Below are 54,063 nucleotides of genomic sequence, written 5' to 3'. Positions count from 1 at the left end.
CACTCAGTCAATACACATCAACGGACTGTGCGGGGATAAAGAGGCTGGGGCTGAGAGTGTAAGAAGAGAAGCATCAATGTGATAATCTCCCACTCTGGCCTCCATTAAAGGAATTCCCTCCCGCTGACCTGAGTTCTCTGATGACGTTACATTTCTCTTCAGCATTTTAAAAAGATAAACTGACCCCACGATAACAGTTCTTGCTTTTCTCCACTCTGACACTTTCTGCACTGAGGCACCTGAAACCACCCTCGGTCTCATTTGCCTTTTCTTTTTTTTGTGAGTGGGCAGACACAGGATGGTCTGATAAGGCCAACTCAGGTAAAACACAACATGAGTTCGGCCTGGGAGAGAAACAGCTATCAAAAAGGCTATTAAAGGATTTGGTTTCCACTTGCATTACAAGAGGCTTTGATAGCTGGATTTTATCTGCTTTGTTATCGTCTCACATCAGGAATACAAACACACACACACACACACACACCTGTGCGCTCTTCTTACCTTTACCACACATCTATGAGTCAGGAATCAGGTGTGTGGAGGTTTTGTGTGTGTGCTTTGGTGGCTGGCACAGAGAATGAGAAGGGCACGGTTTGTTACAATGCTGCGTACGGTGAAGTGGTGGAATGTGATTAAGTCCAATTTTGGGCTACTTGTTCATTCTTTTGTTTTTACATAATGCTGGCTGGCTGTATTTCACCCTGTTTTCACTGCATTATTTGATCATTTCACTGTGTGACACTGTTTTATTTTTTAAAATAAAAAAGTGTGATGCCCTCACACAAATTATAATACACTTGATCCTGCTTCCACATTTGACTTTATAATTGCCTCCTAACCCCTTCAAAACATATAAATATTCCAACTCGTTTAAAATACTATTCAGTTTTTCTAAACTGGGTGGGTGGCTTTGACTCAGACTGTAGCGCAGATCAACCATTAGTTAGAAGGTTGGTGGTTGCTCCCCTCTGCATGCCAACGTGTCCTTGGACAAGATACTAAGCCTCGAGTTGCCCCGGATACATTAGCCAGCCTATGATCTCATGTTTGTATGTCAGATTTAAACTTAAATTGTATGTAGATGATATGTTGAATTTATACATGCAAGTACTTTATACATGCAAGTTTCATCATTCTAATGCTGCAATGTGACGTATGTGTTTCAAGATAAAGTGCACAGCAACACCCTGCAGGTAAAGCACACGGTTACTTTGGTTTATGAGACTGCACTTTACCAATTTCTAAAACAGCTTAAAAAATAGGCGATAATACATTTATAATATACAGCTGTATTTGTGTGTGTGCTGAAAACATGAGATTCTCACTATAAACTGTTGAGATTTAGTTTAATTTTACATTGATGGCTTTAAAAAATGCACAAGTGTGGGAGTAATTTGATATTGTGCCTTTGATGCGTTTGCAACAACGCGAGCTGTCAAGACTTACACACTCTGGCACACTCACACATGCACACACAGGTGTGTTATGGTGAGTGGTGTGAGCTGTTGAATGATAGGCTGTTTGCAGTAGAGAGGTTTAGGGGAGGTAGAGGTGGAGGTGGAGAAAGACAGAAGTGGAGATGGGAGGCAGAGGTGTGGAGGTGAAGACAAGCTGGAAGTTTGGAAACAGATGGCCTTTGTATGTAACACATGCATTCATGCACGTGTGTGTGAATGCATGTGTTACTGGACAAAGTGTGCGTGTGTGTTTGGAGGGGGGTGAGTTAATTTCGGTGTGCTCTGATCTCTGGTCTCAGCTGTGGTGTAATTGATTAAATGAATTAGTACAGAATATAGAATTAATGTTCATGAATAGGATCATGTGTTTTGTGTGTCTGTGTGTGTGTGTGTGTGTGCGTGTGTGTGTGTGTATGTGAGGACCAAAAATTGGTATGCTACTATACTAGTGGGGACCAAATCCTGCTCCTCATTAATTTAAAGGCAATTTTGAGGTTCAAAATGTGATTTGAAGTATTATATCGAGTCCATTTCTGCAAGATTTGAAAATCTTGTGTGTGTGTGTGTGTGTGTGTGTGTGTGTGTGTGTGTGTGTGTGTGCGTATGGCAGATGGGTCATTAGAATGAAATATGAAATTAGTCTTGATGAAAAGCACCAGATATGCGCACGTGTAATTGAATTAACCAGTCTGTGCTCCGTGTGTCAGCATAAATGAAATGTTCACCTTGCGTGCTTCATCCTGCTGAGAGGTGCATCACAGACAGACTGGCCAGTCAGGAGGCTGTTCTACTGTCAAAAACACTGCTTGCTTAATTTCTGTCATAATAGGTATCCAGGATGTACAGCTGGGTGGGAAATTAGAGTTAAATAACATTATGGGTCTTAGCAGGATGTTGGACCAGTAGGAGCCCTAAAACAGCTTTAGCCAGGCTCTGCTGGCAGGATGAACACCAGTCTTCCAAAAGAATTCACCTCATTTGATGTTTTGATGGTAACAAGGAGCGCTGTCTAATGTACCAATGTATATATGGGCTATAGATGTTTTTTAGTTTTAAAATAATTTTCAAGGAATTATTTATTTATATATTATAGCCAGCAATTTAACAGCTAACTTAAATAAATCTAAATCTAATGTGTTATATTATGTGAGTCATTTTTATTCTTGAAAGTAACTATTTAGGATTTGTACAGTGGTGTGCAGTGGTTAGGGCAGTTGCCTCACAGTAAGAAGGTCCTTGGTTCAAATCTGCAGGCTGGGGTCCGTCTTTAGGAAGTTTGCATGTTCTTCCAATGCCCGAGTGGATTCTCCCTGAATACTCTAGCTTCTGATAAAAGATGTATGTTTGCTTAACTAGTGTTTCTCCGTTAGCCCTGTGACAGACTGTGACGTCACGCTATGACACTTTTGATGAGGCCAACTGCAACCCTGAAACAGATAAGCAGAAGAAAGTGGGTGGATGGTGGAAAAGTGTTGTTTGTTTCTGAAGTATAGTGGAGTAGAGGTATAAAATAGCATCACAATAGCAATACTTGAATTACCATAAAGTACCTTAAAACACTACCACTAATAAATGTCAATGTCAGTAATCATGAAACCATGTGATAACACCTCCTGCTCAAAAGTCTCTGTTTGACACTGCTATATCACAGGGATCTTGTGGTAATGCTAAAGTTCACTGCTGATCTGCGTCCACTTGTCCCCTAAGAGGTAAGGTTCGATACAAATCAAATACAAATCGATACTTATCTTATGATGTAATATGTCTCTCCTGGTAAGAGTGGTCTCTTTCATAGTGACAATGACCCCATCCACCAGACATGAGGGGGGTCACTAAACGATTTGATGATGATGAAAATCAAGCCAATTAAATGCTGTTTATGTATTGCACTCATCACATCTCATTCGAAATGAGCACCTATGGGATATTTTAGACTAGCACTCTCAACCACCATCATCAAAAAATCAAATGAGAAAATATCATTTGGAAGTTTAGAGACTGAGAAATGTATGACTTCTGGGCTCAACTCCAAGGTGAATTCAAGCTTTTCTTCTTACACTTTACATTGTTTTTTCCTCTTTAATTTTTTCTTCAAATATGCATGCACATACTACACATACATGCATATGCGTTTGTGTAGTATGCCAAAATTAGTTAAAAAGTATGAACATACACATACTGCAAAACAATATGTTACAAGATCTCCTGAGTCATCACAGACGGCCTTCCTCAGCAGCAGCATGCACGTTATAAAAATCAGACACACATTATCTGCCCTGACCACACTCACTGTAAAATCTTCATCACTTACGTGTTTAGTTTAGAGACGCATTCAGAGTGGCCGTGACTGAATCCGAGTCATGCTGCAGCTGCTCTGACACACAGCACATAAAGTAGCCACAGAGCAGTGTTATTTGATGAATGCTTGCTTATGCTCACATCCATATAAACAGGTTACAGCCAGGGTTGTAGAGTTTGGCAGAACGTAATAGATAATGGAAGATTACAGCAGTAAGCCCTGCACGTACGGACAGAGAAAAAACAGGGTAGATTTGCAGACTTAGTAAAAAATTATCTAACTGTAGATGCTTCGGTGCTTGCTTTGAAATTTACCCAACTGTAAACTTTACGTGAAAAAGCAGGCTTGGCTCAGTTTCAATTTTTTTTCTTTTTTGTTGCTATTAAAGATCTTAAATCCACAACCTTCAGAAAGTTATTCATTCATGAATTACAGCTGGAACAATAAAGATAGCAAGGTACAAGTTACTTTGCATATATTTAGTGGCTGTCATTATCTCTGGGAGGCTGTTTACACTCCCTCCTGAACTTTCGGCAGTTTTGTTCTTTTTACTTTACAGCATTATGATGGTTTCGGTGTGAACATGTCTGGACGGTGTGTTACAGACATCATCTCGACATTGTGTTTAGTTCTGTGTCTGTCAACATATTTTTTATTTTTGCCAATACAGTCAGGAAGGATACAAACCTATTAAATGAAATTTAATGTATGCTACATGTTTTTCCATTCAGTTTGTTTAATTCCTAGGAAGCACAAAATAAAAACTCAAGCATGGACTAAGCCACTGTGTCAGTGAATACAGACTGAATAACAGCACACAAAATATCCAACTAATTTCACAGATTAATTAATTATTAATTACAATACTGTGCAAAGGTCTCGAGTCTTTAGTTTTTGTGTAATTTGGCATACCTCAGCCTTTTTCCCTCTGTTTCCCTTTCTTAAGAATAGCTTCTTGACAGCCACCCTTCCACCGAAACCATTTCTGATGAGACTTAAGCAAACAGTAGATGGATGGAGTGCAGGGTCAGACGCATCTGTCAGGTCCTGTATCAGGTCTTTGCTGGATTTGTTCCTATTTCTTAAGGACATGACTTTAGATACTTTTCGTCTGCTGAAGATAGTTATTAAGGTCTTTCGCTTGTGCAGTTTCATTAAAATATCCCCAAATTTAAGGACACACAGCACATCATGTCAACTAAAGAAATTAAAACAAATGCTGTGTTTTTGAAACAGACTGCTAGTTACCAAGTGTCTAAAGTTACAGTTTAAGTGTAGACACAACACTGGTGTTGGATACCAGTTTATGCTTGAATGATTCATAGGTCAGTGTTAAGTTGCTTAACAAACAAACAAACAAATGATCAAGTATAAGGACTAGAGTGAAAATGAGTGAAAAAGCAGCTAATGTCCAAAACAAATAAAAACTGTGAAGGATCTGTAGAATGCCTGGAGAAGCATTGCTCAAGAGCTCTTTATAAAAAATCACAAGAAAGCAAAATATGAAGAAAGACTTTTGCACAACACTGTATATCCCTGAGTTTAATAAGTGGATTTATATGATTTATGATTTCTATCATAGCCATGGGGAACACATGGAGTAGGCTGGATATGCCTTATGAGTTTAAGAGGTATCCTTTTGGAGTATTTCGAGTGTAATATGGTTAATTTTTAAACATTTATTTGATGTGGGATTTGAGACACAACAGATATACAAAATAAAAGATTCTTTAAGATTTCTGACACATCTTTAAAGGATGTCTGGCCTTTTTTCCTCCTAGGGAACTCGTTTGCACTCACCTGTATTTGTACAAACTGTAGAAGTACTAAGAATGATAGGAATCCTATCAGTACTAAAATAGAAAATATGATTTTATTGTTACTCTCGAGAGGCTTGGGTAGTGGGCAATATTCTTTTATTCCTCTCTAACAAACGGAGTCTTGATTATGTCACATCATATCTTAAAATATGATTTATTTACTTGTTAATGAATGCCATTATAATTACACCTTGTAAAATCCGTTAACATTTCCACAGCTATTACATAGCCTCCCTTCTCACATAACCGAATACTTACATTTTATGTTTCTTTCGGTTTCTTGCAAATGCGGAGAGTGAAAGGAAACTGCTGCAAGGAAGGAAAAGGTTAAAAGTCAAGCAAACTGCTTTGACGTTGTTTTCTTGACGTCACTAATTGTTTGCTTATTTTTGCAACTTGTTTGCATTAGTATTTCTATTTCTTTTACATTTTAAACGTGAGTCAAGATTTTTTTTCTTAATACGATTTTTGTTCATGGTCAAATGTTCGACGTCCTTTTTGTATTATGTTCTAATGTTCTTGCTGATCGTGCTCATAGTTAATTAAATAAATCAATAAGCTCATGATTACTTTAGTTTATACAGTGCTGCTTTACCTAGACTTCACAACTTTTATCAAATTTGTATTTATTTATTTTTGTCCCATTTGATTGACTCTCTCTCTCTCTCTCTATCAGTGTGGTATAGGCGGGTTTTCCGCCAGCAGGGTTTGGTTGATTCTCTATTGATTTGCTGGGGTGGGAGAGGAGGAGGAGGAGAAAGTGAAATGGGAGGAGAGCAGGAGAAACCTCCGCCTGGCCAGTGAGGGAGGGAGGGATATGATTGTGCGTGTTTGGGACGAGAGAGGAGAGTGATCGTAATCAAGGCAAAAGTCCGGCTTGCAGCGGGAGCGCACTCCAATCACGTGGGGTTTGGATTTTTATAGGAGAGAAAAAAGTAAAAGTGTCGACGAAGTGACTTCTGGTTGTACTTTGTATTGTTTTTTTCCTCTCTGTGCCTTTCCACCTCCCCCTCCGCCCTGCATTCCGTGGAGCAGCTGTGTTTTAATGCCCCTGCGCACCCGAGGAGGAGAGGAAGGAGAGAAGAGTGAAGAAGAAGAGGCAGAAGAAGTAGTGAGAAGGCCTGGACACCACCCGTCCTCGTCCTCTGGAGGTCTGTCCACTCTCCCCTCCTGGCCCTGCATGGACGGGGATGGGGAGAGCCGGATGCTGTTGCCGCGGGGCTGAGCGCCTCACCTCCCCGTCTATGGTGCGCCGCTTCCGGCCGCTTCTACTGCTGATCATCGCGCTGTGCTGCGGTGCTCACATAGGTAACTAATCACACTTGCAACACTGCAACACCCAGAATCTCTTTGGGTCACAGTAGCAACTGAGCTGTAATTTATCTACTTTCACATTCAGTGATGAACTAATTACTGCTGACTCCATCAGCTATAACCATAGTAACAACATTTCTTTTCAGTCGCTATCACTTGATGGTGATTGAAACACTTTGTTAGTTATTAAGCGTCTGTAATCACTGTGTGGTTGATCCTTGTGTTGGGCCCAGTGCTGCCTGACAATGGCTCTCTCTAAAGCGGCAGTGCAGCAGTCTGAGCACGGATCGAGTTTCTCCTCTCTCCTGGGCCGTCATTCTCCTGTCTGCCTCTTAATGGCTCATGGAGGAGGGGGAGAGAAGGCAGGAGAGAGCTACCTCTCCTCTTGTCCATATAAACCAATTCTTTTAGTGCGCTCATTTACAGAAAAAAAAGCAAACAAACAAAACAAAACAATCTATTCCACCGCTGCACATCATAAAATATAAAAAGAAGTTGTGCTGTGATTTAAATCTGGCCAAACCTAAATAAACAGTTAATGTTGAGCTGATGCTGATTAATAACGTCTATTGTAAGAAACGGGATCAGATAATCGAATTTAAGAACATATTCTTGAATGTCCGACATATTTCTCTTTATATTTGTGGATGTTTATCTTTTAAAACCCCTACAATGATCCAAGGCTTGTTAGAAACCCCCCCCAAAACAAACAATGAATTTAATAAATGAAGAGCCTGCTAACTGGATGTTAACAAGGTGTCTGCAAAGATTTCTGACACTAAAATCAAATGTGACAGTTTTGACATACTTCTGTTTTCTGTGGCTTTGCAGAGGTCTTACTTCTTTTTTGTGACACTGTTTGCTGGTCATTTTCTGTCTTGTAAAGATGCAGAAGCATTTTACATTTGGTGCAAAAAGGCAGCAAAAAAAAAAAAAAAAAATCAAATCTGGCTGAGTCTGAGTGTTTTTGTCTGTGCAGGGGGTCGGCTGTCTGTAGAGCAATCACACCTCCAGTAATTAGTTTAACACAGCGCAGGCAGTCGGACAAAACGGGAACACAGAGAGAGACCCACTTCACATTAAAGACCCTCTTGGCACCTATGCTGCACGTGCGTCACCTGGAAAGAATGTGTGTGGTTTTTTTTTGTTCTTTTTTTAGTTTGTCGAGCCAAACAGAATGTTTTATTTGTTAAAACTTGTACATGTTTTGGGGTATGTAGATATATTTCTTTGTTGTCAGCCCCATGTGTCTGTTTAGGCAGGGAGGAAGGAGTGTCTGAATTGTTGACTATTGTTCACAGTGTCTGGCCGACGACGAGAGAGAGTGCACGCTGGAGTGAGCTCCTGTAAAGCTTTGCAGCTTAAAGCTATAGAAAGGGTGTTTGTGTGATTTGAGCTCGGCTTGTGAGAGAGTGCACACAACAAGGTGATCAATAAGCACTTCTGGAGCTATTCCCTTGGTTGAGAAATGATCCCAGTAGATCCTTTCCTGATCTCCAGAGATCAAAGGAGTTGAAGGCAGCGAGATTGGGAGGCAAAAAAAAAAAAAAAATGCTAAACCGAGCCATTGAGATTCAGCTGGTTGATCTTATGACCTCTGTCTGATGGTAGAGAAGGTGCCTCAGGAAGAGAGGCAGTAAGGAGGTGAGGCTGGCCAGGGAATGAGGCTGAGGGGGCTGAAAGCAGAATAGTGCTGAAGGAGGCGAGTGATTGAAGCTACAAAGGAAAAAAAAAGAGAGAAAACTGAAGATATGAGAGAGAAGAAGATTCGAGTCCTGTGGGATTATATTGAATGCGAGGAAGACAGAGGATAAGGAGCTATGTTGAAGGCAATTTTAAACACACGAGGAGTTGTGTATTCTCCTCTTAATAGTATCTGCCAGCCACCGGAGTATTCATCACCTCGACTTTACTTGACAAAAAATATGCTAATTTAGAAAGACTGTTTACAAAGGAGATCACATGGATGTTTTAGGTAGCAAATAAGAAAATTGTGCTTTAGTATGTAATGTGTAAATATTACAAACGTTATTAAGCAAATCGTAGTTTTTATTTCAGAGAGGTCAGAGTGCAGGGTCAGCATGGGAGCGACACAGTGGTGTAAACTTCAACAGAAGCTTTCCGTCAGTAAGGTTTTGCAAGTCGATGCTTTAATGCCAGATCCCTGCAGTCAGAGGGTCAGCTTGCTTCTCGCTAAGTTATCCTTCTGAGAAAATATTAGTGAATAAGTGCTTTTAGTGCAGCAGCTCATGATCCCGATAACTTCTGAAAGAGAACAAACTGCTCTGATTAGATTGGGAGTCGCATTTGGGTACTGCAGGCTAGATTGGAGGGAAAGAAGGAGGCTGTTGGTGCACCAGTCAAAGACACAATGTGTCCTCAGTGCTCAGACCTGTCTGTGCAGCGGTGGTTGGCATAGGAGGCAGCCTATGTGTGTGCGTGTGTGTCTGTGGGTTGGTGTCAGTATTTAACAGTTAGGAGAAAGATTCTAAAGCGCGGTGTGAGTGAGGGTCCGTACCTGCACCCCAAATGGCAAAATTCAGAGCATTACTGCCCCCATTTGGTGGCATCACACTCCTTCATGCTCTAAAATCAGATAAATCGACAGAGAATAGCGGACGTGTGCTGCCAGCTGGTTAAGTGATGGAGTAACGTTTGAGTGATCGTTTCTGTAAAAACTCGTGCACTTTCGGCCTTTTCTTGGCCATTAAGAGACCATCATCTAAAGATCACCGACTTTGTGTGGTTAACGGAAGTACAAGCAGCATTCTTTCTAAGATAGCTATTGCTGTGTGTGTGTGTGTGTGTGTGTGTGTGTGTGTGTGTGTGTGTGTGTGTGTGCAGCTGCTCATACACTGCAGAGCCTCTCTCTCTCTGGCCTAATCTAATTGGAGCACGTTGTGACTGATGCATTAGGTCTGGTCTCTAATCTCTTTCTCGCTCTATCTTTCTCTCTCTCTCGCTCCGATGATCTATGATATAAAAGGCGACTTTGACCCTCGTTACATTTAGAAACGCAGAAATAGATAAAACATCAGGGAAATCTGTTTCTGATGGCTACACGAGGTGCATTTTTGATTATGTTTTTCCTCTGCAGAAGCCACCCAGGATCACTAACACAATTATTCAGCACCTTGCTGACGAAGATTATTAGCTTCAAAAAGTCACTGTGTTGTGTTTGTATTCACAGCACAGCTGCTTTGCCCTGCTCTCTTTGTCTATAATGTTCTATATGCTGTGTGCTCCTTGGCTGTATGGGCACTTTTATCTCACTGCTTGTGGTAAAACATGCTTCGTCTTCCCTCTCTCCGGTTGCTCTTTGGTTTATTACACTTCAGGTTTATTACGCTCACAGAGCGGCACTGATGATTGATCCAGACTTTCAATCAACAGCTGGTTCTTTTTCTAGTTTTATTAGGTTTTTATTAGACTGTAAAAGACTCATATCATTGCGTGCTTAAAATCAAAGCTTTCTTCACACGTAACCTTGGTAGTCTTGTGCGATTGCACAACCTTTTCACTTCTACTGAGACATGACTCTGTCTAGTTCACGCCTAAATTATCAGACGTGTGTATTATATATCAGTATTCCAGACTCTATTTGTGTGTCCTCTTCAGGTCAGTGCCAGGTGGCCACACCTCAGTGTCGTATCCAGAAGTGCACCACCGACTTTGTCTCCCTGACCTCCCACCTGAACCCTGCGGTGGATGGCTTTCACACTGAATTTTGCAAGGCTTTGCGTGCGTACTCGGCCTGCACTCAGAGGACAGCAAAGGCCTGCCGTGGAAACCTGGTCTTCCACTCGGCCGTTCTGGGCATCTCAGACCTAATGAGCCAGAGAAACTGCTCCAGAGACGGCCCCACTTCTCCCACACACCCCGAGATTCCCTTTGAGCCGTGCAACTATCACAGCCGCACTCAGCATGCCCACACGCAGTCCCATGCACACGCTCACTCACACTCGCACACTCACAGCCACAGCCACGGCCACTCTCGGGCTGGGTACCTGTTTTGTGGGCTCTTCGGTGACCCCCACCTGAGGACATTCAAGGACAGCTTCCAGACTTGTAAAGTGGAGGGAGCATGGCCTCTTATTGATAACGACTACCTTTCAGTGCAGGTCACTAATGTTCCTGTGGTTCCTGGCTCCAGTGCAACAGCAACCAATAAGGTAAGGAACTGGAAACTGGCTTTTGGGCTCTTATTTTCAATTTTTGAGGCTGAAACACTCTTACAAGTGCAAGCGGGGTTAACAGTCTAGTTATATATTTCTTGTTTGTGTTTCCATAATGACGTCCAAGCTACTTTTATGCACGTCAGAATAAGAAATCTTATCAAAGTCAAACTGGAAAACATGCTCTCCTTGACTCTCATGCTGGGTGTCTCTTGCTCCCATAGACTCACAGGTGTAAGGCAAACAGCCTCGATCTTGTGACTCTTGTCTCTTGTGACTGAAGCAGTGTTAGAAACCTAACTTGGTTAATGGCTGCGTACAGCCTGACCTTTAATAACATGGAATGAGATGTGTGAAAGGACCCACTGTTTACTTATGTGTGTGTCTGCAAGCACTTGTGTGTGTGCGTGTGTCTCATAAATTCACGAGTGGCACTCCTTGCACTCTGCTTACGGCACTGTGTGTCTTAAAGGACTGTGTACAACAGAAGACGCTCACTCACAAGTACACACGCAGGCACACACCACTAAATGGATGATGAACCACACAAGGTGATCTTTGTGGTGTTAAAGAAGCAATGTTGTTGTTTCCCCGCGATCATCTGCACTTTCTAGCACAGTCGATAGCTTTAATTATTAAAGGACATACACACCCGTGCATACACTTAGTCACGCACACACTCGCAGAAACACACACACACATTAAGCAAATAGTACAGCTGCTACACTTTGGAGCTGTAGGTTTGACCTTGTGTCAGAGGTGGGGCAAGTTATTAGTCACGATTATTAAGGACACACACACGCACACACACACACACACACTCTTTCACACACATTAACGGCCCTCCAGGCTTAATGGCCTGCCAGGCCTCATTCCTCACGGCTGTCATATGAACAAAGCAGCCATTCACCGGAACTATGATGCTAGTGCTAACCGTAATGCTCACACCACACCCTGCATCTACCACTTCCAGCTTCCACTCACCACTGGATCCCTATGTGTGTGTGTGTGTGTGTGTGTGCACGCGTATTTGTGTGTGTTTCTGCCAGCCTGTGTGTTCGTGTGCGTGCATGTGTCAGCATGTTTGCATAGCTGTGTCAAATTACAACTTGTTAAAAAGTCATTAAGTCATTTCTCAAATGTAGCCTGATGAGAGTTGGTAACCTGTGCAGTGGGTGAGTGTTGATATTTGTGAAAAACAGACAGATGGAAATTTCTTCTGCCTGTCGTGAGATTTTTTTTCTTGATTCAGTTATTAAGAGTTTAGTGCATGAAATGAACTAAACTGAATAAATTGACTCTATAATTTGAGGAACCCCAGGATGCTCAATTACAACACAAAAAAAGGAAAATGTATCAAACACCAGAGAACATTTATTTAAAAGGTTTAAACTAACCAGTTAGTTGGAACTGCAGCTTATTATTATTTTTATGATTTGTATTATTAGGATTTTCTGTCTTCCTGATCAACCAAAGTGCAGCTATATTCATATTTCCTGTTTTGTTCAACTAGCAGTCTGCTTGCTAAAGATATTTCATTGACAAAAGCCACTGAAATTCATTAGGAAATTATTAAATTAGTTGGTGATTAATTTACTTTCAATTTACTTGCTCTATTCATCTTTTTGATTAAAATTGTGTCTATCATGTAAAATGAAATGAATGAAATGTCTCAATAACTGTAAACTGAACACATTTGAAGTGTTCCTCTGAGTTACCTGATGCTCTGCTGCTTTATAGATCACCATCATCTTCAAACCCTACGAGGGCTGTACGGACCAGAGGGTCTACCAGGCCGTCACGGACAACCTTCCGGCTGCCTTTGATGATGGAACCGTGAGCAGTGGCGACCCCATGCACAATTCTGCTGGTGCAGACGGAGCAAGCAGGAAGGTCCGGGCTCTGTGGATCTCTGAGCGCAGCCCAGGGCACCATGTGGAGCTGCACGCTGGCTACATCGGCGTGACTGTAATTGTTCGCCAACTGGGGCGCTACTTGACCCTGGCGGTGCGGATCCCAGAGGAGCTGGCTCAGGCCTACGATGCCACCCAGGACCTGCAGCTCTGCCTGAACGGCTGCCCCACCGCAGAGCGCATCGACCAGGCGGGGCATCTCCCCCTGCCCGTCTCCCCTCCTGCGCTTGGCCTGCAGCTTCAGCAGCTACGTCGGCCCAGCTACTCCTCACAGACACAAACATCCGCCTACGGCTCCACGCAGGTCTTTGGTGTGGAGGGGGCGAGGGAGCGGTGCAGGGAGCAACTGGAGGTAGAGGACATTTACTTCCACTCCTGTGTGTTTGACCTCCTGACCACCGGGGATGCTAACTTCACAGTGGCAGCATACAGTGCGCAGAAGGATATGGAGAGTCTCCATCCACACCGGGACAGTTGGAGGATCTACCCCCGCAGTTTTGCCACCTCCTCTTTACACTTTGATTCTCAAAATTTCAAACGGCTTGCCCTGCTCCTGCCGTGTTTTCTGAGCACTGTTTTGATGTAATAGTGGGAGTCTTTGTGTGCGCCTGCATGTGTGTAGGTCTGGGTATGTGTGTGCACTACAAATAAAAGTTTTGGAAGTTTTTTGCTGAGCACTGATACTTAACACTGGCTCCTGTTTCTTGCAGTGAGGAACCAGCAGCCTGAACAGTTATTAGGACTTTAATTTTTTTTTTTTTAAAGGTGAAAGACCTCCCAGTGGACGCAGGACATGCTGGTGTCACTAACTATGAGAGAATCAGCTCTCTGGAGGTAAAAAAAAAAGCAAAGTAAAATAAACAAGACGTCACGACGGCTTCTACAATCTGTCTTCAACTTTGGATGGAACGCACCTGACAATGACACAACTGTCTCTGTGTGTTTAAATTGACTGTAAATAGTTCATTTTGTCTTCAGTGCACAGTGTAATGGAGTCAAGTTTGTTTTTGTGCCATTTGATGTGATTTTTTTTAATACCTCAGATGATGAGGTTTGTTTTAACAAATGCACTTTATTTTAATTTTTTCCACAAATCCACATCAGTGTTTTTTTGTTTTCTTTCACTTCATGTCCTCCATTAAAACTAGCTCAAACTTTGGAGCTCTGTGATTTGGTTTTGGATCCTTTCACAGTAAAAGTAAGTAGAACAATAGGAGATGTCATTTATTTTTAAGTGCAACAAATACTAGCTGATTTGCTTCAGCATTTTATTTTAAGTAATGTGAGCTGTTCTGTTGAATGTATTTTGAAACTCGTCACAGCGAATGCCATCAGTACTACTTTGTTTTTCTCATGCCTGATTTTGACTGCTTGTGTGAGTCTGTGTGTTTGTGGGTGCTTCAGTGTTTTTCTTTTAATGTGTCAAAGTGTTTTCATTTCAGCTGATTTGCATTAGAGGAAGTCCCGCCTTTTTGCCAAGACGCTGTGACTTTATAGGCTCGTGTTTTTTACTCAGCCTACTTTTTTTATTATTCGTATAATTTGAGCCAAAGACAGATTTTTTTTGCGTTGTTTTTTGTTTCTTGTGCAGCGAAAATCAAAACTCGGCACCAAACCAGCACCCTCCACCCTCTCGGAGTCTTTTTCTCCCAAGTTTTTAAACTTACTACTGTAGATTGGTTTTGTTGGAACTGACAAGCTGCTCCTTGTTGGGATACATGTAAAATACTGGAGAGAAAACAGTGCATTACTGATTACTGAAGAAACCTTATCAAGCTAGGCTGTGTTTTCTGCATCAGCGTTGTGTTTTGAGAATTTAATACCTGGTAGAAGTTTCTACCTTTAAAAAAGCCTGTGAGCCTTTTGAACATGTAACATTCTCTGTAATTACGCCAAGTTTGTTTGACGATATTGCTTCATCTCAGTTTGTTTTTTTTGGTTTTTTTGGCATTGTGGTCTCTTACAACATGTGTGAGTGAAGAGTGACTGATCAATGTTGAAATACTTAACTTATTTATGAACGTAGTGCCCCGTAGAGGAAGTTAAGCTCCATATTCTTGCTGTTAAATAATAATTTAAAAAATGTCAGATGTGATTGTACTGCCACCTAGTGGTGCTCTGTTGATATGTCAGTGTGTTACTCAAGGCTCTCAAAAAAAAGAAAAAAATTGAGGAAATAAACTGTGTGAGTGTTTTATTTAAAAAAGCGAACAAACATGAAAGTCAACACAGTTCGATTTTACTTCCTGTCTATTAATTTTACATTCACAGGAACATAAAAAGAAAAATGAACATACTAATAAAGTAAAACAATATTAATGAGTAAACAAACAAACAAACAAAAAAAATGAACAAACTTTGAGCTGAAATTCACCCACAGGAGTTTAGAGTTAAATAAGAGCGAGACTGTACACACACCTTCTCACAGAAGCCCATACACACATTTAACAGAAGCATTAAGCCATCTGTCTGTGGTTAGCTTTTGATCAGATAACAGGTTTGGCCTCACAAACATGATCTGTTTTCAACTGCCAAAGGCAGCAACACCTGGATGTTTCTGTGAAAAGGCTGAAAAAAGGCGCGTCTTTAAGCGTTACAGCATACTGCTGTCACCCTGGCAATGGATAATTTCCCGTTTAATTCGTCAAACCATGTCCATAACATCAACCACATGAGTGGGAACATACTCATTATCTTCAGGTGAAGAAAACCCCTCTATGAAGACTTCAGACCAGAAACAGTTATCCTCTCTAGGTTAGTTTCCTTGTCAAGGTCACATGTTGCATGAGAAACCCATTTCCATCAATCTGAAAAGTCAAATACTCCGTTCAGACTTACATAATTAAATAAAATAAAATGAATTACACTCATAGAAATACAAGAAGATTTACAGACCTATAATAATCAATGACATGCCTGCATGCAAAGGTACATCCGTGTACTGTATGATGGCGTGTTTGGCTCTTACCACTTAATAACAACATAAATGGTCATCAGAGTGTCAAAGGCGAGGATCTTCATGAGAAGCAGCCTCATAACCAGGATAACCACCGTGTTTGTCCACACATCGATGCCTGAGAGCAAACCATGCAGACCAGTATAAGATATCCTCCTGTGTCAATTTATTGATTTTTTGGTTTTTCATTTTTGAGCAACAACAATTTTTTACCTTTAATTTTTTCTTCTTCATGGCACAGTTTGTCTTGATGATCTGAAAAGATAAAATGTGATAAAGACTGAGTGAAAGATAATTCCAGCTCCAAATTTACAGATATGGTCACATGAACTCATCTTTACCTGATGAGGTGATGCGGCGTCTCCTCTTGCCTTTTGAGTGTCTCTTGCGACTTACTGAGCAACTGTATGATGGCCAGTCTCTGGTTGTCACAGTGATAACAGCCACCACATTGGGGACATGGTGCTTCCTGGTTAAAGCAATGCTGTATGGTGTGGTGGGCATGTGACCCTCTGACGCTGAGCTCCAGCTGACCTCCAGGTGCCCTCTCCTGAAGTCATTCACAATGCACACCAGCAGGGTCCAACCAAGCCTCTCCCCTGACAGGTGAACTGGAGGTGCCAGTGAAGCCAGCACATCGCCCTCTACCCCTCCTGATTCAGGTGGAGCACGGAAGAGCAAATAAAAAATCACAAACAGAGGTAAGTTTCAGACGGGATGTGTGCTAATCTTTGCAGTGATGAATTATTCTCGTCGCTGAGCTCTTATCACACATATATGTTTTATAATCAAAGTGTTGATATGTTTATATGTACCACATGTATTTCTGAATTTGAAGTAGTAACTCCAGGAGCTAATATTAATGTATGCCACCAGAGATGAAGGATATTTCCTACCTGCTATTTTCTGTGTGAATAATTAAACTGACCTTTATTGACTTGCAACAGTTACAGAGGAGAGCTCTTAAAACCAAACTCTTAGAAATCCTTCTTTAAAGTCAGTGTTGTGGACATTTATGATTTGTGTGATCATTTAACAAGAATTATTCTTTCATATTGATTCAAAACATATATTTTAAAATATATTTAAACTTCTTACCTGTCCACAAATAGATGATAGGAAGGTAAAAGAGACCCCTGGATGGCTCAGTCATGTCAGCTTCAGTTAGAGTGACTTTTATGATTACTGATCGCCCTCCTGTTCTGTGCGTTAGTGTATGTGTTTGTGTGGCTTGTGTATGTGTGTGCTAAATGGGGGCATGCCATTTGGCTTTGGATGGAGCATTGCATTGTGGGGGACTCACATGTCTCATTGTTGTGACCTTATACTAACAATGGAACCCCCTTGCCCCCACCCAAATGCCTGCACAAAACCCAAACACATGCACACACAGACACAGGGACAGAGAGAAAGAGACAGGAGGACTGTGTGAGCTTTGCACATGTAAAGCACTATCTGCATTTACAGAGAAAGGACAAAACAGAGGACAAAACGGAGGACAGGACAGAGAACGGGACAGAGTATTTCGGACAGCAGCAGAGAGTAGCTGCAGTAACTGGAGAGATACACCTGCTCGCAGCTGTTAGATCTGAGGTGAGAAACTGATAATATCACCAAACCTACAACACTCTTGTAGGTTACACCTGCACACACACACACACACACACACACACACACACACACACACACACGTTTTTTTCAGTCCTCCATTTTCATTATTAAGGCTAGGATAACTAATGTCACATTTAAATCATAACAAATGAAGATACATTGTCTTCTTTCTTTCTATCTCTCTCCCCCACACCCACCCACCCACACACACACACACACACACACACACACACACATGTAATACACGCACACATACGCACGCACACACACGCACGCAAAGAGTTTTGTGTCATCACTAGTGGGTGGGAACTTAAAAGGGAAAGTGAAAGTTACGGCAGGGCCTTAAAGGAAGCATGATGAAGCTAAAATGACTGAGGTAAAGCATTTTGACATTTCTTTGAAACTTTACATCTGAAGCAGAATTTAGATGGGGCTTTTTTAGCACACTCCAACATTTAAACACTCTTCCACTGTCTGGTGCATTTCTGGTGAGCTCAGAGGTAGTAGCAAGCAGCCTGATCTTTTCACTATGGTACAGCACAACTAATGTCTCGGTAACCCGATTTGAACTGCAGCTATGCTCCTGCAGCTGTTGTCACCTTACAGTTATAGCTGTGTCCTTATTTTGTTTTGTCCACATGGAAAGTCATGTGGCTTTTTTGTCACATGTTGGATTCTCCTTCAGGACGAGACATGTTGTAGCCTAACATCCAGCAGCGTGGTTCAGTATAACACCATTACTGTAAGCCCTTTCTCTAATTGCTGCTTCGCTGTGCGATAAAAAGAAATTAACATCAGATCAGGGGTACCAAGTGAAGTCACTTTAAGTCCTGCAGTGTTGAAAAATCTTTTTTTGGTAGTAGAAATAGGTAAAAACTACAGAATTCATCAATTAAAGTTTGTCCAAATTTTACAGCATGCACCTTTGAAACCATTAGCCATATTTGGAAGGAGGACTTTCTTAGACCTCTACAGATAAGAAGAAGACTAAAGGGTTCGTCCAAATACTCGTGTTCATAATCTTTCATTTGTGTCTTTCAGGTTTAAGGAAAGAAGTCCCAAGAGCTTGCTGTTCTTGCTTTTGCTTCCTTGATATCATCGTCTGAGAGTGACATCAGCTCCCTCTTATTTTTTCCCTGTGTTCAGGATATGATAGAGTGATATTAACGCCAACTGTCAGCCTGTCACGTCAGAGGTTGGCATCTTTCTAATTGGTTGTAGAAATTCATTTCGTCTGCAATGGTCTCTGCCAGGCTGTTGGTGCTGTCCCTCTTTAGTGTGTCTCTGGTTGGGTCTCAGCCCACCGAGAGTTCACAACAGGTTTCAAGCCCTCCTGCTCATCCTGCAGGGGAACCATCTCTGAGTATCGATAACCTGTCCTTCCCCTGGAGCCGTCTTCGCCTACCAAAGTAAGTTTTGCACTTGCTTTTAAATATTGTATTAAAATAAATAAATCAATAACAAGAAAGCTGATGGATATTTGTCAATGTCTTAATTTATCTCAGGTACATCATTCCTCTTCACTATCACCTCCTCCTGCACCCAAACCTCACAAGTCTAAGTTTCACTGGCTCAGTGCAGATTCAGATTGATGTGCAGAACAATACAAACTGGGTCGTATTACACAGCAAGGGTCTTCAGATCTCCAAAGCCACCATATTAGACCAGAACCTCGCTCATCTGTCAGACCAGGTAGTTGTGAATGCACATCAGTTCTTTTGTCATTGTGGCCTACATCAGACCCATCAATCTCCTTCTGTTCCAGGTCCTTCCAGTTCTTCATAACCCTTCCCATGAGCAGATAGGCATTTTTTCTCCCAGAGTGCTCAGCAGTGGGCAGAAGTATTTCCTGTATATTGAGTTTGGAGCAGAACTTGCAGAAGGTTTCTATGGCTTCTATAAGAGCACCTACAGAACCAGTACAGGAGAGACCAGGTGAGACCAGGTTTACTATTCCACAGCATGCATTGTAAGCTATCCTACACATACCTACAAGTGTCTTTACTAAAAATCTGACGATATTTATTCTTAGAACCTTGGCTTCAACTCACTTTGAGCCTACGAGTGCTCGACTGGCATTCCCTTGTTTCGATGAGCCAAGCTTCAAAGCCAATTTCTCCGTACGAATTAGGAGACCTCCCGAGTACATTTCTCTGTCCAACATGCCAGTAGTAAGTGTTGCATATGTGCCAGTGGTCACAAATGTTCAAATGAATACAAAACAAAACAAAACAAAACAAAAAACACTTCAATTGAGTTTTTGTGGTTTTCAGATCAAAACAGTTGAAGTCAGCGGTGGCTTGCTTGAGGACCAGTTTGCTCCGAGTGTACAGATGAGTACTTACCTCGTGGCGTTTGTCATCTGTGACTTTAAGTCTGTCACTGGAACAACATCCTCTGGGGTGCAGGTGTGGTCTACATGATAATGTCTCGTATGAAATGCCTTCATTTCTTCCTTACTTTCTTAGTCTAAGTGCCCGTTTCTTCTGTTTTCACTGCAGGTTTCCATCTATGCAGCCCCAGAGAAGTGGCAACAAACCCACTATGCCCTGGAGGTTGCTGTTAAAATGTTAGACTTCTATGAGGAGTTTTTCAACATCCGCTATCCTTTACCCAAACAAGGTGATTTTTTAAATGGATTTTTTTTTTTTTTGCTTTGATAACCAAGCCAGAAATATAAGCTAGTATCCTGATCCATGTGCTCTTCATTCAGATCTGATAGCCATTCCAGACTTCCAGTCTGGTGCTATGGAAAACTGGGGTCTGACCACCTACAGAGAGACCAGTCTTCTCTACGACCCCCTCACATCCTCTGTTTCTGATAAACTCTGGGTTACAATGGTCATTGGCCATGAGCTCGCTCATCAGGTGGGAGTATGACAGTGTATGCATACACTAATGACATGCAGGTTTAAATGCTGTCAGGCAATCACTTTATTACAGAAAGAGTCAAAATTATAATTCTTGCTGGCAGTGGTTTGGCAACCTGGTGACCATGGAGTGGTGGAACGATATCTGGCTGAATGAAGGATTCGCCAGATACATGGAGTACATTTCTGTGGAAGCCACTTACCCGGACCTCAAAGTGGTATGTGCTTTAATCATTGATTGACAGATTAATATTAAACCTGAGAAAGAAGATTAATATTTATATTGTGTGCTCACTCTTGCAGGAGGAATATCTGCTGCACACCTGCTTTGCAGCTGTGGGTCACGATTCATTGAACTCCTCTCGGCCAATATCTAGCCCAGCAGAGAACCCCACTCAGATCAAAGAGATGTTTGACACAGTCTCGTATGACAAAGTATGTCTTTGTCTTTACACAGAAGTTTCAAAATGTTTCTATGACAGAAAATCTTTTCAAAACCTTTTTTTCCTTTTGCTTGATGTAAACACTCCTTTGAATCTCCAGGACTTGTCCCAACCTTATCTCTCTTTCTTACCAGGGTGCTTGTGTCCTGCACATGCTGCGACACTTTCTGACAGATGAAGTGTTTCAGAGAGGGATTGTGCGATACCTCCGCAAGTACAGCTACAAAAATGCACACAATCAGGATCTGTGGGACAGTCTGGCCAACGTAAGAACCCAAATTACACTAACTGTGTCCAAAGGCACCGTTTTCTTTTGTGTAAATTATGAAAGGTGGTCAAAGTAACAGGCAGCCTGACAGAGATATATTTTACATTATTTGGCTTTTTTTCCCCCTATATGTGGTCAAAGCTATTTTAGTAGATCATGAAACTAAAAAGTCAACATAACAGTTTGATTTCAGGTAGATAGAACAGATAGTAATCGAAAGCTTCTGCTTGTCTTTTTATTTCTGAAGAACTCACCTTTTTATGATAGTTTGTCATCTTGACGTTATCATGAAAGAGCAGATTGTGGCAGATCCACAGTTATGTTATGTTAACACAACACTTGACATACTAACACTAACTTTTAAGAAAGTAACTCAAAATTGAATTGGGAAAATAACTTTAAACTTTGGGTTATTGACTTGAAATTTTGAGATGAGAATCCAGAATTTCAATATATAAAAGGATTTTATTTTTCTAGTTGCAGAAACAAGCTTAAAGGGTTCAGTATAAAAAGATTTGTAGTCTTAACCATAATCACTTAGAGGAGGCAGGATGAAGTAGAGGAGAGGAGGGAATACTGGGACCCGATGTACGTGACTCTGTCTCAGATTCGTTTTAATGTTGTAATGTTTGTTGAATAATAATACACTACCCTTATAATGGTTTCTGTAACAGCTGGGACTCCATCAGACGATAGTCTTTAGTTTTTTTTATGAAGCCCATAAAAATGTAGGTTTTACAAATAAGCATTTTAAACTTCTGGTAACAGCAGTGTTATAGATCTTTTGTTATTTGTTTTCGTTCCAAACAGCTAAGGTTTTCCATTTCATGGTGCAAAAATCGATTAGCTCAGACTTTAAAGTTGCTTAGAGTAGCTAAAGTAATAAACAGAGTGAACATTAAGTCTGTTTTTACTGCAGTCAGTGTTTTGTCTGTGCCTGGTAAAGCTGTAATGAGTGCAGACTGACTGAAAAAAAAAGAATGCATTGCCTTTCCAGGCAAAAATAACAAGAGACTGATAAAATAAGCAATCACAGTGTACACTGTAATGGATTATCAATGTCAAGCAAATTTAAAATCCCATTATAACAATCACATCCAAAAATTAAATGAAATACATGTCAGGATATGCTAGAGAGAGGTCCTAAATTTACAAGGAAGGCAAAATAAACAAAAGAAGCTGAGATACAGAAAGTCTAATTGGCTGGAAAAAAAAACAAGGTAGGAATCAAAAAGCAGATCAAGAAACACCAGAAACAAGAGGTAGAAAAATTGAGGACAAACAATCTGACAGCTGATGATATTAAACACAACTAAATAGGGCAAAACAGTCTGGCATGGCAGAAGAATAATAGGAAGTAAATCCAGAAAATGTGAAAGTTCCAGAATAAAAAAGTTGTTAACCAAGAAGACTAATAACTAATAATGAAACATTAAAACTAACTAAACAAGAACAACGACACAGAGTCTGGAACAAGAACAGGGAAAACAAAACCCACAGTCTTAAGCAGTTGAAATAAAGGCAACTATACCTCTTTTTGGTTTGTGAAAATTAAGTCTAATTGCTTTAATCTTAAAGACTATCAAGCGTTGGATGACTGAGCACCTACAGAGATAACAAAATCCATACATATATAACAAGAACCATGACTGTAGTGTATTATAACCCGTGTTGGGATTGTTACTCAAAAAAGTAATTTAATACACATTGCTTGTTACTTTGTTACTTTACTTAATTACTCACAGAAGAAAGTAATTTGTTACACTACCCGTTACATTACATTACCTTCATGTTTCTCTGTAAAATGACCTGAAATACATTGTCACATAATTACTGGTTAGCAATATAATACTTAGGCTACAGTCCCACACACCAAGACAAATCCCTATCCTAATGAGTATGCACACAAGAGCTTTCTTTTAGTTTTCCTGAATGAACATAAAACAACAACAACACAAAGCAAAGCTGAAAACCAGCCGAAAAAGTTCTTAAAGCGAATGCCAAAATTAATTTACTGTAGCGACATTTACAAGTAGCAACAAGTTACAATGTTACAAGCCTTTCTGTTCATTACTGTTTTTGTTACCTGTGGAAGTTCCGGCTCTGGCTGCTGGACTGGGGTCAGCATGTACTCAGCTTTAACATCACTCTGGGTTTCAAAGAGCCGAAGGTCTGTTAGCACTATAAAGCAGTTGTTTCTGTCTTGGACACAGTTGGTATTTCACCATTGCGCTCTTGTTCTTTCTTTCAATAAAAATAAAAGTAATGTCCAAGCTTTAGACCACTCCAAAATTTTCCTCATCCTGCACACAAATTTAAGTCAGCCGATTGTAGAAAAATTCAGGAAGAAAAAAAGCACATCTGTTCGTCTTTTCCTTTCTATTGGCCCAGCATGCAGAAAAGTGAAGAATCTGTGAAGCGCAAGTAACAAAATAATTATAACTGTAATGCAACTGCTGAATTTAGTACAGTAATGTGTTACGTTACTGCATTGCTGATTAAGGTAATGTGATTACAGTAATTTGTTACTTTAAAATGCCCACCACTGATTATAACATAAATTTAATGTGACTTTTATAAGAAAAGGAAGCATAAAATCATCAGTTTCATTCTGTTTTTCAGACCTGCTCAGAGGAGGACTTCATCTCAGGGAAACACTGTTACAGCAGCAGCCAGGCCTCCAAAAATGCAGTGAGCAAACAATTAAACATAAACTCACTGAGTTGTCTTCACTGCTTACCTCATATAAATGTCAGATAGTTTTTAAGATTGTGGTTGCATGTTAATTTCAGTGGACTGTCTCCTACAGTACCTGTTTGCTGGGGAACATTTGAACCTAACAGCCATGATGAACACGTGGACTCTGCAGAAAGGGATCCCTCTGGTAACTGTGACGAGGAAGGGGGCTCGTCTGCTGCTTAGACAGGACAGATTCCTGAGGACAGTCCTGCCCTCTGACCCTCAGTGGTCCACTTTGCAGAAGGGGTAAATATCCACATGCTTTTCTAAAATTTTCTACTATTTAACTTCATTGTTATGTTACTTACTCTACATGTAACTCCTTGTATTACTACCATGACTTTATTTAAGATGAAGGATTTGTATCTTTTGTGAGTATAAATTTCTTTTTTGTATAGTTTCCTTTGGCATATTCCGCTAACATATAAGACAGATAGTTCCAGCACCATCCACAGACACCTGATGACATCACCTACAGGTAAGAGGGGAATATAAAATTGAATAAAGCTGAATAAAAAGTTTTAACTTTTCTTTGCCATTATCTTGGTCTTTGTTGCATCTTTTACTGTATATGTTTTATTCAGATAGTATACATATAGGAGAGGAAGCCAGCTGGGTTAAGGTAAACTCTGACATGACGGGCTATTACATGGTTCATTATGAGGATGGTGGCTGGGATGTGATGACTAAACTGCTGAGGGAAAACCACACTGCTCTGAGCTACAAAGACAGAACTCATTTGATACACAACGCCTTTCAGTTGGTCACGTAAGTATATGTTTGTGTGTGTAACTGTTTGTGGTCTCTGTGAGCTAGCAAGAGGTTTCTGTATAAGAAAACAGCTTTGATTACTAAAAGTAAAATAGAAAACAATAATCTTCTCTTTATATTTATTTCTTCTAAAGCGCTGGTCATCTGCCGCTCAATAAAGCCTTAGACTTAATCGGTTATCTGCTACTGGAAACGCACACAGTGCCTCTCCTCCAAGGACTGGGATATCTAGAAGCTTTTTACCATCTGGTTGAGAAAAGAGATGAGTCAGTTTTAACACACAACCTGGGGGTAAGAACAGAGCACACAGTTTGATTTTTTTTTATGCCATTAAGGCATTAGTTTAATGTGAGTTGTTGTTTCTGTGGTCCTGTGTTTCTACAGGCGTACATCCTGCAATTTTTCCGTGCCGTCATTGACCAGCAGACGTGGAGTGACAGCGGCACTGTTTCAGAGCGACGTCTTAGGACTGAGGTCCTGTCACTGGCTTGTCACCTGGATGACCCTCCCTGTGTGAAGCGAGCACGTCAGCACTTCAGCGACTGGCTCCAGTCCAACGGAACCCTCAAGTATCTATCTAAACTACACTTTAACACTCATTCACAGTCAGCAACCACATATATGATTCACATAAACAACTGCTCTCTCCTGTGCTAAGAGAGCTCATATAATCTGATATGTCATCATATCCTTAATATGCACGTCTGTGTTTGTGTTTATTTCAGCCTGCCCACTGATGTGGCAGAGACTGTGTATTCGGTTGGAGCTCAGGATGACCACGGCTGGGCCTCGCTCTTACACACATACAAGATTTCCCTCTCTGAGGCACATAAGCACAAGATCCTGTATGCTTTAACCAGCAGCAAAGACACCAGCAAACTTGAAGGGTATGTTGTCTTCATGCTGTGTTGTTGGAAAATAAAGCAGAAATGCTGCCACCTTGTGGTAAACATGGAGGCATGTATGGATTAGTAACCTCAAAGTCTGAGCCTACTTATTGAAGTGTATGTTATGCTAATTTTAGTCAGTAGTCTTCATGTGTTGATGTTTGTGTTTCTGTTACAGCCTGCTGGAGCTGGGTTTGGAGGGAAAGGTGATTCGATCCCAGGATCTGTCCACTCTAATACTGATGGTAGCCAGAAATCCGAAAGGACATTACCTTGCATGGAACTTTGTGAAAAAGAACTGGGACACACTGGTTCAGAAGTCAGTATAACAGAGACTGTCCTAAAAGCATGCCATATAAATACAGTTTTTAATGCTTTTTTTTAACTATAGCATATTAAGTGAAATCTTTTTTTCCTCAAACTGGCCTTGTGATTTAGATGAAAACACTAAAAAACAGCTTTGTACTGTTTAAAAATACCGTATCATACAAGCACCACAGTCTGGATATTCAGATATATTTGTCTTGACCTTCTTGTCTGTTGTCTTTCTGGTCTGCAGGTTCCAGCTGGGCTCATTTTGTATTAGAAATATCATCATTGGCACCACAAATCAGTTTTCCTCTCCAGAAGAACTCACTGAGGTAAATAAAGCACTTTATATTCCACAAAGAAGTTTAGATACTCAGCAATATACTGACATGATATTTAGCTCACCTGGCACTCAGGCACATATAAATATTTTTAATCGCATATATTGTTTAATTTTTCACAGTGTTTTTCAAAAGTTGATTATATGTTTAATATTTGTTTCTAAACATGCCTCAGGGTACATCAGAATAATTCAAAAAAATCTAAGTATTGTGGCCAAACATTTAAAACATGTCAAACAGCATTTTATAATAGAGAATCCTCATTTTTTGTGTCTGAATTTGTACTTCAATGCCCAAAAGAAAGAAAGAAAGAAAGAAAGAAAGAACGTTAGAAGCTAAATGTTAAATGTTAAAAAGAAAGTATAGTTCCAGTCAAAAGTTTGGACCTACCCAAACGCTGGTATTGTATATTGCTATCCTGAGAGGTCAAATAACTAATATGTGCTAGCCTTGTTGCAGTTATAACTGAAAGAGTACATTTCCTTTAACTTTTTGTCTGTTTTCACTTGTGTCATAGTATGTGTTTGTGTAGGCTTAAATACTTGTGTTTTTGCCCCCAGGTGCAGTCATTCTTTGAGTCCATCAAAGAACAGGCTTCTCAGCTGAGAGCTACTCAGATTGCCCTGGACAATGTACTGAAAAATGTCCGCTGGGTTCAGAGGAACCTGGAGACGCTGAGAAAATGGCTGAGTGAGCAGATGCAGTGAAAGACAGTAGGGACAAAGGTGGTGGTTTTAACATACCACAGAGGGACTATCTCACAGTTTTTTTTTTTTATTGTTTTTTTTATTCAGAAATGTATATGCTTGAAATCACTGAAGGGTTGACAGACTTGTAAATACAAAAATATGTAAATTTCAGGGAATTTGTTCATTAAAACAAGAAGTAAAAATTACTGGCAGCTAAGTGGTAATGGTTTGTATAAGAATAAGTTTTGTGTTATTTTTAGTGTGTGAGAAACAGAGAGATCCATTCCAAAGAGGCACACAAACACAGCATAAATGGATTCTTCACTATCAGGGGCGGAGCCCATGGGTGTCCAGGGGTGGCAACGGCTACAACAGACAAAATCTGACTACTCACTGCAACCAGCGATGAAGTCATTAGGGAGCCACACATGTAATCAGAATTCACATTGAGTTGGGACTATATATTTTTTTAGTTTTTCACTACAGTTGTTCTCACACAAACAGACTTTGACATCAGCCACACACAAGTAAAATTTGAGAAGCTGGTAAGAAACAAACAACGAAAAAAGCAATGTCAGCGTCAGAAGGGGCAAGTCTGCAGAATTTGAGTAAGATAGGTCACATGACAGTAAACCAAAAGAGGAAATGAGTTAAACAAGTTTGTCATCTTTAGTAAATAAATAAAAACTGGAAAAATATAGCTAAGATTGGACTCTTATTAAAAGCAAACAGTATTGAAATTATGTTTTAAGGAATGGAGTTCTTCAGATTGTCTTCTTCCTGCCCCCCAGTGCACTGCACAGTTGCTGGCTTTAACATATTTTTTATGTGTTACTAAGGCCTGAACAAGAACAATGAGCAGAAGCCAGTGATCTAAAGGAGTCATATAATGAAACAGAAGCCTCGTTACACATTCACAAACATCAAAATCAAAACAAAAGGGTTTGAAGTTAAACACGAACAGTTAAATGAATACTTACAAAAATCAAATTATTAAACACAACAGTTAATGCACAGCTATGCTCCTCAGTATTCAAATCAAATGCACTGACTTGTTTGCTTTAAGCTGTAATTTTTTTTATTTATCAACAACATAAAAAGAAATAAACTTTGTAAATTTTCAAGGGTTTTTTTTTTTTTTTTTTACCAGTTTTGGCTAAAAAAATAACTTATTATGTCCTCATGTGGAAAGAAAACATTACAGCCATGTCATGAAAAAGTAATTAAATGAAGACTGTTTTCCCCACATTTTCACACATGTGAAAAAGAATGCACAACAGTGCCACCACAGTGTAAGTAATAGTTTCACCCTGGCCACATCTATACAAATGGCCAGACTCCAACACGGTTCACTACATGGACAATAAAAGAGTTTGTTGTACCTCCTGTATCTGCGTTTTTGTTGCATAAACTGAAACATAGCCTTTATGTCTTGAGTGTAGATTGTGTGCCCCTATATTAATTATGTTAGGGTCTCTGTATACAGTAAATACTTAATGGCTATCAGAGTTTAGGCTGTAAATGAAAGTAAAACAAATTAAATAGATAGACAACAAAAACAAGGGAGACAATAAAGGAGTAGGAAGGAATATAAGCTTATTATTCCCACCACATCGCCACTGTTTAGTAACTAATAATCATCATCGTAACTTCCTATTTAAGTTCTGTCCTATCATCAATCTTTATTTGTTGTTGTTATACTAAAAGAACAAAAACAAAAAAATACACATAGTCCAAAACGTGGAGCTTGTTAATGATCTGAAGGCAGTTGGGACCACAGTCACACAGAACACTGTCTGTAACACACTACACTGTAATGGACTGAAATCTTGCAGTGCCTGCAAGGTCTCCCTGCTCAAGAGGGCACAGTACAGGCCGTCTTAAGTTTGCCAGTGAACATCTAAATGATTCAGAGAAGACTTGGGGCCATTTCTACTAAGGGTACAGGACAACTTAACTACAATGAAGGGCTGATGGACGGCGCCACGTACTGTAAAATCTGGATGAAAACCTTCCCTCAGCCAGAATACTAAAGATGGGTCGTGGATGACAAAACCAAAACATACCACCAAGTCCACAACGGAGTGGCTAAAGAAGAAGCACATTATGGTCATGCAGTGGCCTAGACAGTCTCTAGACCTCAGTCCTACAGAAAATCTGTGGAGGGAGCTGAAAAACAGCAACCAAGAACCCTAAACGAGAGGCAGCAAACCTGGTGACCAACTCCAAAAAACATCTTACTGCTGTGCTTGTCAAGAAGGGTTTGTTTTGCTTGGGATCAAATAGTTTACGGTGGCCCTGAGAGGCAAACGAACTGCAACTTCAGAAAACACTTGCAAAAAGAAAAACGCTGCAAAGTAAATAGTCCCCTCAGTGACATGAAAATCAACATATAACTTTTATGTGTTTTTCTTGATTATTGTTTGATATTATGTCTCTCGCCGTTAAAATGAAACTATCAGAAAATTTAGCCACTGGTCATCTCTTTGGAAGTCAGCAAACTTACAAAAAATCAGCAGGGAATGAAATAATTATTCCCCCTACTTTACACAAACATGCATACACATCAAAAATAGAATATAAAAACGACCCAAGGCGCTGTATTTACCATATACACGAACGTCGTCCTCTCAGGTATAGATAAACAAAAAACCTATTTTTGTTGGGGTGCATGCATCCGTAGTGCACGTGGCCCCGCCTCCCGGTGGGAACATCCAATCAGATGTGAGTATTGTAATTTGACGCGAGGTCATCAACAACTGATCGGAGAGGAGGAAAAGTGTCATTTGCCCGTGTGTTTGTTGTTTGCCGAGCGTTTTAAAGCGCAAGAGCAGTTCATGTGTTTTTAGCTCAAGGTGTATTAGTTAAAGACAACCGCGCCTTACTCGCTTTTTAACTTGAATAAACAGCTATGGGCGATAAAGTTATGGAAAGCGGCTAACGTTAGCTAACTGAATGTATTTCAGTCGGTTACAATTGTCAGAAGTTGGCTAGTTCCAGGCTAGCTACTACGTAGTTAGCTACCGCTAGTGTGGTGTCAGGGAGCCTGCGGTAGGTTGTTCCCAGCGATAAAATCATCTCGGCTGTCTAGCGTCTTTGAGAGTGCAGAGGTTTCCCAGTTTTTTGTTTTGGACGGGACAAGATCTTTTGAGATATCTTACCATGGATTTGTTTGACAGTAACAGTTCAGGTAAGTAGACACGGGCAGAAGGTACAGTAAAAGAGCAAGCTAACAGCAGCAGGCCAGCTAATAACTGTCGGGACATTTGGCTGGGAGTGACATTCACCCGAGGACACATGCTGAGATTGACTTTTAAAAAACTGTATTAAAGCAGCTTTGTCTTTGCTGCGTAATTTCCTTAATTTTACTAGAATCGATTTTGTTGATTGCTGATAGTCCTGCCGTGAAATGACACATTTGCATACGAGTTTCATTTCCCCATAAGCATCAATCAGTGGGCTGCTTAAATATTTTAACTGAAATAAAGAAAGTGAAACACATTTCTAACAACTCAAGAACAGAGGTTGTCTTAACACAGCGCCATGTTACGTTTCAAGTTATCTGTAACAGCAAAGCAGCACTGTTTGCTCGATTTAAGTGTGCTTGGTTTGATAGCTGCTGTGTTTTCTCCTGGCGTGGAGAGCTGATAAGTCACGCTCCCAGCCGCTCATGTTGTTTATAACCTCTGTTATGGTCCCAGGACGTGCATTGTTTTATTAGAGCAAACAAAAGAGAGGGCTGTGTACACACTATAACATCTCAGAGGAAAGTAGCAGCAGCAGCAAAATCACAGTAGTTTGACTTCCTGTTTTTGTGTATCTTTGCGTGTATGTAAGGAGGTTTGATTGTGACTTTGTGATTTTCTGAGACCAAACTTGTATTTCGCAATCACATTTTCATCAGATAATGATGTTAAAACGTTTACAGATTCTCCCTTCCTATAAACTTTAAACAGTGAGCCATTTTGCAGTGTGTTTTCTGTGTTTTATTACTTGGGGGCACACCTGCCAAACACAGGCACATATTTAGTTGTAGTTCTGTGAGTCTGCTGTTGGGTTTGTACGTGTTTTGCATAAACAGGAAACCCCCAGTTTTCAGATAAACTGCTTTAGTGTATTTGCGCACAGACCTGTGGGTGTTTCACATTTATCTTGCTTAATCATAACCATCATCATAATCACTTCTCTCTTCTGAGAATGTCATTTTGCTCATATGAAATATCTGTTTAACGTGTTTAGTCGGTGCTATTCTTATAAACCCTTGCAGACCTTCCACTTTGCCCACTGCTTAGCTTCTAACCTATTAATAGATATTCATCATGCAGCAATGTGGTCCAGACAGAGAGACTGTGTCGACCCACGCTGTCATATCAGAAACACTGTACTGAGCACACAAGGAGCAAAATATTTCACCTCTGACATTTCTGGGCTGCTGACTTTCTTATCGGAGTTAAAGCTCATCTTTGTTTGCTGTAATTGTTTTTGAGTAAACACTTTAGGTGTTTAGTGTTTTTCTGTGCGTTCCACTTACAGCCATGAAATGGAAAGTGAAAACTGTTTAGGCTGTAAAACCATGAATGGACTGTGAGGCTGAAACTGCAGAGTTGCACAGTTCAGCATTGTAATACTTTAATTATTGAATTAGGATGTTGAACATGCCTCTGATTGTTTCAGGAATTACTGGGGGGAGAGTCTGGCTTCCAGGCAGTGACTTAAAGTTTGTAAAACAAGGCCTTCTCTTGTCATAATGCTGCATATGTAGGTTAGTTTGAGGAAATGCAGGCCTTTAAAAACTGCATGTGACATAGACAAGTGATGAGTAGTCTTTGCTTTAGCTTTTTCCTATTTGGGGACTTGATTAATTTTTATTTCACTTCTCCTCCTTGGGAAGAAGAAGTTATTCCAGGTTTGTAATGTCTGCAGTTCAGTGTTTCAACAGCCTGATAAACCTGTTCTGTGTAGATAAAAGAAGCAGGAAATACTGAAGGTGTACTAACGGGAAATTGCAGAAACTCTGTGAACACTTTATGAAATGTGGCTTTGTGTTGAAAGCGCATTCAGTGACAACAATGCTCTTTGTGCCAGATAGTCTCTTCTTACATCTCTCTCCTTTCTATCATTTCCCTTTTTTTTTTTTTTTTTTTTTTTTTTTTAGCAGCATCTGTCTAATTTCTCTTCCTCTTTGTGCTACAGAGCATGCCAACCTGCCGAGGAACATGATTGAGAACAGCATGTTTGAAGAAGAGCCAGATGTTGTGGATTTAGCCAAAGACTCCACAGCCTTTCCGGTATGTCAGTAGTATGGGTTGATAATGTGAGCAAATTGGGGCAAGTATTTGTAAGCTGCTTCTGTCTGACATTTAATTTTAGCATGGTGACAATGCTATCTCTTCATCATGTTAATACTGCATATAGGATTTAGTTTTCAGTCACCACAGTGATGCTGCATCATACAGCCTTATAAATAAAGTCTTTACACTTTCTCATTGTCTAATAGTCACCAAATCCACTCTTAAAGCTCCTCAATCCTTTTGTATCCTTTTATTCATGATTTACATTGGAAACAGCTGCAATCATTATTAAAACACATCTTCTTTCATTACCTGTTATCTGGACCCTTCTCTTGACCTGATTATTGTTTTTATCATTCATTCCTCTGCACTCAGTCTCGTCTCACCCCCTCTACGTATGACATTTTACCTCGTGCTAACTAACTTACAGGGAAAGTCAATACAATATATAGGAATCTGCATGATTTAACCCGAGGATAATAGAACCTACTGGATATGCTCTCTCCAGACGTTTCCTGCTCTTGATCCAGATGAAGTGACTTATGAACCCCGTAGTTCACGGTTACTTGTGCGAGGCCTGGGCGAAAACGACATGGATGACGATGAGGAGGACTGCGAGTCTTCAGCACGTTTGTTGGGCATGTCTTTTATGAACCGAAGCTCTGCTCACAGATCCAACTCTTCCCCTTACACCAGACAGGCACCACCAAGGTAAAGTAGGGTTCATCATATGGGATGATGTGCAGCAAGTTTACTTAAAATAATATTTTTTTCTCTGTGGCATATAGGGCTTCATAAATAGTTTAGTATTATTATATGATCTGAGTATTTTTGGAAAACAAATTTTGACTCAATGAGTCAGAAGATAAAAGTACAGCATGTACAACAACATTGGTTGTCCCTGTTTGCCCAATCGAGTTGTTAGTACTGTTGAAAAACAAATATATATTTATGAAGAGACATCCTCTGACACTGCTGTTATTGGGAGTCCTGTCAGAAACCTTGTGGCTACAATTCCAGTTTTGTTTTAATACTATATTATGTCATTGTGTCAAGATTGAAATGACAGCAGTGACAACACAGGCTAAAAGTTTGAGTTGTGCTTCCAGACCAAAAAAGTAACCATTAAATATAGCAACAGTCATAGTTAAAATAATTGTGCAGGTCAACCTCAAAGTACTGTTATTGACTGCATATGGTAAATGTAAAAAAAAAAAAAAAAGAAGCTGTATTCAGATACCACATCCTGTCACATAATAAAAGTTTCACATGTGGAGGCTTCAACTTTCACCGGCAAACTGTCTCATACTGAAAGATGATCATTTTTTACACTCGATGTCTAAATGCTGGTTATGAAAGCTCGCGTTAACCAAAACTTGACAATCAAGTTAGCAGAGAGATCCTCTTCATATTTAAAATGAGTTAGTGTAAATAATGTTAATCTGTCTTTGATTTCAGGTCATGTTCAAGACCCTCATCACGTACCATAGTTGTATGTGTGTTGTTCCTCGTGATAGTGGCCTCGATGACCATGGTACTCTACTTCCTACCTGCCTGCACCTTTACCAAAGTAAGGAAAATATTAAGTTAGTTTTCAAGAATATCAACTTTAGAGCAAAAACAATTTTATTTTTCTCCATGCTCAGTCACACATTCATTGCTCACTCCAACTCTCTATCCTCTGCAGGCAGGTTGTCCTAAGCCAAACAAGACCAATCCCATTGAGCCAGTCTACCCCATCTCCACAAATGGGGAATTGTTTCCATGGGCACAGCTCCGACTCCCTCAAAGCATAAAACCTCTCAGCTATGACCTCACCCTGAACCCCGACCTCGACAAAATGACCTTCACGGGCAGAACTGTTATCAACATGTCTATACTTCACAGCACAAACCGCATTGTATTCCATGGTGCTAATCTCAGCATTACCAAAGCAACCTTCATGGTGGGTTTGAAGAGGATTTTTTGTGTTCTGATGAATAAATTATTTACTTATTTTTTTGTCTGCTAGTCTGTGACTAACAATTTCTCTCTTCCAGTTGGGTGATGGGCAGGCCAGTGATGTGACTGTACTGGAATACAAACCCAGACAGCAGTTAGCTGTTAATTTCTCAGAGGAGCTGAAAGCAGGCCAGTACTGTGTTTTGACAATGGAATATTCTGCCAACTTCTCAAACACATATGATGGTTTCTACAACAGCTCCTACATTGATAAGGATGGAAACAAAAGGTACCCCTTGCTCATTGGCTGTTTATTAGCAGGCTACTTACTACAAGCTTTTAAGGTGGCGGTAATTAAGGCATTACTTAAAAAGCCCTTATTTGTTCCAGCTGTTTTAGCTAATTCTAGACTGTTTTTAATCTTCCTTTTATTTCAAAGAATCTTGAAAGACTAGTTGAAGAGTTTCAGTCAAGATTAAGAGTGCGTCATAGCACTGAAACAGTATTAGTGAAGGTTATGAAACATCTTCTAATGGCCTTTGACAATGAACCAATGAACTCATTTCTGTGCTTGTCCTGTTAGACCTCAGTACATTGTTTGCTACCACTGACCACAAGATTTTACTACAGATATTAGAACATACTGTTTGTATTAGAGGAACTGTGCTGCAGTGGTCCAAGTCATATCAGTTGGATAGATTTCCAATTAGTTAGTCGTGGAGTTCTGTGCTGGGACCAATACTTTTTACTTTATACTTGCTTCATTTAGGCAACCTTATAAGAAAACACTGCATACAGTTTCATTGCTATGAAGATGACGCACAGTGTTATTTATCCATGAAGCCAGGTCATGCAAATCAACTAGTTAAATTACAGGGATGTCATAAACACATAAAGGCCTAAATTACCACTAATTTTCTACTTCTAAATTCAGATGTAACTGAGGTTATTGTACTCAGCCCTAAAAATCTAACAGGATATTTACTTCAGATGGCCTCATAGTGTTACCTGTAGTAATATCTTTAAAATTAGAATCATCCTGTCGGAATGATGCTGAAAAACTAGTTTATGCATTTATTACTTCTAGGCTGGACTGTTGTAATGCATCGTTATCAGGCTGTCCTTAAAAGTCCATGAAAAGCCTTCATTTGACTCTAAATGCTGCAGTGAGACTAGAAAGAGACCGTATTTCTCTTATTGGCACCAGAATTTAATTTTACATTTTTCTCCTTATAGACAAAACCTTGAATAATCAGGCACCATGTTATCTTTTAGACCTCTTAGTACCATATCACCTCATTAGAGCACTTTGCTCTCAGATTCAAGGTTTAATTTTAGTTGCTAGAGTTTTTAAAAGTAGAATCAGAGGCTGCATCGATCAGGCTGATGTATTTTGGAACCAGCACCCAGTTTGGACTTGAAGAGACAGATGCTCTCTCCCGCTCTACTCTTAGGTTTTAAGATTAGGTTCAAAGCTTTCTTTTTTGATAAAGCTTACAGTCAAGCCTGGGTCAAATTACCCCGACTCATACTGTACTAAGTGTAGGCTACTGGGGGCTTCCCATGATGCACTGAGCATTTCATCTTCACTCATCTCTTTTCACTCCCTGTATGTTTATACACTACTAGTGCATTTAATCATTAGTACTTAAAAAACTCTGGCTTTTTCTCTTATAGTTTTCCTTTTGACCTGTTTCTCTCTGCTGTCTTCTGTTTACCTTCAATCTCACTTGGAGTGGCAGATGGTTGACATTTCCCGAGCCCGGTTGTGCTGGAGGTTTCTTCCTGTTAAAAGGGGTTTTTCCTTCCTATTGTTGTCAAATGTGTGCTCACACGGGGATGTCTTGTTGGAGTTTTTTTTTCTAATATTGTAGGGTCTTACACTTAAAATATACTTCACATTGAGGCAACTGTTGTTGTGAATTGGCGCTATATAGAAACAATTGAATTGGTTCTGCCATAAGTGCAGACTATGGAGTCAGCTCATCTCGTCGCCACAGTCTAACAAATGAGTGCTTTAAAAATAACAAACACAGAAAGAAAATGTTTTATGGAGCTTAAACATTTCTGTCCTCCAGCATGGTCATGTTTATCCCCCTCTTTTCCCCAGGGTCCTAGCAGCAACACAGTTTGAGCCGCTGTCGGCCAGGAAGGCCTTTCCTTGTTTTGATGAACCAGCTTTCAAAGCTACATTCCTGATTAAAATCAGCAGAAAAAAAACCTACATGACTCTTTCAAACATGCCCAAGGTAATGTAAAATCAATGAGATTTGCATTATGATACTAATGGTTGAAACATTCTACACAGTGTTTTATAAAGCTTCATTCATATGTGGTTGAATTATTTTTATTCACTTGTTCATTTGTTATTTTTGGCAGTATCTGACTAGATTTCATAGTAAAACTAAAACTGACACAAGGTTTGAATTACATTTGGTTACCGTAGCATGAGAGTTTAATATCCTAATAGAGGTTTGGCTTTTGAAGAAGTGGTACTTGTTTTTTGTACAATTGCACTTTTGTCACTATGTAACCACAGTTTACAAAGCATATTTATAATAATATCCTGTCCTGAAGACTTTGTAATTCTTGTAACCACTATGGCTTCTCAGGTCACGGTGGGGGTACAGTCAATACTACCAGATGGTGTGCTGCACTGCTGTATTCCTCCACAATAAATCAGTAATACTGATTTATTGTGGAGGAATACAGTACTGAAAATAAGTGGCAGTTCATTACATCCTTGTGTTATGTATTTCAGGCAAAATCCACAAATCTCTCCAATGGCCTTGTGCAGGATGAGTTTGAAAAGACCAGTGTTAACATGAGCACTTACCTGGTGGCCTTCATCGTTGCTAACTTCACTTCTATCACCAAAAATGTTTCAGGAACCCAGGTAGGTCTAGCAGAGAAATATTTTTCTGTTTCAGTTCAGGCTCTGCAAATATTCTTCAGTGAGGCTGTGCTGTTGTTGATAAACGCTTTACATGTGTATACATATAAATACCTTCTATTGTTTGTGTTAGGTGTCAGTCTACTCTGTACCAGAGAAAATTGGGCACACTGAGTATGCTCTGACCATAACCTCTAAACTGCTGGAGTTTTACAATAACTTCTTTGACATTAACTACCCTCTCAAAAAACTAGGTGAGTAAACCAATGGATATTTAATTATACACACTCTGTGCTTTATCTTAGTGTAACTGTTCTCCCCGTGTCCCGTTTTTACACAACCCCATATGCTTTCTTTCTCTGCTGTCTTCTCAGACTTGGTAGCTATTCCTGACTTCCTGGCGGGAGCTATGGAGAACTGGGGGCTGATCACTTTTCGGGAAACCACTTTGTTAGTGGGCAACGAGTCTTCTCTCCTGGAAAAACAAGTGGTGGCTTCTGTCATAGCACACGAGCTTGCTCATCAGGTACTTTTGTTTGTGTTTGTATCTGTGAAAAAAAAACAGTGAATATGTTCACATGTCCAATTGTTTTTGTTTTACAGTGGTTTGGAAACCTGGTGACTATGAGATGGTGGAATGACCTGTGGCTCAATGAAGGCTTTGCCACTTACATGGAGTACATGTCACTGCAGGAAGTGTCGCCCGACCTGGAAACTGTGCGTTCTGCCATATAGCTTGCCAAATTACTCGTCATAAATCAGATAATGTTGTGTGCTTCTACATATGCAGTATGTCCTGTTTGTTTGCAGGGTAATTTATTCCTCTCAGTGCGGTTCAGAGCCTTAGACAAAGATGCACTAAGCTCCTCGCACGCTGTGTCGACAGATGTTAATACAACAGAACAAGTAGAGGAGATGTTTGACTCTGTCTCTTATGAAAAGGTAAACGCTGACATATAAGTACATCACATGCTGTTCATTAATTCACTTAACTTTGATTTCTAGCGGTTGATTTAAGGAAATAGTGAACTTCACATTAAGTTCTTGATAGTTTATTGTTAGTTTATTAATCTTTGTCTTCCAGGGTGCATCCATTCTTTTAATGCTGAATGCTTCCTTCCCCGGAGATCAACAGTTCAGAAAGGGTATCATTGAATATCTCAAACAGTTCAGCGGATTAAATACAGACACTGATGACCTCTGGAACAGCCTCACACAGGTGTGTATTTGTGGTGTGTATTTTATGTTCATGTATATGTGTGCTTTTGTGTTTTGCACTGAACCACAGTGACTGGTTATTTTTTCCCTTTGTGAAGTGTGATTGTGGCAAAATGTAGCCTTGGTAAAATCTACCATAGAGCCTGACCAGTACAATATTTTTAAGACCAATACCAATATTTGTTGATTTAAAAATCTGATTTTTTTTTTCTTTCTGTCACACAACACCTATTTATTTACTCATTTACACTCTCCCTAAATCTGCTTGGATCAGCTGGTTGTTATGTTAAGAGATGTGCATGACTAATTGACTAGAAGTTCAAACATTGCTGCTAGAAATAGAAGTTGGTTATATGTAGCATTCTTATGGGTTTTTTTTTTTTTTTTTTTTTTTATGTAAGACATTGTCAAAGATGTTACACAACCACCAGCCACTGTCAGACTGCAGCCTTTACAGTTGGCTGCACACACCTCTCTCTGTGTCCGTGAAAGGAAATTGTAAATGAACGAGGGGAAAGTAAAACAGATGGCTGCCATGCTAACCGGCGCTTATCTGTAGTACTTTATAGTAAAGCATGAGCAGCTGTAGGTTGGCTTTGCCAGAATAAACTGGAGCAAACTGGAGTGTAGAAGCTAGCAAGAAAGAAACTGAGGCTACTGCTGCTAGTTCTGCTATGGCTAGCCAAAGGCTGTAAATTATTCTGATATTGTGCATGTTTACAACGTTATACAGAATGTAAAGCGCCGCACCTTTAAGCAACATTTAAAACATGATTGTCTAATAAGGAATATGATTAATGGGTTCATATAGCCCTTAAAATACAAATGAAATATTTGTTTGGCCAGTGTTCAATGGCCGCTTAAAGTGTGCGCAATTTTGCAGGTTTTCTAAGAGGGTTCTGACTTTTGGGCTCGTTGACTAAACAAAGTTTTTCTCTCTCATTTAAACGGCTAGAAAATTAGTCACCAGGATGTATCCTAGTTCCAAACAACCATGTTACCAAGAAGGAAGATGCATATTGCCCTCTGGTGAACAAACTATGTAACACCAACACTCATAACCTGGTTTAAGAGTGTTTCTCCTGTCCCTCCTTTACTTTTTTACTTGTCATCTATCAGCATTACACTTGCTGATATCAAAATAGCAAATAGACAATGCCTGCTGGGCTCTAATCTACTGTAGCAGCAACTACAAGTGCTTTATCTGTACTTGCACTGTTTACGTCTTTGCATATATGGAAAGATTTTGTTAGTGGATAGCATTGCAACTATGCAAGATACAGATGATTACATATGAGTCCTGAGTAGGCTCTTATAAGGCCTTTTGAAAATAGCCCTGTTAAATATAGATCTGTTGTGTTAACTTGTTTTCTAACTTGGTAAATGGTCTCATAATGGAGAGTATTTAGAACTTCTTTTTTTAATAGATATTTTTATTCTGTTTACTCTTTGCTGAGGTATGGCAGTCAACCTATAATTCAAATGTAGCTAATATACACTACATAGAATAGTTCCCTTGCTTGTTCTCTTGCTTATTCCCTTTTGATGGCAGAGCACAAGACAGACGCAAAGACTATATAATTGTGACAAGAGTGTTTCAACCTCATGACCTCAGAAAAAATTGATGCTTCCATCTGCTTAGTCATCTTATTGTCTGCCACAATGCTAACAGTCTTAAAAGTCTCTCATAGTTTAGAGTTTATCTTTGATCTGTTCATCAAAGAGATGTTTTTGGATAGATTCTGTGAGTAGTGTACACTTTGTTGCCATTTGGATACTAGAAATTGTAATTGTTTCCACAAATTTTGAGAATATAGCTGCAAAATATGAGTCCACTTCCACACTATTTCTCATGTGTGGGGAAAAAATGAAAGCGTGACATTTGGCTGCACACACAGATCAGATATTCCCCTTCCTATCCTCAGACCGATAAGCCCACGCACCACATGAATGTATCGCAGATGATGACATCATGGACATCACAGAAAGGCTTCCCACTGGTCACTGTAAACCTCATGGGAAACCAGGTGACACTCACACAGGAGCACTTCTTGCTCACATCTGACAATACCACGCATACGTCAAGGTGGGTTACACGTTACCACACACATGGATCATAAGGACACCACTGTGCTAACTGTACTGTGCACTCTGTTTAGCTTGTGGAATATTCCAGTGACGTATGTGAACGACAGCTGTAGTTTGGCCCCTGAGTGCAGACAGGTTTTCACTCTGAAAAATAAATCAGGTAAAAGACTAAAATAGAAACCTATTCTAATTGTCCTCCGCTGAGCTGCTCTCGAATGATAAGTTTTAAGTGTATTCATGTGTTTGTTTGTATTTTCAGACACATTTAAGCTGTCAAAAAATGTAACGTGGCTGAAGTTGAACTACAAAAGTACAGGCTTCTACATAGTGGACTACGGAAAGGATGGCTGGTCTGCTCTTACTGAAGCGTTGAGCAAAAATGTCAGCGTTCTTACGCACGAGGACCGTGCTTCACTTATACATAACATCTTTGCTCTCTCCAGGTATCAAAGTCTTTTAATTGTATTCAGTGTTGAAAGTCTTTTTTTTTTCCGTTCTTCTGCTTCATTTTGATGCTCCGCTTTTCCTCGTTTGTCCATTCTCGTCCCTAGATTGGGACGTGTGACCTTCCGGCAGGTCCTCAATCTGCAGAAGTATTTCTCATTGGAAACTGAGACTTCTCCTGTGATGGAGGCCCTTTTACAGCTCAATAATATCTACCGACAGCTTGAAAAAAGACAGGAGTCTAATCTTGCATCCCGCATGAAGGTATTGAACTCACACCCAAGAAATTCGATTTTCAGTAAAGACAGAATTTTTGAAGTTTTGCTTCTGAATCCCAAACAATGGATTTTAAATCAAACCACCAAGATGTGATTGAAGTGCAGACTTGAATCTTTAATTGAGGGGGTTTAATAAAAAAAACTTTACATTAGCTGTATCTAAGGGTAGTTTTCAATACTTGGCTAAAAGTCCTTTGCAGTCCTGCCTGAAGTCTAGGACTCACAGGTGTCCCCAGTTGGTGTGTTTTCTCCCTTAGGATGTTCTGCTAAGCCTTTGCTGCAGCCACCTTCAGCCGCTGCTTATTTGGGGGTCTCTCTGGCTTCTTTTTCATTTTGACTGAAAAGTTGCTCTATTTGATTGAGCTTAGGTGACTGACTTGGCCGTTGAAGAATGTCTCATTTTTCTTGGACTGATTTTGCAATGTACTTTGGTTTGTCATCCATTTACACTGTGAAGAGTTTTCTGATCAGTTTTGCTGCATTTCTCTGGATCTGAGCAGAGAGTTTAGCCCTGTACACTTCACAATGCCTCCTGCTTCTTCAATCAGCAGTCACATCAACAGTAAACACGAGTGACCTGGCTCCACTGGCAGCCATACATGCCCATGCCATAACATTGCTTCCATGATGTTTGGCCGATAATGTGGCATTCCCCCATACCTTTTTCTCTTCCCATCATTCTGGTACAAGTTTATTTAGGTTTCAGATCTTTTTTTCAGAAGTGCACAAGTTAAACAGTCATTTCAAGTAGTCGTCTCTTAAATTGTAGACGTTGACAATGATACTTGTACCTCCTTGAGTTTGTTCTTGACTTGGTTAGTGTTTGTGAAGTTGTTATTCTGAACCATGGAAATAATGCTGTCATCATGCACTTTAGTTGCTGTTGTTGCAGAGTTGTTCAGTGCAGTTATTCTTTTTAAGAATTGACCAGATTCACCAGAATCTCTCTGAAAGGTTTATTTATTCTGGCCTCCCTCACTTGGTATCTCCTTGGTCCTCATTTTTAAAATTACCATGAAAAAACTTTAAAATTCAAATTGAATAGACTTGTGATATTCTTATACTATGCCTGCTTCATTTGTCAGTAACGTTTGAAATAACAAGCAAACACACCTCACCTGGCCATTGTCAGTAAATTGTCCAATTAATTTTTAGCCTCTAAAACACTTTAACCACATTTTGGTTGTTTTATTTAAAATCCAGTGTTTTGGCGCACACCTACAAACTTTAAGTGCTTGCACACAGTGTTCAAGGTTGTCAATATGAATTAAAGATGAGGTTATTTTGATAAGAAAGTAATAATAGCAGTAAAAGTGTTTTAAAGGTTTGATTGGTAAGAGTTAAGAATTTACAGTATCATGACTTAAAGAAAACAGCCAGTATTGCATTCTTTAACTTCACTGTTAACCTACAACTGTTCTCATTACAATTTTTTTATTTATTTTTTTTTTTTTACATCATATTACATGATAAAACTTTGATTTGCTAAAAAAAAAAATCAGACTTTGATTTGACACTTAACACATAATGTATCTTTGATAAGGTCAGAGCATGTCTGTTTTTTTTCTAGTTCATTTGAGTTTTGGCTCTATCATGCTGATGACTGTGTTTCGTTTTGGGGGTTTTTTGGTTTGTTTTTTGACAGAATTTTATTAGGGGGACATTTCGTGATCTGATAGCCAACCAGACATGGGACAAAGAGGAGAATGTGTCCAAACAGGAGCTGCGCTCCGCTCTGCTGGAGATGGCCTGTAGCCTGAATGATGAAAACTGCACCCACCAGGCCACGTCCCTGTTCAAAAAGTACAAGGACTCCAATGGTACCATCAGGTACGTCCAGAGCACAAGAAACATTTCATTTTCTTACTCTGCTTCGTTTCAAACTGGTAACAGGGTGAACAGTATTACTCAAACATCGTTTTAGAAATGGAAGGTGATGGGGCCTTAATGGAATCAGAAAGTTGGAATTGAGTAGCAAGAAAAAAGTGAAAGTCTGTTTCTTTCTGTATGTATTGTCGTAGGATTCCCGGTGATCTGCAGCAGACAGTATTTACAGTGGCTGGCCAGTCTGATGAAACCTGGGACACTCTTTTCAACATGTATGTGCATGCCACGTACGATTCAGAGAAGCGGAAAATGCTAAAGGGCCTAGCATCCACTCAGAACCCACAACGTTTAGTACAGTAAGTGTTTTTGTTTGTTAATTATGCGCTGTTCAAACAAAGTCAGTTTTACACTCTGTTTCCCCTCCCCCCAACTCCTGAAAATTTCACCACTTCGCAAAAAAGTTGATTTCCAAGTCAAAGTCCTGCAATGCCATTAAAATGACTACACTTAATTCCACCAGAGCAAATGTTTGACATACTCAAGGTCTCAAAGTTACTCACCATGTCAGTGCTGTAGTTATATTACTGTAGTTTACATTAAAATGTGTTACTGACCCTGCTAAGCATTTATAGTTTGGTTATAGACTGGCATAAGCAGTCTTGATGCTTACTGACTCAGCAGCTGGAAAACTGTTATTAAATTACTTCAAACTTATACTGCACTTGGGGCATCATTATACTGTAATGTATAATTATGCCACACACATCTAAATAAATTGATCTTCAATAAGTTGATTAGACTGTATTTTGGGGATGCTAGATTATGCAAGAATGTAGCTGATGTCTTTTTCAATAAGTCCATCCATTTCTTTCCATCCATGCGGGTGTGAATAAACAGCAGCCTAAGCAGAGAAGCACAGACCTTACTCCACCAGCTCTTCTGGTGTAAACTCAGTTGCTCTCAGATGTAATCTCTCCAGCATGTCCTTGGTCTGTCCCAGGGCCTCTTCCTGGTAGGACAGGCACAAAACATCTCATCCAAAAGGGGCCCAGAAGGGATCCTAGTCACCTCTGCTGGCATCTTTCAAAACAGAGGAGCAGCAGCTCTACTCTGAGTCCTGTCTCTAAGGAAGAGCCCAGACAGCCTTCGAAGAAAGATCATTTCTGCTGCTTGCATCTGTCTCATTCTTTTGGTCACCACTCAGAGCTTGTGATCATAAGTGAGAGCAGGAACGTAGATCGTAGATTGACGTGATTGGTGAATCGCAGCGTCTGCTAGACTGCAGACACTGCCCCAGTCTGTCTGTACATCTGCATTTATTTATCATGGATATTTAACAAGTCGTGAAAATATTGTTATTAAAAAGTTGAGATTTGTGTATTTGAAGTTATTTGTTTTAAAACCTGTTAATATAATAGTTATAAACCTTTGAGATGTACGGCAGTGGTGTCAAACGTGTGTCAAACACCAAAGGGTCCAATTCGGCCCGCTGGATGACTTCACAGTAAAGTCATCTACCCTGAATTTTCAATAGAATGTATTGTTAAGCCTTTTGTGATCAGACCAGCATTAGTATACAGGAGTGAAAGTATAAAAAAATGTTTCTAGATTTCAACAAGAAGTCAGCATATGAAGATTTTGTGCATTTTCACTGTGATCTGGGAATTGTAATGACCACAGACGTCCCAGTTATTTTGAAGCAATTCTGTTTTCTGGCACATTTTTAAGGGAGAGCGGCAAAGAGCGTTACACTTTGGTTTATGGCTTCAGTTTTTTAAAACTTCTCCTCTATCCCAACTTAAAGCTTTCAAAATGTACTTCTTTATACTAAAGATTGTTTGATCCCATTGCTGTTTGGTTACAATCAGGGTCATTTTGACACGTTTGGTTTCTTTCTAGGATTCTGTCGTCTGGTCTGAGGGGAAGTCTTATTCAGACTCAGGAGTTGCCTTTGATCATCAGCACTATGTGTCAGAGCTTTGCTGGTTGTTTGTTTGCCTGGGACTTCATACAAGAGAACTGGGACCGCCTCATAGAGAAGTAAGTTAGTCTCAGAGTTTCCCCTGGTAAAGCATTTTGAGATAATTTCACCTGAAAATTCAACAATTTTGTCTTTTTGGCTGCAGGTTCCCAATTGGCTCCTTTGCCATCCAGACAATCATCAAATCTGTTACCTCCCAGTCCTCCACACAGGCACAACTTAATAAAGTATGTCCTTAAGTCATTTCTTATGAGAATGCATTTGTTTGACCCTCAGTGTACTTGTTTCGTGAGCTGAGCTTGTGTGTTTTGATGTCTTACAGGTGCAGGCTTTCTTCTCCGGTCTGAAGGAGCGTGGCTCTCAGATGAGGAGCGTACAGGAAGCTTTGGAAACCATCAAGCTCAATCGGGACTGGATGGACAGGAACCTGCCTACACTCCGAAGATGGCTGTAACACGGACGCTCCAACAAGTCTCCACCCCAGTAACAAGCAACTGGGCTGTTTCTTTGAGACAACGGCAGTATTTGCACTATCTTAGGACTGTGTCCTTTACCTCCCCTCATCCAGACCAGAGCGCTAATCAGTGGTTGTGCTCTAGCTGGTTGGACAGGTTGTTTTCATTTTTGAGATTGGTCCTGTAAGTTGTACATGATAGCTCAGGGTGGCTCTGATTGTGTGTGTGATTGTGACAGGGCGTCGTCAAATGCAACACACACTCCTCATGTTTTATGCTGTTGACCAAACCTCTTCCACAGTTCTCATCTAAACCTCACGCCTGAGCAGACAATCATGCTTTCACCCACACTCCTTTGGCCCAACCACCTCTCAGGCACCTTTCAGCGTGAGCTGTAAAACGGCCACTTTAAAACAAACTCAATAGTATGATCAATGTCAATATTACTGTGTATGGTGAAGATGCAGATGTCAGGGATTCCTCAGCAATGATGAATTTAAATTAATGTTACTTGATAGATGGGAATTATCCTTAGAGTTAAACTAACCATGTGTTGTTGGGTTTTTTTTTTTGTTGGAAGAATATCTGCCTGTCAGCCTGTACTAATTATTCATGCGATTCCAAGTGTTTGCTATACTAGTCATGGTTGGGCTACAAGATTTGTTCGTTGATGAGTAGATGCCAGTGTGTTGGTATTGAATGAATGTACTGAAAAAAACTTCCCACTGTGTACTGTAGATGATGTACAGAAAATAGTGCAGGTTTAAAATAATAGCCATTGTGTCTTAGGTGAGAGCAGGCAGTGCACACTGGAGCTAAACATTCATTTCTTTCTTCCTTTCTTTCTCCCCCAACCGTAATCCCAGCCAAGCTTTAATCAACAAGCTTTTTTTTTCCTTTTTTTTTTTTTTAAATTTGGATTACTTGCCTGCAGTGAAGTCACTTTACAGACTCACTCTTTGGCTCCATGCGCTTGTAAAGTTGTAATTATAGTGTAAATATGCTCAACCCCAAAGCCTTTTCCCTTGCAGTTTTGGATGTACTGTTTTAAGCATCTTAACTTTAAACATTTTAAAAATTTACTTTCTGTTGTGTGTGTCTGTATATAGAGTGTAAAGAGGAACTGTACACATCTACCTGATCAGGAGTCTTGGTTAAAGCGTTTTACTGCATCTCTTGATTTGAGACAACACCTGGAGGTCATTTGCTCATGAATGTTGTGTTTTTAAGGGCTAATGTGCATATTTAAGTATCCAAAGTATACAGAAGAACAGTCCATGTTGATAGTTTGCTCAGTAAGCTGTTACTTGTCAGCCAAAAATAGGAATGCAGAAAGTTTAAAGTTGGTCCAGTGTTAACCACCTGTGTATGTTCGCTATTTATTGTCTTGAGATAACTCCTCCAGTTTGGCAACAAGATGTTATTTAAGTACAGCTGTACCCTCAGCCAAAGCGGTACTTATTCAGTCGATTGCTTGCCATGATTGACAGGTGAAATATGATCATCATTACATTCAGAAGGCCTGCATCTCTCTTTTTTTTTTTTTTTTGGTGGTCATAATATTGTTTGTTCCATTGATGTAAAAAAAACAAAACAAAAAAACAATGTCCAAAAACCGTAGTACAGACTGTTGTTACGAAGGCATCTGTGCACAGTTGCTGGTAATGGTGGTCTTTTTTTATTTTAGAGAATGCAACTATTCCTGTGAATAGGTGAGAACGCCGGTGTACGGAGAACTGTGAACAACTGAGATGGTACCGATTTGGTTACACTTTACCAGTAATGTTGGCCCTTTATTTATTCCATTATGTCTATAATGACTTTACAGAAATATTTTGGAATCCTTGCGTTTTTATCCTCCTGCTGATTTTGGCTCATTTTCCATTGTCCGTTTAGAAAGGCCTTACTGTCTTGTTACATCAGCCGGAGAGTTTGATTTTCATCTCTCATTTTCTGTCAGAGTCCTGGCAATCATAGTATGTGATGATAGGACTGCAGTAGAGTACCACATGTGCAGTAAACCCAGTCAGACTGTCTTTGTTTTTGTTGCACATTAATGAAATGCTGTAGATGGTTTTATCATTTTGTTGCTCTTCATGTGTATAAAAATATAAATAATAAAGGTTTTTTTTTTTCTTCCTCCAAAAGGTTTGAATATTTTATATACTGCTCAAAAACGTTAAAGAAACACTTAAAAACACATCAGATCTCAGTGGTTAAAAAGAAAAACATGCTGGATATCTATGCAGATATGGACTGGGTAATGTGTTAGTAATGAAAGGATACCAAATCATTACATAAAGTCAAACAACCAAAACCAAATGATACTCAGAAGTTTTTATGACAATCAAGTGCTTGTTTGCATGCCTGAAAACATTTGGGCATGATCCTAATGGGACAATAGATGTTGTTCTAGGGAATCCTGATCTCGACCAGAGCTCCAGATTGGATGGACCAAAACATATTCCTCAGGCTTTCTGTCGGATTTCAGGCAGACATAGGGACAATGGTATTAATTCCTTCATCCTCCAGTAACTGCTTACTTATGCTCTCACCACATGAGGCTGGCCATTTTCATGTAGGGTCTGACAGTGGGGTCCAAGGATTTCATCCTGAAACCTAGTGGCAGACAGGGTGCCGGTGCCTAGCCTGCAGAGGTCTGTGCATCTCTCTGTGGATACGCCTCTTCAGACCATCACTGACAGCCGTAATGAATTTAATTAAAGTAACTATATGAAATAAACTTGCACCACTGAGTCTTACGTACATGACTTAGGTAAAAGAGAATCTCACAGTTTAGGGTTATGTAGGGACAGATCCAAATAGAATATAAAATCACACTAAAGCTCGCTCAGTATTAAGAAAAGTATAAGATCTGTTTACAGTCAAACTTAAAGTCTGCCCGGCGACCAGGAAGGGTTTGTGGATGAGCAGAACATTGATCTAATTGGTTTCTGAGTCACTGCATGTTCTCTGATGTGCAGACGAATGGCAGTATGAAAACCGCATGCACTAAAGCAGCCTGGAAACCTGGAAGCTTTAAACAACCGGAAGTCATCAATGATACTTCTCCGCTGCACCACCAGAGGCCATCATAGCTCTGCTGTAAATGTTTCTACTGGCCCTAATTCATGCTCTTGCAGCCCGAGATTGATTGATTGGTTGTACTGACTATGTTTGGATGTATTCATGTAAAACCCAGATGCTCGATCCTTACAGTGGAAAGGTAAAGCAGGACTGTTTGGTTGTTTGGCTCCATGTATAAAATAACTGGCATAAATCCAGCCATTCAAACTTCAGTTGTCATTTTTTATTTTAAATCAAGCCTTCATTGAGACCTTGGTGTCCCTTGTATATCGATATACTGTGTGTACTGATTGAACTGGATAGGTCCCAAACTCCCAAGTTATAGGTATTTTTTGATTTTAGGGTAGTATAAGGAACACGTGAAATGAGGGTTTGACAGTGTGCCCAATTTGATAGGATTGAGGTTAATCGGGTCACATGACTGTAAAATCTGCATACCTACAGTGCTTGTATGTGTTGAAGCTACTAGTGTTCCAGTTTGTTCTCTATACAGCAGTACTCATACCACAAATGAAAAGAAGCTTAAGTGTTTTAAACAAAACAGTTATTACTGCAAAGTTTTAGATTTGAAGTATTTCTGTGTTATACAGTCATGGTTAAAAATAAAATGCAGCTTCTGTCATTTTTGTGGTTTTATATATCAGAACATAATGAAAAATGATCCATCCATTACCAGGTCTAAAAATTAGACAAATGCAGCTTCAGGTAAACACATGTCACACACTGTGTCATTATTTCCATCCATCCATCCAACAAGCCCAAAGACACAAAAAACTAAGTGCATCCAGTCGTTTAGTGGCTTGTAAAACCATTTTTGGCAGCGATTACTTGTAATTGTTTTCTGTATGACTTTGTCAGTGTCTCACATTATTGTGGAGGATTTTTGGCCCATTCTTCTACACAACGTTGCTTCATTCATTGAGGTTTACGAGCTTTGACTGGCTCATCATGTTGTTGGAATTGAGCCGTCAGACACATGACCAAACATTTGACTCTAGAATATTTTTGGTATACTGAGGAGTTTATGATCAACTGCAAAGTGCCTAGATCCTGAGGCTGGAGAATAAGCCCAAATCATCATCCCTCCACCACCGTGCTGATATTTAGTATGAGGTTTTGTGCTGACACGCTGTGTTTGGTTTCACCAACATTGCTGCGGTGCATGTAGGAAAAACCTCTCCAAGTTGGTCACCTCTATATGAAGGAAATTGTTCCAGAAGTCTCGTCGTTTTTTTCTTATGCAACTCTGTGAACCTAGGTCATGCTGCCATGTCCTTTTTTAGACAAAAGAAGCTTTGTCATGGCAACGCTTTTAAACAAGTCAGACTCGTTCAGTCTTTTTCTAATTGCACTGTCATGAACTTTAACATTTAACATACTAAGTAAGGCCTGTAGAATGTGAAATGTAGTTTCTCTGAGCATTGTAAGGGCTGACGTTAGGGTGAATTTGCTGGAATGCCACTGCTGGGAAGACTGCAAATTGTCTTGAATGTTTTTCACTTGTGAAAAATCTTTTTTATATATATTTGGAAATAGCCTTGTAACCCTCCTCAGATTGATGGGCAGCAATAATTGTTTCACTAAGATCACTTCTGATCTGTTTCTGGGTGTTGTGTTAACACACATCTGAAAAAGCTTTTATAGAGGCAGTTGATTAGCTCAACCTAGCTGCTACCCTCCCGATGTCTGTGGAAGCACTGAGGTTGCACTTATTTGTTTCACACACTGCTTTTGCATTTTGGCTTATTAAATAATTTTAAAAATAGCACTGTAAAGATGTTGCTCATTTGAGGTTGTGTTAATCTCATTTAAGACCCAGGTGGGCCAGGTGAGGTTTTTGATGTTTTGATACATAAAGTGCAATCAAAGTATCTCGTTCTGTTTACTCAACATATACACAGATGCCATCCAAAGATGACTATCAGGTCACATGACCACATATGTTTCATTTATTTAAAAGGTTATCTGGTCTTTCAAAAGCACAGCAACCATGTGACCTATGATGCCCAACTGAGGACAAGGAGAGGCTGACACAGTCACCAGATCAGTGTTACACAAGTTCAATCAGCACTTCAAAACATTAGATAACTCACGAGAAAACATTAGATAAACTTTGATCTCTTGTATGATCTATGAATGCAGAAATGTGAATGACGTGCGCAACACAATGAACTGATTAGAAGTCTGTTGAGCAGGCACGCTCAAACTATTGCTAATTATCCAAATGTCTGTTCTTTAATATCTGCATCTATTTGTTTTTTCTTCTCAGTTGCTCTTTTCTGAAGAATTTGAATGAATTTGTGACTGCTACTGTTTTTATGTTTAACAAGTGAGCCTTATCCTCTCACAAATATCTCTTTATTCTCATTGTATATGTACAATGAATTTGTGAGTGCTCCACAGCAACTGTGCAGGAATAAAATATAAATAGTAAGACAGCAGGAATAAATAGCAAACCACAGGAATATATACAAAATAATATGAATATGTACAAAACAGTAGGAATATATACAAAACAAGGGGAATATACACAAAACAATAGAAAAGGCACACATTAAAAGGAAAGGGTTGCGAAGTGCTTGGAAGTAGTGCGAAGAAATGACTTGATCTGAATGGACACAGAGGAGGTGCAGGTGGTGCAGGTGGTGATGGGCCTTCTTTACCAGGGCGATGGTGTTGCCATGATGCCATGATGAGTTCTTTCATTTTGCGGACGTTTAGCTTCAGGCCATTTTCTGAGCACCAGCAGGACAAATTCTCTACCTCCACCTTGTATGCTGTCTCATCTCCATCAGAGATGGGCCCGACTACGATGGTGTCATCGGTATACTTGAAGATGGCGTTGGTTGGTTGGATTGGTGTACAGTCATATGTGTGCAGGGCAAACCGCAGGGGGCTGAGAACGCAGCCCTGTGAGGATCCAGTGCTGAGTGACAGTTGGTGAGGAAATCAAAGCAGCAGAGATGCTGAAAGTTGCTGAAAGCTTTTGAGAATGTAAAATGTCACAAACCAGGGATGCAGGTGCTGCAGGTCCTCATTCAGTGAGACAACGGCAAAGACTCGTCATCTAATGTGGGTGTTTGTCTAAACTGCCATTTTTGGTGTCAGATCACTGCTGAATAATGGCGATATGTTGTTTTTCATGAAGAACTGTACATGTGAAGCTTTATGTTGGTATCTGGGGACTTTCATTGACAATTATGCAACTGTTTTTCCACGGCTGCTTCAGATCTTTTGATAACGTTTGTGCTACGCAGATGTTAGATAGTGAACATGCCTCACATGACATAATTGACAGAACACTGTGTAGTTTCGGTGCTGACCTGTCTCAGGTGACACTAACAACACAGTGGGTTCTGCAGTCCTGCCACACTGACGCTCTTCATATCAATCTAAATTATTGTATTTCTAAATGGCAAATTAGCACATTTAAAAAGGTAGAGTAACAGAGATAGAACTATTTTATATTTCACTCACTCATTGGGTAGAGCTAGCTAGTACTGGATTGAACCCCATTTTCAGATTCAGATAACTTTATTAATCCCAAAGAAAGGCAATTTGTTTGGAGGTTACCTGCACAACTTACTCACACAATCTAGTGTCCTTAAACACCAAGCAATAAATACTGTAGCATGTCAAGGCAAAGATCAACAAATAATGATGTTGAAAAAAGAGTAAAAATTAACAATACAGTAATTAAATAGAATAACAAGGACTAAAAATGAACAAAGAAGGTATTATAGCTGAGGGAATGAAGGATTTTTAGTATCTCTTTGTTCTACACTGGAGTACAAGGCAGCAGTGATCTGAGAGCAGCTTCGTGAACTCAGATGACCCACATGGCCAGGGTGCAACAATAATGTTTTTGGAGAAGGTGTTAGCAGATGCTGTGGGAGGTTTTACCCTGAACAGGCAGATGAAATAAAATGTTAAAAGCCTTTCAATAAATGAACAATAAAGATGACAAAACTACTTTAATCATAGATAGCATAGATTCAACAGGGAGAATTCCTTTTGAGACTTTGGCCCATATTAAGATGATACCATCACATAGTTGCTGCAGATGGGTCAGCTGCACATTCATAATGAGAATATCCTGTTCCACCACATCCCTAAGGTGCTCAGTTGGAATGATATAATCAGCCATCAGAAGATGGGTGCACTGTAGGGCTATGGGTTTAAAAACTATCCTCGTTTGGTATTTAGGGATCCAGCTTGTGCCAAGAAACGATCCCCCACACCATCACACCACCATCAGCAGCCTGAACTGTTGATACAAAGCAGTATGGGTTCATGCTTTCATGTTGTTTACACTAAATTGTGACCCTGCCATCTGAATGTTGCAGCAGCAACACCTGGTGTGGTCTTCTGCTGCTCTAGCCCATCTGCTTCAGAGTTTGACATTCAGAGATGCTCTTCTGCATACTTGGTGTTATAAATATTTTTACCCAGAGAACTGCCACTCAGTGGATGTTTTCTCTTTTCTCCTTTCTTCTTCATTTTGATGCCTATTTTGAACTTCAGCAGATCATCTTGACCATGTCTAAATGCCTGCATGCAGATACTACCATATAATTGGCTGATTATCTTGTCAGTCTTCAAATTGCAGTTGAACGGGCGTACCTAATAATGTGGTGTAAAGATTCTGTTTTGTTAAGCAAATCAGTTTTTGTGCATACCGTGTTAAACGTCCATTAACATTAAACATTTTAAAGATTTTAATGTTCAGAATGTTCATGCCGTGCAATTACACTGATAAACACTCATTTGTTATCTAAAAAACACCCGGAAATGTTGTGGAAATATTCAGTAGATCAGATGAGCAAGAGCAGTCATTTCAGGTCACGTGTTCCACATCATATAAAATTATGTAATTACAAAGTCACGAGGGCTGTTTTCCAAAACCCGCATCTCAAACCAAGCATCACAAGCACTATCATTCATCTCTAGTTAGTTTCACTTTATGTAGAGTAACTCATTCTAGTAGTAGTTACTTTTGTATATTAAATTTGCACATCATCCTTAGACAAAATCAAAGAAAAGAAATCACAAATAAACAACTGTTAAAATGCTAAGCTGATTGAGACTGCACAAGATTGTTTTTTCAAAGTGACAGTGCAATCACGCCATGATGTAAAACATCACTTGAAATCACAAATATTCAACAGAAAAGAATCCAATAAAATCCTTCCGAGATGGTTTTGTTTTTCTCATACTTGGCTCCACTGAATTTGAGATAAGGGACTTTGCACTTTTGTTATCTGTGTTCTGGACAGACTGCTGAAAGGATCCGAGTGGGCATACATACCTACAGCTATCTGATGTTTTTTTAAGAACTATCTTCATTTTTGATCTCACATTCTTGGTCCGAGGAAGAAAGCACCAGAAGCTTCTAGAAAGGTTAAAGTTACAGAATGTCACGGTAAAACGAAAGTACACCCTCAATCAATTGCAGGTTTTTACTATCAAAACAAAAATAATAATAAAAAAATACAATTAAATTAAAAAAAAAATTAAATTAGGTAAATACAACCTCAAGCAAGTGAAAACACAGGAGTGGAATAGCCTTACTACTTCCATAGGAATTACGAAGGTAAGTAGCAGACAGTTTATTCTTTTAGAAAAAGGCTGGTTTAGAAGGGTTGCCATGAGAATGCATTTTCTCTCTAAAAAGAAATCTCATCATCGCCTCTTATAT

At 39.8% G+C, this 54,063-nt stretch overlaps 3 protein-coding genes across 3 annotated transcripts; all 3 read left to right on the top strand.

The window, feature by feature from the left end:
- Nucleotides 1-6,341: 6,341 nt before the first annotated feature.
- rgmb (repulsive guidance molecule BMP co-receptor b) lies at nt 6,342-15,155 on the top strand. Its single transcript, XM_003451756.5, has 3 exons — nt 6,342-6,884; nt 10,509-11,062; nt 12,806-15,155. The coding sequence occupies exons 1-3, from the start codon at nt 6,767-6,769 to the stop codon at nt 13,562-13,564; spliced, it is 1,431 nt and encodes a 476-aa protein (XP_003451804.1). The 5' UTR covers nt 6,342-6,766; the 3' UTR covers nt 13,565-15,155.
- Nucleotides 15,156-17,847: 2,692 nt separating this feature from the next.
- erap2 (endoplasmic reticulum aminopeptidase 2) lies at nt 17,848-27,986 on the top strand. Its single transcript, XM_003451757.5, has 21 exons — nt 17,848-17,921; nt 18,587-18,954; nt 19,051-19,237; nt 19,311-19,480; nt 19,578-19,716; nt 19,819-19,953; nt 20,047-20,167; nt 20,259-20,413; nt 20,520-20,633; nt 20,719-20,850; nt 20,993-21,124; nt 23,749-23,817; nt 23,936-24,111; nt 24,264-24,343; nt 24,450-24,633; nt 24,771-24,927; nt 25,021-25,205; nt 25,362-25,523; nt 25,702-25,842; nt 26,083-26,164; nt 26,734-27,986. Exons 2-21 carry the CDS (start codon nt 18,785-18,787, stop codon nt 26,878-26,880), a joined length of 2,838 nt encoding a protein of 945 aa, XP_003451805.1. The 5' UTR covers nt 17,848-17,921; nt 18,587-18,784; the 3' UTR covers nt 26,881-27,986.
- A 1,630-nt stretch (nt 27,987-29,616) lies between these two features.
- Nucleotides 29,617-47,425, top strand: lnpep (leucyl/cystinyl aminopeptidase). The gene is made up of 22 exons (XM_005473257.4): nt 29,617-30,052; nt 32,056-32,150; nt 32,662-32,864; nt 33,612-33,723; nt 33,841-34,098; nt 34,193-34,383; nt 36,205-36,343; nt 36,856-36,990; nt 37,121-37,241; nt 37,362-37,513; nt 37,591-37,704; nt 37,798-37,929; nt 38,072-38,206; nt 40,131-40,291; nt 40,365-40,453; nt 40,553-40,736; nt 40,845-41,001; nt 42,661-42,845; nt 43,037-43,198; nt 44,742-44,882; nt 44,969-45,050; nt 45,146-47,425. The coding sequence occupies exons 1-22, from the start codon at nt 30,025-30,027 to the stop codon at nt 45,275-45,277; spliced, it is 3,108 nt and encodes a 1,035-aa protein (XP_005473314.1). The 5' UTR covers nt 29,617-30,024; the 3' UTR covers nt 45,278-47,425.
- Nucleotides 47,426-54,063: the final 6,638 nt, after the last annotated feature.

Source organism: Oreochromis niloticus, linkage group LG12 (assembly GCF_001858045.2).
Source record: "Oreochromis niloticus isolate F11D_XX linkage group LG12, O_niloticus_UMD_NMBU, whole genome shotgun sequence".
Lineage (NCBI taxonomy): Eukaryota > Metazoa > Chordata > Actinopteri > Cichliformes > Cichlidae > Oreochromis > Oreochromis niloticus.
Note: the sequence above shows the minus strand (reverse complement) of the source record. Positions and strands in the feature narration are given on the sequence as shown.

What these genes read in the sequence shown, in the direction of transcription:
- rgmb (XM_003451756.5), top strand. Translation starts at nt 6,767, where the DNA reads ATGGGGAGAGCCGGATGCTGTTGCCGCGGGGCTGAGCGCCTCACCTCC. An exon ending in GTGCTGCGGTGCTCACATAG is followed by an intron (nt 6,885 to 10,508) that starts GTAACTAATCAC and finishes TGTCCTCTTCAG; the next exon opens with GTCAGTGCCAGGTGGCCACA. An exon ending in GTGCAACAGCAACCAATAAG is followed by an intron (nt 11,063 to 12,805) that starts GTAAGGAACTGG and finishes GCTGCTTTATAG; the next exon opens with ATCACCATCATCTTCAAACC.
- erap2 (XM_003451757.5), top strand. Translation starts at nt 18,785, where the DNA reads ATGGTCTCTGCCAGGCTGTTGGTGCTGTCCCTCTTTAGTGTGTCTCTG. An exon ending in ACACAGTCTCGTATGACAAA is followed by an intron (nt 20,851 to 20,992) that starts GTATGTCTTTGT and finishes CTTTCTTACCAG; the next exon opens with GGTGCTTGTGTCCTGCACAT. An exon ending in TGGGACACACTGGTTCAGAA is followed by an intron (nt 25,843 to 26,082) that starts GTCAGTATAACA and finishes TCTGGTCTGCAG; the next exon opens with GTTCCAGCTGGGCTCATTTT.
- lnpep (XM_005473257.4), top strand. Translation starts at nt 30,025, where the DNA reads ATGGATTTGTTTGACAGTAACAGTTCAG. An exon ending in AAAATGTTTCAGGAACCCAG is followed by an intron (nt 36,991 to 37,120) that starts GTAGGTCTAGCA and finishes TGTTTGTGTTAG; the next exon opens with GTGTCAGTCTACTCTGTACC. An exon ending in CACACGAGCTTGCTCATCAG is followed by an intron (nt 37,514 to 37,590) that starts GTACTTTTGTTT and finishes TTTGTTTTACAG; the next exon opens with TGGTTTGGAAACCTGGTGAC.